This window comes from Triticum aestivum, chromosome 4B, assembly GCF_018294505.1.
Source record: "Triticum aestivum cultivar Chinese Spring chromosome 4B, IWGSC CS RefSeq v2.1, whole genome shotgun sequence".
Lineage (NCBI taxonomy): Eukaryota > Viridiplantae > Streptophyta > Magnoliopsida > Poales > Poaceae > Triticum > Triticum aestivum.
The window spans coordinates 597,353,633-597,425,721 of record NC_057804.1 but is presented as its reverse complement, the minus strand read 5'-3'; the positions used below and the strand labels follow the sequence as shown (position 1 = coordinate 597,425,721).

Genomic DNA, 72,089 nt, shown 5'->3' with positions numbered 1-72,089 from the left:
TGTATTTTTTCTCGTTGGTTGGTGGTCCTTTGTGCAAAGACTTCTATCTTTTCGGTTTTGGCATGTCAGTGTCTACCTGATTTGTACTATGGTATTGACGAGACACGTAATACCATGAAAAAATCTAGATTAGAATAGAAGGACAAAATTTCACCCTTTTCAACTTTCTCTTGACGGAATACCGAATGAAGAAAGCTACCCCCTCCGTTTCTAAATATAAGGCATTTTAAAGATTTCAATACAGACTACATACAAATGTATATAAACATATTTTAAAGTGTAGATTTACTCATTTTACTCTGTATGTAGTCTATAATAGAATCTCTAAAAGGTCTCTTAGAGCAACTCCAACGAGCCAACCCAAACGGACGGTGCTTTTGTCCGCTTTTTGTCCGTTTGGGTCGGTCGCCCGCCCGGCGTCCGCCCTCTTTTAGATTTGGGTCGGCAGTGCGCCCAACACGCCGACCCATTTCATGATCGCGCGCGCTTTTAGATCATGTCAGCGGCCATGTCATTGCCCTGGTTTTGGCGCTCCAGCGCGCGGGAAAGGTTCGTGCGGGGGGGGGGGGGGGGGAATCGACCTAGCGACTGGTTTTGGCGCTCCAGAGCGTGGGAAAGATTCACGCGCTTGTTTTGGCGCGCCGCAGCCGGCGCTCGTTATAAGAAGGCACTCCCTCCACACTCAGTCCGCTGCACACTCGTCTCGCCCCCTCTCACTAGCCTCGCCGCCTCTGCGCCACCATGTCGATGCGCCGCCTCGGCGCTTCGGATTTTCGTGGAGTCCGCAAGCGCCTCTCCGCCGCCTTCTCCGCCGAGATCTTGTTTGGCGAGAAACGCCTCATCCTCGGCACCTTCGACACCGCAGAGGAGGCGGCCCGCGCGTACAACGCGACGGCATGGCGCCTCCAGCGGCCTAGTCGGGAGATGAATTTTCCTGACGTGTCGAGCCAGCGGGCGCAGGATCTCGCGCCTCTCCCGCGGCTTTTCACCGACGAGGATCATCGCACACATCAGAGGCGGCAGTGTCGCCTCGCCATCGCCGAGATGGACGTGGAAGCCTTGGTGGTGTGGCGCGAACGCTTCCCACACGACATCGTCGATGAGTGCCAGTTCTACGAGCAAAGGAGGACGGAGAGGGAGGCGAGGAGGACGGAGCGAGCCGCCTATCGGGAGGACAAACGTGCATGGAAGCAGGCCGCTCAATTGAGACTGAAGCTGCGAGAAACATCGAGGTGGGACTTCGAGGACGAGCAGGCTGCTGACGCCTACATTCAGACGTCGGAGGAGGACATTACCGAGTCGGAGTCAGAAACCGACGAGTAGTTGATCTTCTTTTTATCTGTGTACACAAGAACTATCAATGTATCCATTTTTCATCAAAAAAATGGCCGGCGGCGTCGGCGACGAAGCAGGTGGTGGAGGGTGTGCGCCATAGACCAGTGGGCCCGGGCAGGAGAGAGGGCGAGCGCGCGCGTCCGTCTTGTATCCACGCCAACGCAAATCCGGCTCAAAAATGGGTCGGAAATGGGTCGTCAGGCGGACGAAAGCGGACGCGCGTCCATTTGGATCGGCGCGTTGGGCCGACTTGTATGTCCGTGCCGACCCAAATGGACGGCGGCGGACGAAATGGGTCGCCACATTGGAGTTGCTGTTATATTTAGGAACCGAGGGAGTACATTGCCATCTGAAGAACTTTTCGTTGGTGGTACTGCACTAGGCTACTTTATCTCGCATTATATCTTTATCAACTACTACCACCCACGGACAAAATTACTGTTCTGACCTATGTGGCTAACAAAATCATGATTTGACCTTGTTTTGAAAAAAAATCTGACCTTTTTAGGTGACGCCAACATCCCTGGCGTCTGGGTTGCAAAGCAGACGCCATGAACCCTGGCGTCTAGCCCCTGGCCCGCACTGCCCGCCTGCCCGTTGACCTGCTGACGTGGCAAAGGGGCTAGACGCCAAGGACCCTGGCGTCTGGCCTTGGTAACTAGATAACCCCATCGGGAGAGTGTGTGGGTCCCACCCCACACACTTTCCCCAATCCATCCCGAGCTTGAAGAACATTTGCTGCCCCCCCCCCCACTCTCTCTCACCCCTAAAGCTCCCCCCTCAAATCCTCTGCAAAAGGTGGTTCCCTTAGGTGGATCTTTTCATCACTTTGTTGCTTGTGGTAATCTCCCTCAAATCACCCAATTTTTTTTGGTTAAATCTTGTTATTTTGGTTGCATTTTTAACATGTTGGTGGAACCCTAGTTCATGTTTTCTCCCTTATGTTAGTGTGAATGGCTTGGTTAACTATGATAATATAGTGATATGCATGGTGTGTACTAGGAATATATGCTTGTTGAGTAGAAAGATTGGTGGTTAGGGTTAGTTAGTGATTAGGGTTAACTTTGCTTTGTGTGTGTTAATTAGTGAAACTTTTGTGGACATCACCAATAATTTAGTGTTGATATAATTAGGATATAATGAGATGTATTTGGATAAAGACCAATTCTCATTGAAGTCTTAAATGCATTCATGTTGTTTTTAGATGGAGAGACTTGTTAATGTTCATTACATGGACAAGGAGGCATTCTTGAGTAACAATGCCGACACGGGTGAGGAAGCATTGGTTTTTGATACAAGCCCTAGCTATGAGGATGTTGTTGCAAAAGTGAGACAAGTCTTAAAGTGGATGGACACCAATATTGATGTTAAGTTAATAGGAAGGTATGATGTTGGATTTGGAGCCAAATCTCGCTTGAAAAGTATGCCTATCACCTCGGATTTGCATTGGGATGTATACAAGGAAAAAGTTTCCCAATCGGAAGACAAGTCACTTGAATTGTTTGCCACCAAGGTTGAATCTCCTCGGTTTACACTTGATTTAAACCGGCATGTCCCTTCCCCAATGGATGACATGAGCAAGAGGACAATGGTGCCACTTGTTGAGCATAAGGTTGTGGTTGATGCCCCCAATGCTTATCGCCAACCACGTCCCCGTGTACCATCTATTGAAGCAAATAAGGTTGAGTTGTATGCCCCCAATGCTTCTAGCCAACCACCAACTAGCCAAGAAAATGAAGTTGAGGTGATTGCTAGTGACAAAGTAATTCAAGAGGATGAAGATGCTTATGATGACGACGAAGAGCAAGAGGAAAGGTTTCATGGTAATGATGTTGGTGACTTGGATGCGTATATAGTGCAAAAGGACATGGATCCTGAGTTGCCTTTTAGGCATCAATATGTGTATGACTCGGATGACGAGGGTCCAGTTGAACAGTTGGACGAGGATGGATTCACAAAGGAAGAAAACCAAATCCACTTTGAGCTGACAGGCTTAGAAAAAAGAACTCACTTGTTTAAAGATCTCAGCCTTGCCCATAAAGCTGTTGTTGACGGTGGAATGAGAATGATGGCGATTGAGCCAACACCATGCCCGGATCCAGGAGAACCAAGGGTGGAGAATGAGGACGAGAATGCTTATTTGAAGAAAGGAGTGAAGTTTCTGAGCTTGCCTATGCTAAAGTTTTGGTTGGCTGACTATGCCATTCGGAACCATAGGCCAATTTATGTTGAGCACTCCGACATGAAGTTGCATTACACCGTGAAGTGTGAGCAAGAACGATGCCCATGGAAGGTTCGTGCAAGAAAGCTTAAAGAGACCGAAGAATGGGTGTTAAGAAGTTGTGTTGCCACTCATAGGTGCAAACCGCCATCTAAACGACTTCGGACGACACACCATCAACTCACATCTGAGTATCTCGGATACAAATGGATGAAAGACATAGGCTTTGATCCCACTGCGAAAGTGAGGTTTCTCATGCGGACGGTGAAAAACAATTTGGTTATGAAGTCAAGTATGGGAAAGCATGGAAGGCAAAGGCAAATGCTATTAGGATGTTGTATGGTGGTTATGAAGAAGCATACAACCAGCTCCCGAGGTTGTTGGCCGCGATTGCACATAAGAACCCGAGCATGTTTCATGTGGTCGGGGATCACGAGGGAGTGTTCCACCGTGCCTTCTGGAGTTATGGACAATGTGTGGAGGCATTTCAGCATTGTCGTCCGGTCTTGTCTATAGATGGCACGTTCTTGACCGGTAGATACAAGGGCACACTAATGGTAGAAATGGCGCACTCATCAAATGACAACATGTTGCCAGTTGCATTTGCTTTGGTGCCTTCCAAGCACCAAGACAACTGGGAGTGGTTCATGGGTCATTTTAGGCGCAATGTGATTGGGGCTAGGGAGGTATGCATCATATCGGACCGGCACCATGGCATACTCAAGGCAATGGACATTGTTATTTCAGGATTTCCAAAGCTTCACCATAGATGGTGCATGAGGCATTTCGTGGCCAACTTTTACCGGGCATGTAAGAGCAAGGAGCTCAGCAAAGACCTTACCCATGTATGTGTGGCCTTCACCACCGATGGTTTTGATGCTCGGTACAACAAACTCTTTGCAGCGGTGAACGAAGGGGGAAAAGAGTTCTTAACTAGGAATTTAAGCGAGCAGCACAAGTGGGTACACGCTCATGACGATGGTGGTAGGCGATATGGCGACATGACGAGCAATCTAGTAGAATGTTTCAACAATGTGTTGAAGGGTGCTCGTGCATTGCCAGTGACTGCAATAGTGGAGTACACCTTCTTCAAGCTTAATGAGTACTTTCAGAGGCATTCTGAAGAGACTACAAAATGGATAGGTGAAAAAAAGGATTATCCGGAAAAGGTTGATGAATGGTTGCAGTTACAAGCAAGCAAGTCTTCACGGCAACAAGTTATCATATTCGACAGAATTGAAATGATCTATCAAATTGATGAGCCAGGTGGCACAACACAAGACGGTTTTCAATATGGTGGTGCTGCATTTGAGGTGCGTCTGAAGACTCGGTGGTGCCAGTGCGAGAGGCCTAGTAAGTATCATTGGCCATGCTTGCATTTGATAATGGCGGCGAAGGCGAGAAACATACATGTTTGTGATGGAAAAACCGTGCGGATGCAAGAGTTCCATGTGGAAGCTACTAGGTTGACATGGGCGCCAAGATTTCACCCTTTCTTGGACCAATCACAGTGGCCTGAGTACCATGGCCCTCATATTAATCCAGACCCTCTTCTGAAGGTGGAGACCAAGGGTAGAAGGAGAACTAAGAGGTTCAGGGGTGATATGGATGACCTGGCTAGATACACTGGCATGAAACAATTTGGTAGCGGTCATTTCATGGAGGCTCCTGACACTATCAACTGTCGGGTATGCGGTGAAGGGCGACACAATGAGCGGACATGCAAGAAAAGGAAAACCAAGAAAAGGAAAACAAGTCGTGGAGGTGGCACCGATGGTGAATGAGTTGGAAGAGGTGACAGTGGTGGTGGTCGAGGAAGCACAAGTGACAGAGGTGGTGGTGGTGGTCGTAGAGGGAGCACAAGTGCTATAGGTGCTAGTGTTCATAGAGGGAGTACAAGTGCTAGAGGTGGTGGTCGAGCAAGCACAAGTGCTAGAGGTGGTGGTCGATCAAGCACAAGTGCTAGAGGTGGTGGTCGAGCAAGCACAAGTGCTAGAGGTGGTGGTGGTCATAGAGGAAGCACAAGTGCTAGAGGTGGTGGTCGTCGTAGAGGAATGGTTGATAATGGATTGGCCTTCGGTTTTTTGCTTAATCCAGATGGTTGATCTAATAATAATGGTATATTATTTGTTCATAAAATTCCTAGCATTTATTGATTTACTATATTTACACATTTACTCTTTTTGTGTCTTGTGCTAACAATTGTTAATTTTGTAGGCATGGCTTCATCCGGTTCCAGGACGAGGTCGGCGTGCGCGGACCAAGAGGACATGCCGAAGACGTGGATGGAGGCCAGGTTGGACAAGGAGAACGAGAAGGAGAAGGATGTGCGCACACCACCATGTTGGTGTGGTGATGTTTGCAAGCTGAAGGTGTCCACTCACCGCAAGAAGTCATGGACAGAAGGTAGAAGGTTTTTCGTGTGTCCCAACTATACACATGATCGTGAAGGCCAACTAACGCATATGACATACCACCGGTATGTTAGGTATACATAAAAAATGTAAATATGTTTGTCATTTTATTTATAACACAAACATGATTTATATGTAGTCCCCTCCTCCACTTTGCAAGTACTTCACTTGGATAGATCACAAGGTACCAAAAGATGTCCAAGAGGACCAATGTCGAGATTGCTTACGAAGGCAGCGCCTGTTCGAGGAGTCCTATGCACGGGGACTGGAGCGGGAGCATCGTGAGAAGGAGGCTCGTGAGCGCAAGAAGCGTGAGGAAGAGAGGGCACGCAAAGAGAAGGAGGCTCATCAAGAAGAGAGGGCAAGAAAACTTGCAAGGGCTCGCGATGCACAAGAGCAGGACGAGGCATGTGACAAGAAGGGAAAGTGGCCCCGTACTACTCAGTACACAAATGGAAAAGGCACCGACATCGATGATGGACTTTCAAGACTTTGTGTGTGATGAACTTGTCATTCGAGACCTTGCGTGGTCATGAACTACTTATGTCATTTGAGACATCGTGTGTGATGAACTTGTAATTCGAGACTATTTGAGATTTTATGCAAACTATGTTTGTCATTCGAGACTAGTATGCTTTGTTCATATTTTTGGTTGAGACTAGAAAAAACATTAACAAAAGACAGAAGTGTGTGCAAAAACTATTAACAGTCAGGGCCAGACACCACAGACCCTGGCGTCTGGTTTTGGCTGATGTGTCTGATGCAAACCCAGACGCCAAGGTCCATGGCGTCTTGGTCCCTATCCAGAGAGCAATTTTTGTAGTTTGCTAATGTGCACACCCAAACGCCAAGGACCCTGGCGTCTGGATAAGATTCTTTGGGCCCACCCCTAGCCCTCTCATCCATTCATCTCTGGCTTCTGGCTGCTGCCAAGTTTCACTTAGGGTATGTGGATAAGATGCTATGGGCCCACATCAAGCCCTCTCATTCCATTCATCTCCACTCACATTCACGAGCTGCTGCCCCCCTCACTCCTTCTCCATCAACCAAACCCCCCTCAAATCTCTCACAAATCAGTCCCGTTTCATCGTTGGATCTTCGGGGTTTCATAACAAGAAGGTAAATCAACTCCATCCCTATTTTTTGGTTGGTTTAGTGTATCATTTTTTGTGCAAACCCTAGTTTTATTTTTCCTAGTGGTTATGCTCAAGGGGTAGGTAAATCAAATCCACCCCCATTCCATTCATCTCCACTCACATTCATGAGCTGCCCCCCCTCAGATGGATCCGGGTGCTCAGTGGGTGCTACGCCCTACTATTCATGTCCAAGGCCTTCCTCCAAGCGTTGTGCAAGTTAGTAAACTGGACCTCACTTTTGATTGGTTGAAGACTAAATTCATGTTGAAGCAAGGGTTGAAGGAAGACGATTTTGTGTACTATGTCGGCAGGAGGCAGTCAGATGACCCTGGGGAAAGAAAGTTGATTGACATAACTGATGATGGCAAGATTCAAGAAATGCTGAGTGAATGGGAATGGAAAAGGGTTGTTGAGTTGCATTACTACCGAAAACCGAGTTATATGTGATGTTTATGTCATTTGAACTATCATGCTTATGTCCTAGTGGTTTCAAAAGACTATGTAATGCTTTTAATCTAGTGGTTTGAACTATCATGGTCATCAACTATTTGTGTAATTTGAGACTATGTCATTTCAAACCTTGTGTAATTTGTGTAATTTGAGACTATGTCATTTGAAACCTTGTGTGTGTGTTGAACTATAGTGGTATGAAAAGACTATGCAATGCTTATGTATGTTATTCGAGACTAATCTTCTATGTATCATGATATTTGTGTCATATACAGTGTATACGAATGCATGCAATTAGGTAGCTAGACAAAACTACAAGTGAAAAGAGAAGTGTTGGCTGCACCAGGACCAGACGCCAAGGACCCTGGCGTCTGGCTCCCCTGCTTTACCCTGTTTCTGGTGTTAGTCGACTGCCAAACGCCAAGGACCATGGCGTCTGGTCCCCTGACTTACAACCAGACCCCAAGGACCCTGGCGTCTGGTCCCCTGTGCATATAAATGACTAAATGACTCCTCCTTTTGACAGATTTCATCAACATTTCATAGCAATCAATGAATTCATAGACATCACAGGAAACAACATTTCACATAAATCACATGATTGAGTACTACTTTTAAACGACAAATTCATGTCATACATTCATAGCAACTTCACGAATCCATTGCAACTTAATTCGAACAACAACAAGTTCATGGAAAGAGACTACACCAAGTTCATCGAAACAAACTAGAACAAGCTCATCGAAACAAACTACAACAAGCTCACTTCCTCCTTCCTCTCTTCACGATATCTGCAAGTGTATGCTCCTCCTCTTCGCTAGCCTCCTCATCTTCGCTAGCCTCCTCTGCCTCCGCATCATTGTTGGACTTATATCTTTGCATTCCCGTAGGCATAAATTGATGAGGATACTCCGGACTATGGAATTGAGTGTTCCATTTCTTCTTTCTACCTTTTTTCCTGGTGTCTTAGCTATGGCTTTGCCTTTTCTAGAGCGGGCATTCCCTTGTGTCGGTTGTGTAACCTGCGATGGTTGTGGAGCATCAACATCATACTCATGATCCTCTTGATGTGTTGCATCATACTCATGCTCATCATGATGTGTTGGCTCCTCTTGATGTGTTGGCTCCTCTTCATGGACCTCCTCCTCTATGTCCTCTTCGTTCTGGACATAACGCCGTTTATTAGCTTTGGCGGTGCAGCTACCAGGTGCATACACATCACTGCACTGAGCACCATGGCAAGAAAGCACAGCTGCCATCTTATGGAACCGCTTCTTGAACTTCTGGGACAATACAAAATATGCTATGATATGAGATGCAAATAACTAATCCGCGAAAAGAAACTTATATAATATATTATGACTAACCTCCATCGTGCTCCTAAGAGTCCTCTCAGATAATCCACCACCAGGTGGATGACTCAGTGCAACATTGGCATCGTTGACGCACAGAAGCAACTCTCTGCCCTGCAATCATGAACACACCAAACTTATGTATTTGAAAGAAGACAATATGATGCAAGTATGTTAGAATAGGTTCATTAGACTACCATTTCATCATGCATTGGTGCATAGTCAACATGAGCCCCTCTGGTGTCTCTCACAGCTGAAAGTGCGTTATATCGACTAGAGGGGGGTGAATAGGCGATTTTTATGAATTCTTCACCGAGGAATTTGCCGGTGAGGAAATTCCTTAGCGAAGAACTACTAGCAGCGGAATAAGTACTTAGAAGTAAGCATAACAGGATACAGACATAGTCATCATGATGAAATGAAGACAAGCACAGAGTATAGGAAGCGTAAACACAGGATAACACAAGATGAAGACAAACAGACTGAAGAAATTGAACAGAGGAAATTGAGAAAGTCTTCAGTCAAAGTCTTCAAAACACAGATATGAACAATCACTCAACACAGTAATGAGGAAATGAAAGAGTTGAGGAAATAGAACCAGTAAGGTTGGTGAAGACAATGATTTGGTAGACCAGTTCCAACTGCTGTCTCAGTTGTACGTCTGGTTGGAGCGGCTGAGTATTTAAACTCGAGGACACACAGTCCCGGACACCCAGTCGCTGAGCACGCAGCTCAGGACACCAAGTCCTCACCGTATTCTCCTTGAACTAAGGTCACACAGACCTCGTCCAATCACTCGTGGTAAGTCTTCAGGCGACTTCCAAACCTTCACAGACTCGGTCACTCGGCGATCCACAATTCCTCTTGGATGCTCTAGACCATGACGCCTAACCGTCTGGAAGAAGCACAGTCTTCAAAGGTAACAAGCGTCGGATCCACGCAGGATCAATCTCTTCAGTGATGCTCAATCACTTTGGGTTTGTAGGTGTTTGGGTTTGGGGTTTTTCCTCACTCGATGATTTTCGCTCAAAGTCCTCGGAGGATGGGTTGCTCTCAAATGACAAGTGTCAGTTTCTCTCGGAGCAGCCAACCAGCTAGTGGTTGTAGGGGGCGGCTATTTATAGCCTAGGGAGCAGCCCGACATGATAAGACATAAATGCCCTTGTCTGATATGACCGTTAGGTGGATAAGATATTTTGGGACAGCTGGCGCGTAGCACAGCAACGGTCGGAAATTTGACTATCAAATTCCTCAGGGCTATCATGTTCCTCACTGTGTAGGCAATCCGCACTGGCGAATTCCTAACTCCTCAGTCAGAACAAATTCCTCAGCGACCAGAAGAACTTCGTCTCTGTCACTGAAGAAATTGACTGAACTGTATGAGATTTCCAAAGGCTTCACTCGAAGGGTTTGGTAGGTGTAGGATTTTGAGTTGAGCATCACTTGGAAATTTTCCTTAGTATTTCCTCGACCCCCTTTAACAGTACGGTGTTTCCTATGACTCAAGAAAGAGAAAAACAAAACTATGAAAACGGAAGTCTTCAAGCTTCATATTCCTCGCATGAATATCAAGTCTTCACGGTTACACCAATTTCTTCACTTTCAAAGTCTTCATGAAAGTCTTCAGAAATACCAAAATCTTCAGTCGAAGATATTCATTTTTAGGGGTCGACTTTCCCTGTAAATATCAAACTCCTCATAGACTTATAGACCTGTGTACACTCACAAACACATTAGTCCCTTAACCTATAAGTCTTCAATACACCAAAATCACTAAGGGGCACTAGATGCACTTACAATCTCCCCCTTTTTGGTGATTGATGACAATATAGGTTAAGTTTTCAACGGAGATAAACATGTGAAGTGTAAGTACTGAAATTGGGGAATTTGATTGCAAGATATAGAAGAACTCCCCCTGAAGATGTGCATAGTGAGGAATTTGTTTTTGAAGAAATGCACACTTGAAGAGTTGAATCATGGAGATCTCCCCCTATATCTTGTAATTCATACACGCATTTGACATATAATATGAAGAATTTGAAATGCATGATGAAATATGGTGCCTGATGAAATTCAGCATGCGTGCAATAATATTAATGAGGAACAAGCATGCAGAATAACGCATCAAGAGTATCAGATCATAGTGCATCAAAAGTATCAGAGCACCATCGGGTTTAAGATTACAACTCGATCCAATAAAGTTTCAGAAGAACGAGAGTTGTAACTTAGCAAAAACAACGCCCATATAATAGACCCGCTTGAAGACTAACTCAAATTTCTCCCCCTTTGTCATCGAATGACCAAAAGGTTCGAAACTGAGGACTAACGCCCCTGAAGAATATCAAGTTGATGGAGGAGCGCCAGCGTTGTTGGGGTCGGTAGTCGTAGTAGAGCCTGCCGCAGTGTCGTCTAAGTCTTCATTTTCATCAGTCTCGCATGATGAAGAATAGGAGCTGGCCACCAAGGAAGGAACTTTGACCTTCTTGAATTTCTTCGGTGGAGGTGCAGACCAGTCAAATTCTTCCTTGAGACCCATATTCTTCAGATCTGCAGTGTTGTAGACATGTGATAGAACAGCCCAGGTACGGTTGAAGGTTTCATGGAGGTAGTATTGGTTTTTCTTCACTGCATTGTGTGTTGATGTCATGTTGTGAAGAATTGAACCAAACTGACGCTTGACCCATTTATGATTGCGATCAACCTTCTGATGAAGACTGAGGAGTAACTCACGATCAGTCATCACCCTGGGAGCTGTGGCTTGAGGATTTTGCTTGGCGGCAGAGTCATGTGTGGCAGAGTCATCATTGGTGGAGTAGGATGCAGCCTTGCGAAATTGACCATCCAATGGACGAATGCCTTCATCTATCATAGAAGTTGCCTTGCCTTTGTCATCAGCTGAGGAATATGTCCGTTTGAGGACTTCAATCGGAGGCAAGTAGCTGCCATGGTTCAAAGTGTCAGCTTTGTAATTTAGTGAAGCCCTTGTCCTGATGAATCTCATAATCCATGGTGCATAAGGCTTCAGTTCAAATGGTGACATAGCAATATTCGCTAGAGTCCTCATGAAGAAATCATGGAAGTTGACGGGAACGCCATGAATGATATTGAAGAGCATGTTCTTGATGATGCCAAGGACCTCTTCATCATTTGAGTCGTGGCCTTTGATTGGAATCATTGTCTTCGTCAGAATGTGATAGACAGTCCGGGGCACATATAGTAATTCCTTGACGAGGAATTTGGTACGAGGAGCCTGCCCTGGCTTCAAAGGCTTCATCAGCACTTGCATGAAATGATTTGAAAGTTCAGGTTCACTGTAGACGCAACGAGCACTGTCAAGGGGAGGACTGAGTGGTAGGGCACGAAGCAATTCAGTTGTTGGTGCCTTGTAGTGAGTATTTTCAGACATCCAGTCCAGCACCCATGAATTCACATCTTTAGAGTTTCCTGTGATGTGCAGCATTGCATAGAATAGAAGAATGTGTTCTTCATTCCAGTCACAGATGTCAGTGCAGAAATTGAGCAATCCAGCATCATGAAGAACACTAAGGACTGGCTCAAAGCACGGCAGAGACTCCATGTCCACATGAGGTATATGTTCATGATCCAAGACTTTGTCTTTGTTGAACAGTACTGAGGAATAGAAATTTGCTTGACTAGCAGTCCAGAAGCGCCTCTTCCTTATGCGAGCAGAGTCATAGGGGTTATAGTCAGTGAAGAACACATGCTCGCTGAAGAAATCTTCAGCCTTGAACTTTTGCTTCTTTGAGAATGGATCCGTTGGCTTGGGCACGGGAGTGTCAGTGAGTTGCATCACAACCTCTGGAATCGCAATCCCGGGTTCTTCAGGCTGAGGAATTTCTAGTTCCTCTTCAGTGGCAGTCTGTGTGTTCAAAGGTTCAACAATAGCAGCTTCTTCAGCACTAGCGGCTGGAATGTCTTCATGCATAGACGAGGTGGGATGAGTTTCTTCAGAGCCCATTTGAACTGTTGGTGCAGGGGACTGAGGTATTTGTTGTAGTGGGGTGAAGAGTGGAGAATTGGGGTGCTGACTTTCCCAAAAGTCATCATTCATCACGGGCGTTGTGCAGCCAATGTCCACGTCTTCATCTTCAATTTCTTCAACGCCAGCCTCTTCAGCTGTGAACTGAGGCATTGGCGAGGAGCAACAGGCGTTGAAGGGATCGTATCCACTTCAATTCTTCATCAACCTGCTCTGACGAAGCAGCAGATTGAGGTTCTTCATTAGATCCGCTAGGGATCACATATTCCTCATCAAAAGGAACAAGGTCCTTTGATGGCATGGTGGAAATCGGAATAGCATCAATTGGATTTTCAATAGAGCTTGTTAGAGGTTTCATCTTCTTTGGAGCTGAAGATTCTGAAGCACTGGATGCTTTCCTTTTCTTCACTGCAGCTCGCTCTGCAGCCTTGGTCTTCTTCACATCGAATGCACATGGAAGAATTGGAGTTGGGGTAGGCGCAGATGGAACTGAGGAATCTAGTTGAATTTCCTCAGGCGCAACTGATGCAGTTGCCCTGACTTCTTCAGTTTCTTCAGGCGCACCACCAGTGGATGCCCTGACAATTTCTTCAGCAGCTGGAATGGAGTCATCAGCCCTGGAACTAGCATTTTCTTCAGCAGCCTGAATGTCATCAGAGGTGCTGGCATGTTCTTTAGTTGGCTGAGCAGACGCTTCAGCATGAGGAATTTCTTGTTGCAATGGGGCTGCAACATTTGTGAATTTCTCAGTCAGTTTCACAAACCTGACTTTGGCTCCTTGCCAATCAGCATAGTAAGCATTGAAATCATCGCTGAGGGCTTTGATTTCAGCTTGGATCTTGAGGAGTTCATAAGTTGTCATATTGACAACATTATTCTTCAGGAACTTCTCCTTTCTGAACTGAGTCTTCTTGATCTGCATGGCCTTCTCAAATTTCCATTTCTCTTCAATGATGAAATGGGTCAGCATGTGACTTTGACCAGGAGTCAAATTGAAATCAGGCATAGGAGTATTTGGATCCTTGTGCCAGAGATCAATGTAATCAAGGATCGCCCTTGGATCCAAAAGCAGTGGCACATTTGTGCCTTTGGCTCTAGCGGCCCTTTCTTGTCGGTCTCTGATGATTTCTGCAAGTTCATCATCATCAGCTTCATCGTCAGATGGCACTTGGAAGGCAACCTGTTTCTTCTTCGGACTTGGCCGAGGACCTCGACCAGCCATTGCCTTAGTCTTCAGTAGAGTGGGGCCTGATGAAGATTTTGGTGCTGCTGAGGAACTTGCTGAGGCACCAGAGGCAATAGAGATGCTTGTTGTCCTTTGGCACATGGCCAGATGTACAGGTGTTGAGGACTTTGCTGGAGTAGCTGAGGACTTTGGAGGAGGACCAGTAGTTGGAACTGGCCGTGAGGGCTTTGAAGAATCTGGCCGTGAGGGCTTTGAAGATTCTGGCCGTGAGGGCATTGCTGAGGAACTTGGCCGTGAGGGCATAGTTGGTGAAGCACTTGGCTTGTGAGCGGGCTTCTTTGCCATTGATTTTCTTGGCTTGACAAAGGCCTCAGTGACAGTAGCAGCAGCAGAGTCTTCATTGAATTTCCTCACTGCTTCTTTGGCTTGTCTTGCCAACTTAGCTTGGCGCTTGGCCCATTCTTCAGGAAAATCCTCACCACGCTTGATGCTGGTGGGGTCAGCTTCTTGGCCAGGTGCCAATGGAGCTCTTGGGCATGGAGGATTAAGTGCGAATTTCTTCATATACTTTGGAGTCACATATCTGTACTCCTTCCATTCTCTTGCCCATCTCCGTTCAATCTTCTGTATGCGCACCTTGCGCTGGTTTTTAGTTTATTTTCCGTACTTAGCCTCATCAGGTGTGCAATAATCAGCATAGATGGCCTCAGGTATATCAAAAGCAGTCATGACCTCAGGTTTATTTCCTCCTTTCTGCGGCTTCTTACCATTAGCCATATTCTTCAGATGAGTAATTTAAACAATCGAATTTTCTGAAGGAGTGTGCAACTTTTCTTCGAGGAACGCTGCAAATGAGTTAACTTGATGAGAACCTAGTGATTCAGCAGCGGACATGAGTACCTGTGAACAGAGTATAGTTGCAAGGAATTTGGAGAGGTCATATGCGTTCTCAGAAGGTTTTTCAAAAAGAACAAGTTTGAGGAATTTGACCAGATGAGTCTTGAAGAAATTCACTAAGTGTTCTTTGTCTTAGGTTCCAGAGTTGTATAGATCGAAGATCCACACAATTGAGGAATCTTGAAGAAAAACGATGCTTAGAGAAACGGATCAAGAACAGATGACTAGTGAGGTGTTTTGTGTGTGAGGATTTGAAGAATAAAACACCTTTGAAGATTTTGTTGTGAAAATTTCGAATCAAAAGAGGGCAGTAAAAGTAACTTTTAATTACCCTGGATGAAGAACATGACGAACTGAGAAGCAGAACAGTGAAGTTCGTCGGTGTAGATCTTCCACGCCCTAACTCGGCGGAGGAAGACAGCTACGGCGGCGGCGGAGTGAAGATTACCGCGGTCGGCGCGAGTACGACGGCGACGAGGTCGAGGCAGTGAAGCTCTTCCTCACCGGCGACGATGGAGTAGCGGTGGCGCTAGGGTTTGAGAAGCTTGAGTGAGAGAGAGAGAGGTCGAGCGGAGTAAAGGAAGTGAGGAAGGGGTGAGGGGGTATTTATAGTCGCAGTGAAAAACTGTTCGCCCGAAGATTTAGGACAAACCTGCCCCTGACCCTTCTCCTTCGCTTGACATGTGTCACCCACGTACTGAGAAGTGGAGATCGTGTTAGATCGTGGGTGAATAGATAAGTCTATCGTGGGATCCTGAACAGTTTGAGCGGTAAAATCAAAAATTTGGATAAGATTAGTTTTAAAGTTCCGTTCGCAAAGTCTTCAGCTGTCAAGGACACAGTGAAGATTTTGAACGAGTTTCAAATAGAACGCACATGAAGAATTTGTGAATAGATTGGGTTGAGTATAGCATAGAGGGGGAAGGGTCCGATCACATTCACTTAGTAGAAGAAGCAACTTGAAGAAATAGCCATAAGTGAATGTTGTAGAGGACATAAACTCATATATATATATTAGCCAATGAAGAAAGACATCGGAACCAGTGAAGATTTTGCAAAGTTGAAGAATTTGAAAAACTGAAGAATTTCAAAAACTGAGGAATTTCAAAAAAGATTTTCAACTTTGGTGGTGGCGTGACCCACCGTATAAGAATGATGATTTCAGACACCGCGTACAATTGTCGTAGGGTTCTGAGAATCAAATTCTTCATTAATTTCTTCACACTTAGAGTTTTATTCTTCATTGATTGAAGAAAAACGTTTCTTCATGTGTTCCACATCTAAGTCATCAATTTTGCATAAGTGTCAGGATGTGTATCCTTTTCAGAGAACATTCGAAGAATATGCTTCACTGCCTTATGGTGTGATTCCTTCGGTACAGCTTGAAATCGGGCACACATGCAAACACTAAGCATTATATCTGGCCTAGATGCACATAAGTACAATAATGAACCAATCATGGAGCGGTATACCTTGTGATCGAAGTCAATACCATTTTCATCAGTGCATAGATGGCCATTTGTGGGCATAGGAATTTTGACGCCTTTGCAATCTTGCATGCCGAATTTCCTCAGAACATCCTTGAGGTATTTCTCCTGAGATATGAATATGTCATTGTGCTATTGACGAATTTGAAGACCTAAGAAGAATTTCAACTCTCCCATCATAGACATTTGATATTCTTCACTCATCATATAGGCAAATTCATCACTATAACGTTGGTCAGTACAGCCAAAGATAATATCATCAACGTATATTTGGCACACAAACAGTTCACCATCATAAGATTTAGTAAAGAGAGTAGGATCGAGTGAACCGGGTGTGAAGCCATTCTTCACGAAGAATTCCTTCAAAGTATCATACCATGCCCGAGGGGCCTGCTTGAGGCCATACAGGGCCTTGTTGAGTCTGAAGACTTTGTCAGGATTCTTTGGATCTTCAAAACCTGGGGGTTGAGCAACATATACTTCTTCCTCAAGCTTACCATTGAGGAATGCACTTTTCACATCCATTTGTTGTAAGATAATATTATGATGGTTAGCATAAGCAAGTCATATGCGAATAGCCTCAAGTCTAGCAATAGGTGCAAAAGTTTCATCGAAATCAATTCCTTCAACCTGTGTGTAGCCTTGAGCTACAAGTCGTGCCTTATTCCTCACCACAAGGCCATTTTCATCTTGCTTGTTGTGGTAGATCCACTTTGTGCTGATGATATTATGCTTGCCAGGATCTAGACGTTTGACCAGATCCCATACATTGTTGAGCTCGAACTGATGTAATTCTTCTTGCATGGCCTGAATCCACTCAGGCTCCAAAAATGCTTCATCTACCTTAGTGGGCTCTGTAATAGAGACAAAAGCATAGTGCCCACAAAAGTTAGATAAATGTGAAGCTTTTGAGCGTGTGAGAGGACCTGGCGCTCGAATGTCATCGATGATCTTTTCCACTTGCACTTCTTTTGCAATGCGAGGATGAGCTGGTTGTCGTTGAGGAATTTGACCAGCATTTTCTTCGGCACCATTTTCTTCAGTATTTTCATCAGGTGCACCAGCTCGATTTTCTTCATGTTCTGGAATGAATTCTTCAGTGGATTCTTCGGTAGGAATAACATCCTCATTAGCCTTGAACTTGATAGAATCCCCAGGTGTTGGTTCATCTATCACAGAAGGTAGGTGCTCTCTTTGCAAGCCATTAGTTTCATCGAACCGCACATCTATAGCTTCAACAACCTTGTGAAGAACGTTGTTGAAGACTCTGTAGGTGTGCGAGTCCTTTCCATAACCAAGCATAAAACCTTCATGTGCTTTTGGTGCAAATTTAGCATTGTGATGAGGATCTCTAATCCAACATTTAGCACCAAAGACTTTGAAATAACTCACATTGGGTTTCTTGTCAGAGAGGAGTTCATAGGCAGTCTTCTTGAAGAATTTGTGAAGATATACCCGATTGATGACGTGGCACGCAGTATCAATTGCATCAATCCAAAAACGACGAGGCGTTTTGTATTCATCAAGCATAGTGCGAGCCATTTCAGCGAGGGTTCTGTTCTTGCGCTCCACGACGCCATTCTGTTGAGGAGTATAAGGAGCAGATAACTCATGAGTAATACCAAGTTCATCAAGATAGCCTTCAAGACCGGAATTCTTGAACTCGGTCCCATTGTCAGTTCTGATGTGCTTGATCTTCACACCAAAGTTGGTTGAAGCCCTCGAGGAAAATCGTTTGAAGATTTCCTGCACTTCATGTTTGTAAGTAACAATGTGTACCCATGTGTAACGAGAATAGTCATCAACAATAACAAAGACATATAGGGATGCATCATTTGAAACGGCAGAATGATGATTAGGACCAAAGAGATCCATGTGAAGCAATTCAAATGGACGAGTGGTGATCATGATAGTCTTCGCTGGATGCTTGGCCTTTGTCATCTTTCCAGCTTCACAAGCTCCGCATAAGTGATCCTTGAGGAATTTGACATTCTCAATGCCAATGACATGCTTCTTCTTTGCAAGCGTGTTCAGATTCCTCATGCCAGCATGACCAAGTCGTCGATGCCATAGCCAGCCTTCTGAAGCTTTTGCAAGTAAGCACACGGCTGGTTGTGGTCCTGTAGAGAAATCAACAATATACAGATCTCCTCTCCTAAAGCCTTCGAAGACTTTGGAATGGTCAGCTTCCATGATCACAACACAACGATACTTGCCAAAGACAACAACCATATCAAGATCACAAAGCATTGTGACAGACATGAGGTTGTATCCTAAGGACTCGACAAGCATGACTTTGTCCATGTGTCGATCCTTTGAGATCACAACCTTACCTAGACCCAATACCTGACTTTTGCCTTTGTCAGCGAAGATGATATGCTTCAGATGTGACGGTGATAAAGGAGCATCCATCAATAGACTCTTGTCACCCGTCATGTGATTTGTACATCCACTATCAAGAACCCACTCGTTTGCTTTGGGTTAATCATCCTGCAGATGAATTAGTGCATCTTACGAACTCATATACTTCATCAGTGAAGAATATGACATCAAATTCATCAGTTCAATTTCATCAAGCAATAGCACAGATAAGCAGTGTGACGACATGTGAAATGAAAGTTCATTTCATCATGATTCGCCTGCGTCCTTTCAGGCATTTTTGTCAGGCCTCCAGCAAATTCTTCAGACGTTTAAAGCACGTCTGGAGACCTGACCCTGCATAAGGGATTAGTTCTTTTTCTTCACCACCCACATCTGAAGGGGTGGCAAAGAGTTCATCACTCTGCGAGCACCATATGAGAATGGTGGCATAGAAGCCAATCCATTTTGTTTCACATAAGAGGGGTTAGGGTAAGCATATGAATAAGCAGAGAAATTCTTCGAGGACTTATGAACATAATGATTTCAAGAATAATGTGCATATTCATAGCCCTTAGCTCTACCCTACGAAACAGAATTGTTAGCACGATGATAGTCATATGAGGACTTTGATCCATTTGAGGGATTTGATCCACGTGAGGAATTTGGTCCGTATGAGGACTTGGATCCATATGAAGAATTAGGTCCATATGAAGAGTCATGAGGACATTCACCTGAAGACTTTCAACATAACTTTTGGGAACCCAGATTTTCTTCATAGGGGAACCATTCCTGCAGTTAGTCCCAACATATCTAGCAAATACTTCACCATTCTGATTTTTGAACAATTTATAGTTGGAGTCAAATGACTCATCAGAAGAATGAGGAGATTCACATGTAAAGCCAGATAAGTTGGATGGATCAACTGGAGGTCCCTTTGCAGCAACCCATGAGGTTTTGGGGTACTGCTCAGGCTTCCAATATGTTCCATCAGCATTGAGTTTCCTCTCAAAGGCAATACCCTCTTTCCTAGGGTTTATGTTGAGGATCTGCTTTTTGAGCACATCACAAAGAATCTGATGCCCTTTGAGGCTTTTGTACATGCCTATCGTGTACAATTCCTTCAGCCCTGCATCGTCAGTGATACTAGCAATGTCCTCAGATGAGGAATTAGTGATAGCAGAGGCAGGTGAAGAATTTGTAACAGTTGAAGCATTTGAACATTCAGGTGATGAATTAGCAGATTCATGTTCAATGCACTTTAAGCATGGAGGAACAAATTCTTCCTGAGAAGCACTGATTTGTTGAGCAAGTAATGAATCGCAATCCTTCTGAAGATCTTCATAACTCACTCTTAGCTTCTCAAGATCTTGCTTTCTTTGAAGAAATTCATAAGAAAGCTTCTCATGATCAGATAAGAGAGTGTTATGATTGTTGGGTAACGTAGTAATTTCAAAAAAATTCCTACGCACACGCAAGATCATGGTGATGGCATAGCAACGAGAGGGGAGAGTAATGTCCATGTACCCTTGTAGACCGTAATCGGAAGCGTTATGACAACGCGGTTGATGTAGTCGTACGTCTTCACGATCTGACCGATCCAAGTACCGAATGTACGGCACCTCCGAGTTCAGCACACGTTCAGCTCGATGACGATCCCCGGGCTCCAATCCAGCAAAGCGTCGGGGATGAGTTCCGTCAGCACGACGGCGTGGTGATGATGATGATGTTCTTCCGGTGCAGGGCTTCTCCTAAACTCCGCGACGATATGACTGAGGTGGAATATGGTGGAGGGGGGCACCGCACACGGTTAAGGATGATCTGTAGATCAACTTGTGTGCCCTAGGGGTGCCCCCCTCCCCGTATATAAAGGGGGAGAGGAGGAGGGGGTCGGCCAAGGGGAGAGGCGCGCCCTAGGGGGGGCAATCCTACTCCAAGTAGGTTTGCCCCCCCCCCCTTCCTATTAGGAGTAGGAGAGGGAAGGAAGAAAGGGGAGGGAAGAAGGAAAGGGGGCCGGGCCCCCTCCCAATTCGGATTGGGCTTGGGGGGGCGCGCCCCCTCCTTTGCCCCTTCTCCCTCCTTTCCACTAAGGCCCAATAAGGCCCATATACTTACCGGGGGGTTCCGGTAACCTCCCGGAGCTCCGGTATATTCCCAATCTCATCCGGAACCTTTCCGGTATCCAAACATATCTGTCCAATATATCAATCTTTATGTCTCGACCATTTAGACTCCTCGTCATGTCCGTGATCACATCCGGGATTCCGAACAAACTTTGGTACATCAAAACTTATAAACTCGTAATAAAACTGTCATCGTAATGTTAAGCATGCAGACCCTAAGGGTTCGAGAACTATGTAGACATGACCTAGAACTATTCTTGGTCAATAACCAATAGCGGAACCTGGATGTCCATATTGGTTCCTACATATTCTACGAAGATCTTTATCGGTCAAACCGCATAACAACATACGTTGTTCCCTTTGTCATCGGTATGTTACTTGCCCGAGATTCGATCGTCGGTATCCAATACCTAGTTCAATCTCGTTACCGGCAAGTCTCTTTACTCGTTCCGTAATACATCATTTCATAACTAGCTCATTAGTTGCAATGCTTGCAAGGCTTAAGTGATGTGTATTACCGAGAGGGCCCAGAGATACCTCTCCGACAATCGGAGTGACAAAACCTAATCTCGAATTATGCCAACTCAACATGTACCTTTGGAGACACCTGTAGAGCACCTTTATAATCACCCAGTTACGTTGTGACGTTTGGTAGCACACAAAGTGTTCCTCCGGTAAACGGGAGTTGCATAATCTCATAGTTACAGGAACATGTATAAGTTATGAAGAAAGCAATAGCAACATACTAAACGATCAAGTGCTAGGCTAACGGAATGGGTCATGTCAATCACATCATTCTCCTAATGATGTGATCCCATTAATCAAATGACAACACATGTCTATGGTTAGGAAACATAACCATCTTTGATTAATGAGCTAGTCAAGTAGAGGCATACTAGTGACTATATGTTTGTCTATGTATTAACACATGTATCATGTTTCCGGTTAATACAATTCTAGCATGAATAATAAACATTTATCATGATATGAGGAAATAAATAATAACTTTATTATTGCCTCTAGGGCATATTTCCTTCAGTCTCCCACTTGCACTAGAGTCAATAATCTAGTTCACATCATCATGTGATTTAACACCAATATTCATATCTGTATATGATTAACACCCATAGTTCACATCGTCATGTGATCAACACCCAAAGAGTTTACTAGAGTCAATAATCTAGTTCACATCGCTATGTGATTAACACCCAAAGAGTACTAAGGTATGATCATGTTTTACTCGTGAGAGAAGTTTAGTCTACGGGTCTGTCACATTCAAAGCCGTATGTATTTTGCAAATATTCTATGTCTACAATGCTTTGCATGGAGCTACTCTAGCTAATTGCTCCCACTTTCAATATGTATCCAGATTGAGACTTAGAGTCATCTGGATCGGTGTAAAAGCTTGCACTGAGGTAACTTTTTACGACGGGCTCTTTTATCACCTCCATAATCGAGAAGTATTTCCTTGGTCCTCACTAAGGATATTCTTGACCGCTGTCCAGTGATCTACTATTAGATCAAAATTGTATTCATTTGCCAAACACAGAGCAAGGTATACAATAGGTCTGGTTCACAGCATAGCATACTTTATAGAACCTATGATTGAGGCATAGGGAATGACCTGCCATAGTCGGGTTTTGAGTCTTACTCAATTTCATACCTTTGCAACACAAGCAAGAACTCTTTCTTTGACTGTTCCATTTTGAACTACTTCAAAATATTGTCAAGGTATGTACTTATTGAAAAATCTTATCAAGCGTCTTGATCTATCTCTATAGATCTTGATGCTCAATGTGTAAGCAGCTTCATCGAGGTCTTTCTTTGAAAAACTCCCTTCAAACACTTCTTTATGCTTTCCAGAAAATTCTACATCATTTCTGATCAACAATATGTCATTCACATATACTTATCAGAAAGGTTGTAGTGCTCCCACTCACTTTCTTGTAAATACAAGCCTTTCCAAAAGTCTGTATAAAACCATATGCTTTCATCAACTCATCAAAGCGTATATTCCAACTCCGAGATGCTTGCACCAGTCCATTGATGGATCGCTGGAGCTTTCACATTTTGTTAGCACCTTTAGGATTAACAAAACCTTCTGGCTGCATCATATACAACTCTTCTTCCAGAAATCCATTCAAGAATGCAGTTTTGACATCCATTTGCCAAATTTCATAATCATAAAATGCAGCAATTGCTAACATGATTCGGACAGACTTAAGCATCGCTACGGGTGAGAAAGTCTCATCATAGTCGACCCCTTGAACTTGTCGAAGACCTTTTGCAACAAGTCGAGCTTAGTAGATAGTAACACTACTATCATTGTCCGTCTTCCTCTTGAAGATCCATTTATTTAACATGGCTTGCTGATCAAAGCAAGTCAATCAAAGTCCATACTTTGTTCTCATGCATGGATCATATCTCAGATTTTATCGCCTCAAGCCATTTCGTGGAATCTGGGCTCATCATCGCTTCCTCATAGTTCGTAGGTTCATCATGGTCTAGTAACATGACTTCCAGAACATGATTACCGCACCACTCTGGTGCGGATCTTACTCTGGAAGACCTACGAGGTTTGGCAGCAACTTGATCTGAAGTTTCATGATCATCATCATTAACTTCCTCACTAATTGGTGTAGTAATCACTGGAACTGATTTCTGTGATGAACTACTTTCCAATAAGGGAGAAGGTACAATTACCTCATCAAGTTCTACTTTCCTCCCACTCACTTCTTTCGAGAGAAACTTCTTCTCTAGAAAGGATCCATCTTAGCAACGAATAACTTGCCTTCGGATCTGTGATAGAAGGTGTACCCAATAGTTACCTTTGGGTATTCTATGAAGACGCACTTCTCCGATTTGGGTTCGAGCTTATCAGGTTGAAAACATTTTTTCATATAAGCATCGCAACTCCAAGCTTTAAGAAACGATAGCTTAGGTTTACTGCTAAACCATAGTTCATACAGTGTCGTCTCAACGGATTTAGATGGTGCCCTATTTAAAGTGAATGCAACTGTCTCTAATGCATAACCCCAAAACGATAGTTGTAAACCGATAAGATACATCATAGATCGCACAATATCCAATAAAGTGTGGTTACGACGTTTGGACACACCATAACGCTATAGTGTTCCAGGTGGTGTGAACTGTGAAACTATTCCACATTGTTTTATATGAAGGCCAAACTCGTAACTCAAATATTCTACTCCACGATCAAATCGTAGAAACTTTATTTTCTTGTTACGATGATTCTTCACTTCACTCTGAAATTCTTTGAACTTTTAAAATGTTTCAGACATGTGTTTCATTAAGTAGATATACTCATATCTACTCAAATCATCTTGTGAAGGTCAGAAAATAACGATACCCGCCACGAGCATCAACACTCATTGGACCGCATACATCGGTATGTATTATTTCCAATAAGTCACTAGCTCGTTCCATTGTTCCGGAGAACGGAGTTTTAGTCATCTTGCCCAAAAGGCACGGTTCGCAAGCATCAAATGATTCATAACCAAGTGATTCCAAAAATCCATCTTTATGGAGTTTCTTCATGCGCTTTACACTGATATGACCCAAACGGCAGTGCCACAAATAAGTTGCACTATCATTATCAACTTTGCATCTTTTGGCATCAATATTATGATTATGTGTATCACTATGATCGAGATCCAACAAACTATTTTCATTGGATGTATGACCATCGAAGGCTTTATTCATGTAAACAGAATAACAATTATTCTTTGACTTTAAATGAATAACCGTATTGCAATAAACATGATCAAATCATATTCATGCTCAATGCAAGCGCCAAATAACATTTATTTAGGTTTAACACTAATCCCGAAAGTATAGGGAGTGTGCGATGATGATCATATCAATCGTGGAACCACTTCCAACACACATCGTCACTTCACCCTCAACTAGTTTCTGTTTATTCTGTAACTCTTGTTTCGAGTTACTAATATTAGCAACGAACAAGTATCAAATATTCAGGGGTTACTATAAACACTAGTAAGGTACACATCAATAACCTATATATCAAATATACCCTTGTTCAGTCTGCCATCCTTCTTATCCACCAAATATTCAGGGTATTTCCGTTTCCAGTGACCATTTCCTTTGCAGTGTAAGCACTCAGTTTCAGGCTTTGGTCCAGCTTTGGTCTTCTTCACGGGAGTGACAACATGTTTGCCATTCTACTTGAAGTTTCCCTTTCTTTCCCTTTGCCCTTTTCTTGAAACTAGTGGTCTTGTCAATCATCAACACTTGATGCTTTTTCTTGATTTCTACCTTCGTCGATTTCAACATCACGAAGAGCTCGGGAATCGTTTTCATCATCCCTTGCATACTATGGTTCATCACGAAGTTCTAGTAACTTAGTGATGGTGACTAGAGAATTCTGTCAATCACTATCTTATCTGGAAGATTAACTCCCACTTGATTCAAGCGATTGTAATACCCAGACAATCTGAGCACATGCTCACTAGTTGAGCGATTCTCCTCCATCTTTTAGCCATAGAACTTGTTGGAGACTTCATATCTCTCAACTCGGGTATTTGCTTGAAATATTAACTTCAATTCCTGGAACATCTCATATGGTCCATGACGTTCAAAACGTCTTTGAAGTCCCGATTCTAAGTTGTTAAGCATGGTGCACTAAACTATCAAGTAGTCATCATATTGAGCTAGCCAGACGTTCATAACGTCTGCATCTGCTCCTGCAATAGGTCTGTCACCTAGCGGTGCATTAAGGACATAATTCTTCTGTGCAGCAATGAGGATAAACCTCAGATCACGGATCCAATCCGCATCATTGCTACTAACATCTTTCAACACAATTTTTCTCTAGGAACATATCAAAATAAAGATATGAAAGCAACAACGCAAGCTATTGATCTACAACATAATTTGCAAAATACTACCAGGACTAAGTTCATGATAAATTTAAGTTCAATTAATCATATTACTTAAGAATTCCCACTTAGATAGACATCCCTCTAATCCTCTAAGCGATTACGTGATCCATATCAACTACACCATGTCCGATCGTCACGTGAGATGGAGTAGTTTCAACGGTGAACATCAATATGTTGATCATATCTACTATATGATTCACGCTCGACCTTTTGGTCTCCGTGTTCCGAGGCCATATCTGTTATATGCTAGGCTCGTCAAGTTTAACCTGAGTATTCCGCGTGTGCAACTGTTTTGCACCCATTGTATTTGAACGTAGAGCCAATCACACCCGATCATCACGTGGTGTCTCAGCACGAAGAACTTTCGCAACGGTGCATACTCAGGGAGAACACTTCTTGATAATTTAGTGAGAGATCATCTTAAAATGCTACCGTCAATCAAAGCAAGATAAGATGCATAAAGGATAAACATCACATGCAATCAATATAAGTGATATGATATGGCCATCATCATCTTGTGCTTGTGATCTCCATCTTCGAAGCACCATCGTGATCACCATCGTCACCGGCGCGACACCTTGATCTCCATCGTAGCATCGTTGTCGTTTACGCCATTTATTGCTTCTACGACTATCGCTACCGCTTAGTGATAAAGTAAAGCAATTACAGGGCGTTTGCATTTCATACAATAAAGCGACAACCATATGGCTCCTGCCAGTTGCCGATAACTTCAGTTACAAAACATGATCATCTCATACAATAAAATATAGCATCACGTCTTGACCATATCACATCACAACATGCCCTGCAAAAACAAGTTAGACGTCCTCTACTTTGTTGTTGCAAATTTTATGTGGCTGCTACGGGCTTAGCAAGAACCGTTCTTACCTATGCATCAAAACCACAACGATAGTTTGTCAAGTTAGTGCTGTTTTAACCTTCGCAAGGACCGGGCGTAGCCACACTCGGTTCAACTAAAGTTGGAGAAACAGACACCCGCTAGTCACCTGTGTGCAAAGCACGGCGGTAAAACCAGTCTCCGCGTAAGTGTACGCGTAATGTCGGTCCGGGCCACTTCATCCAACAATACCGCTGAACCAAAGTATGACATGCTGGTAAGCAGTATGACTTGTATCGCCCACAACTCACTTGTGTTCTACTCGTGCATATAACATCAACGCATAAAACCTAGGCTTTGATACCACTGTTGGGTAACGTAGTAATTTCAAAAAAAATCCTACGCACACGCAAGATCATGGTGATGGCATAGCAACGAGAGGGGAGAGTAATGTCCACGTACCCTCGTAGACCGTAAGCGGAAGCGTTACGACAACGCAGTTGATGTAGTCGTACGTCTTCACGGTCCGACCGATCCAAGTACCGAATGTACGGCACCTCCGAGTTCAGCACACGTTCAGGTCGATGACGATCTCCGGGCTCCAATCCAGCAAAGTGTCGGGGATGAGTTCCGTCAGCACAACGGCGTGGTGACGATGATGATGTTCTTCCGGCGCAGGGCTTCGCCTAAACTCCGCGACGATATGACCGAGGTGGAATATGGTGGAGGGGGCACCGCACACGGTTAAGGAACGATCCATAGATCAACTTGTGTGTCCTAGGGGTGCCCCCCTCCCCGTATATAAAGGGGGAGAGGAGGAGGGGGCCGGCCAAGGGGAGAGGCGCGCCCTAGGGGGGGCAATCCTACTCCAAGTAGGTTTGCCCCCCCCCCTTTCCTATTAGGAGTAGGAGAGGGAAGGAAGAGAGGGGAGGGAAGAAGGAAAGGGGGGCCGGCCCCCCTCCCAATTCGGATTGGGCTTGGGGGGGCGCGCCCCCTCCTTTGCCCCTTCTCCCTCCTTTCCACTAAGGCCCAATAAGGCCCATATACTTACCGGGGGGTTCTAGTAACCTCCCGGAGCTCCGGTATATTCCCAATCTCATCCGGAACCTTTCTGGTATCCAAATATATCCGTCCAATATATCAATCTTTATGTCTCGACCATTTCGAGACTCCTCGTCATGTCCGTGATCACATCCGGGACTCCGAACAAACTTCGGTACATCAAAACTTATAAACTCATAATAAAACTATCATCGTAACGTTAAGCGTGCGGACCCTATGGGTTCGAGAACTATGTAGACATGACCTAGAACTATTCTCGGTCAATAACCAATAGCGGAACCTGGATGTCCATATTGGTTCCTACATATTCTACGAAGATCTTTATCGGTCAAACCGCATAACAACATACGTTGTTTCCTTTGTCATGGGTATGTTACTTGCCCAAGATTTGATCGTCGGTATCCAATACCTAGTTCAATCTCGTTACCAGCAAGTCTCTTTACTCGTTCCGTAATACATCATTTCATAACTAGCTCATTAGTTACAATGCTTGCAAGGCTTAAGTGATTTGTATTACCGAGAGGGCCCAGAGATACCTCTCCGACAATCGGAGTGACAAAACCTAATCTTGAATTATGCCAACTCAACATGTACCTTTGGAGACACCTATAGAGCACCTTTATAATCACCCAGTTACGTTGTGATGTTTGGTAGCACACAAAGTGTTCCTCCGGTAAACGGGAGTTGCATAATCTCATAGTTACAGGAACATGTATAAGTTATGAAGAAAGCAATAGCAACATACTAAACGATCAAGTGCTAGGCTAACGGAATGGGTCATGTCAATCACATCATTCTCCTAATGATGTGATCCCATTAATCAAATGACAACACATGTCTATGGTTAGGAAACATAACCATCTTTGATTAATGAGCTAGTCAAGTAGAGGCATACTAGTACTATATGTTTGTCTATGTATTCACACATGTATCATGTTTCCGGTTAATACAATTCTAGCATGAATAATAAACATTTATCATGATATGAGGAAATAAATAATAACTTTATTATTGCCTCTAGGGCATATTTCCTTCAATGATGACTTTGAAGATTGTCAAACTTAGACTGAAGTCTTTGAAGATTTTCAGTTAAGTCTTTAGTGCGGTCCATTTCATCACCCAACATATCATCACTTTTGTCTAGCATGTTTTGAAGTTTTTCAATAGCCTTTTGTTGTTTCACAGCAATCTTAGCAAGTTTAGAGTAGCTAGGCTTAAGATTTTCATCAGATTCATCCTCACTAGATTCAGAGGAGGGGTATTTTGTTACCTTGGCACCCTGTGCCATGAAGCAATAGGTGGGAGCGTAGTCATCATTGTCTTCGTCATCCTTGTTGGTGCGGTCAATTTCTTCAGAGTTGAAGATAGACTTGCTGATGAAAGCAGTAGCGAGAGCCAGACTCGCCACACCAGACTCTGACTCCTCAGATGCCTCCTCTTCCTCATGTTCCTCAGATTCAGCTTCAGAGTCCATTTCCTTGCCAATGAATGCCCGAGCCTTCTTGGAGCCACTCTTCTTGTGAGAAGAAGACTTTGAGGATTTTGATGATGAAGACTTTGAAGATTTCTTCTTCTTCTTGGCATCATCAGAACTGTATTTCTTCTTCTTTAATTCCTTGTCCCACTGAGGACAATCTTGAATGTAGTGACCAGGTTTCTTGCATTTGTGGCAAAGTCTTCTCTTATAGTCACTTGATGAGGAATCACTGCTCCTTGAGGATTTTCCAAAGCGACCACGTCTTGAGAACTTCTGGAATTTCTTCATGAGCAGTGCTAGCTCCTGGCTCAATTCTTCAGGATAACCGAGGCTACTACCAGAGTCTTCACATTCAGATTCAGACACAACCTTGGCCTTCAGGGCACGTGGTTTGCCATAGCTTGAACCATAGAGATCTCTCTTTTCAGCAAGCTAGAACTCATGAGTGTTTAGCCTCTCGAGGATATCAGCGGGATCTAGTGACTTGTAATCAGCACGCTCTTGTATCATTAGTGCCAGAGTGTCAAATGAAGAATCTAGCAATCTCAGCAATTTCTTCACCACCTCATGGTCGGTGATGTCAGTGGCGCCAAGCGCTTGAAGCTCATTTGAGATGTCAGTGAGGCGATCGAAGGTTTGCTGAACATTTTCATTGTCGAGTCTTTTGAAGCGGTTGAAGAGATTGCGAAGAACGTCAACACGAGAGTCACGTTGAGTTGAGACTCCTTCATTTACTTTGGAGAGCCTATCCCAGATAAGCTTAGCAGTTTCCAAAGCACTCACTCTTCCATACTGTCCTTTGCTCAGATGGCCACATATGATATTCTTTGCTTGAGAATCGAGTTGCTTGAATCTCTTCACATCAGCAGCATTCAGAGAAGGTGTGACTGAGGGAACACCATTTTCCACAGCGTACCAGAGATCGTTGTCAATTGCTTCAAGATGCATTCCATCTTATTCTTCCAGTAGTCTTTAATTCCTTGTCCCACTGAGGACAATCTTGAATGTAGTGACCAGGTTTCTTGCATTTGTGGCAAAGTCTTCTCTTATAGTCACTTGATGAGGAATCACTGCTCCTTGAGGATTTTCCAAAGCGACCACGTCTTGAGAACTTCTGGAATTTCTTCACAAGCAGTGCTAGCTCCTGGCTCAATTCTTCAGGATCACCGAGGCTACTACCAGAGTCTTCACATTCAGATTCAGACACAGCCTTGGCCTTCAGGGCACGTGGTTTGCCATAGCTTGAACCATAGAGATCTCTCTTTTCAGCAAGCTGGAACTCATGAGTGTTTAGCCTCTCAAGGATATCAGCGGGATCTAGTGACTTGTAATCAGCACGCTCTTGTATCATCAGTGCCAGAGTGTCAAATGAGGAATCTAGCGATCTCAGCAATTTCTTCACCACCTCATGGTCGGTGATGTCAGTGGCGCCAAGCGCTTGAAGCTCATTTGAGATGTCAGTGAGGCGATCGAAGGTTTGCTGAACATTTTCATTGTTGAGTCTTTTGAAGCGGTTGAAGAGATTGCGAAGAACATCAACACGAGAGTCACGTTGAGTTGAGACTCCTTCATTTACTTTGGAGAGCCTATCCCAGATAAGCTTAGCAGTTTCCAAAGCACTCACTCTTCCATACTGTCATTTGCTTAGATGGCCACATATGATATTCTTCGCTTGAGAATCGAGTTGCTTGAATCTCTTCACATCGGCAGCATTCAGAGAAGGTGTGACTGAGGGAACACCATTTTCCACAACGTACCAGAGATCGTTGTCAATTGCTTCAAGATGCATTCGCATCTTATTCTTCTAGTAGGGGTAGTCCGTGCCATCGAAGGTAGGACACCCAGCGGAGACCTTGATCATACCTGCGGTCGACATAACTAGAACTCCAGGTGGTTAAATCAAAATCACATAGAACAAGGGAGTACCTTGCTCTGATACCAATTGAAAGTGCGTTATATCGACTAGAGGGGGGTGAATAGGCGATTTTTATGAATTCTTCACCGAGGAATTTGTCGGTGAGGAAATTCCTTAGCGAAGAACTACTAGCAGCGGAATAAGTACTCAGAAGTAAGCATAACAGGATACAGACATAGTCATCATGATGAAATGAAGACAAGCACAGAGTACAGGAAGCGTAAACATAGGATAACACAAGATGAAGACAAACAGACTTAAGAAATTGAACTGAGGAAATTGAGAAAGTCTTCAGTCAAAGTCTTCAAAACACAGATATGAACAATCACTCAACACAGTAAAGAGGAAATGAAAGAGTTGAGGAAATAGAACCAGTAAGGTTGGTGAAGACAATGATTTGGTAGACCAGTTCCAACTGCTGTCTCAGTTGTACGTCTGGTTGGAGCGACTGAGTATTTAAACTCGAGGACACACAGTCCCGGACACCCAGTCGCTGAGCACGCAGCTCAGGACACCAAGTCCTCACCGTATTCTCCTTGAACTAAGGTCACACGAACCTCATCCAATCACTCGTGGTAAGTCTTCAGGCGACTTCCAAACCTTCACAGACTCGGTCACTCGGCGATCCACAATTCCTCTTGGATGCTCTAGACCATGACGCCTAACCGTCTGGAAGAAGCACAGTCTTCAAAGGTAACAAGCGTCGGATCCATGCAGGATCCATCTCTTCAATGATGCTCAATCACTTTGGGTTTGTAGGTGTTTGGGTTTGGGGGTTTTCCTCACTCGATGATTTTCGCTCAAAGTCCTCGGAGGATGGGTTGCTCTCAAATGACAAGTGTCAGTTTCTCTCGGAGCAGCCAACCAGCTAGTGGTTGTAGGGGGCGGCTATTTATAGCCTAGGGAGCAGCCCGACATGATAAGACATAAATGCCCTTGTCTGATATGACCGTTAGGTGGATAAGATATTTTGGGACAGCTGGCGCGTAGCACAGCAACGGTCGGAAATTTGGCTATCAAATTCCTCGGGGCTATCATGTTCCTCACTGTGTAGGCAATCCGCACTGGCGAATTCCTAACTCCTCAGTCAGAACAAATTCCTCAGCGACTAGAAGAACTTCGTCTCTGTCACTGAAGAAATTGACTGAACTGTATGAGATTTCCAAAGGCTTCACTCGAAGGGTTTGGTAGGCGTAGGATTTTGAGTTGAGCATCACATGGAAAATTTCCCTTAGTATTTCCTCGACCCCCTTTAACAGTACGGTGTTTCCTATGACTCAAGAAAGAGAAAAACAAAACTATGAAAACGAAAGTCTTCAAGCTTCATATTCCTCGCATGAATATCAAGTCTTCATGGTTACACCAATTTCTTCACTTTCAAAGTCTTCATGAAAGTCTTCAGAAATACCAAAATCTTCAGTCAAAGATATTCATTTTTAGGGGTCGACTTTCCCTGTAAATATCAAACTCCTCATAGACTTATAGACCTGTGTACACTCACAAACACATTAGTCCCTTAACCTATAAGTTTTCAATACACCAAAATCACTAAGGGGCACTAGATGCACTTACAACAGCCGCGTTGAAGGTCTGATAACCTTCTGCAGTCTCCGCGTCTTCAGACACCAACTCCGACCACTCCTCGTGAGTCCAACCGGGCTTTAGCTTTAACCGGTAACGATCCGCATACCACACTTGATACTTCTGATATGCTGACTGATTGTGAGGTCTATTCTCTGATTGCACTAACGTGTCTCTTTGATCCCAAATTTGTATCCACGCACGGTGTTTGTTTGCCCAATCATATATATCCTGATTGTTCCTTCGATCGAACCTACAAATGATGCATGGTACAAAGCATTAGCAAGCATAGACTAATTCAATGCTCTACTACATACTCAAGGACATGCTTGCTCACCGATGCAGAGATAGCATTTCCTCCATGCTCTCCTCAATTGGAATACCTTGTCTTCTTCCAAATTGTCTTGCCACACGGTCTACAAAGTGCCATTCGACTGCGAAGAAGCATATCATTGGGCACCTCGCCCGCCAAAGATGGCTATCACGCGTGCACATCTCATTAAGATCAAAGCCACGATCTTCCACATAAGGCAACCAATGTACCTGCAAAACAAAGAGATACATTGTTAGATACAAGTTTCATTCTTGACTAAATTTTGTCTCATCGAACTTCTCAATACCTGCTCAGCAGTCAAGGTGTCCAACTCGTTCATATAGCACTTGTATCGCACATGCGAGCTTCCTATGTACACTATCACTTGTTCCCAATAGTACGCAAGCGTAGGGCGCCGATATGGATCATCATCATGCACCCCATCATGATTACCCTGTGGGTTGGCATGTTTGGGTTCTTGAAATCGGGCCATCCAACCGGGATCTGCTCCCACATCCACACGGATAAGCTCCAAGCCAATGAGGATGTATCTCCCTTCCTGCGACATGCCAAGTTAAGCTTCAATCAAAAAACATGTTAGATATGGAGGCACATGACAAATGCAAGATAAATGATTGCAAATATCTCTTACCTGACGATACAAATATGCTAGTGCGGTCGAATCCCAGCTATACTGGGTATCCCAGTTATTGAGTAGCTCCAGGAACATCCACAAGGCTGAGTTTCCGGTTGCATCTGAGAAGACTGCCTTGGTTAGTACATACCAAAGATAGGCCCGCGTGTACTGCTGCACAACCACGTCATTGGCACCCTCAGGGCACGGATTGGTGTCTCCTCTGACTAGTTTTAGCCAAGAATTCCTCACTCTCGCGGTATCGGCCTTGCCTTCTTGAGGGTCGTCGGGCTGAACACCAAGTAAAATGCCAGTCCGTTCTCGCCAATTAACGACACTGACACGACCGGTAATAGCTTGTCCGTCGATAGGAAGGCCGCTTATCATAGCCATGTCCTCTAGGGTCATCGTCATCTCCCCACATGGAAGGTGGAACGAGTGAGTCTCTGGCCTCCAACGATCCACAAGTGCGGTCAACGCCGCGTGGTTCACCGGCGGAGCACGTCGCTTAAACTGCAACACAAATGGGAGAAGACCCAATCTCCGAATATAAGGCTCGTACCGCGGGTCGTAAGTAAAGCCATCAGCGGAATGACCCCTCATGCGCATAGCAACTACAAGATGCAAATAAAGTGATGTTTTGATCAATACAAGAACACAAATGAGAAACAACGAAATTTGATAAGTCTTGCTTCTTACCTTTCCATTCTCAATGGCACGAGCACGATGCTCCTTATCCCACTCATCGATTAATCCGGCATACCAAGGTCCATCATCATCCGCCATCCTACAAAACAAATCACAAACATCTATGAATACATGAACAATATCAAACAATAAAATTTCCTTCTCCAAGTTATGCCATATGAACACACCATTCTTCTCAAACATAACAACATCATTTCTTTCTTCTTCATATGCACACATATCATCTAGAGTACCAAATTTCACCATCAAATAAATTTCATAATCATCATCCGCCATTCTATTGAACAAATCATGTCACACACAATCATCAAATTTCATCATCTCTTTTGCAAAAAAAAAATTATGACATCTATATATTCAACTATATTGTCATACCACTTCACACATATAATATTTTTTCTAAATATATTTGCTTGCCAAAGTAGTCTTCTCAGATTCAAACATATATTATGCCATCTATATATTCAACATATAGCTAATTTACTAGCACATGCATACATCATCTATAATTCAAAAAAAATCACAAACTATGTCTATTGGTGGACAACTACAAACATCTACCAACTACACTACCTACCAAATCATCTATCAACTACAAACTATTTCCTAAAACAAAGAAACCATCTACTAATCTAACATCACCTAATGTGAAATAATGCATCCAAATTGAGAGGGGAAAACCAAAACAAATTGGAGGGAATAGGGGAGAATACCTCAAGGATGCTTGGGGGCCTCAGATCCACAAATTTGGGTGGAGGATGGAGTAGATCAAGGGGGGGTTTGGTGTGAGGGAGAAGGGGGGCGAAGGAGAGAACCCCTCTATTCGTGCGCCGCCAGGGAGAAGAACATATGGGTGGGTGGGCTCGCCCGCGAGGGTTATCCACTTACAAGGGCCAGACGCCAGGGTCCTTGGCGTCTGGCCCCTTTGCCACGTCAGCAGGTCAACGGGCAGACGGGCAGTGCGGGCCAGGGACCAGACGCCATGGTTCATGGCGTCTGCTTCGCAACCCAGACGCCAGGGATATTGGCGTCACCAGAAAAGGTCAGAAACGATATTTTTTTCAAAACAAGGTCAAATTGAGATTTTGTTAGCCACATAGGTCATAACAGTAATTTTGTCCACCGCCCACATGCCTGCTCGATCACATGAATGATTCCTCGGAACCGATGGCGTATGTGGTGCTGAAGGTCACACCGGGGTCACGCCGGCAGTGGTTAACCATTACCCGTGTCCCCACGGGCAATTAATCTATTAGGGCATGGGTATATGCCAATTGTGATATCCATGGGGAAGCTATTGGGTGAAGTACCTTACCCAATGGGTAAACGGGGATGGGGACGGCATGGCATTACCCATACTCGATACCCGGCTTACCCGTAATATTCCCGCCACTAATACCCCGAAACTTTGCCCTCCCGCCCAAGTGCCTGAATATGGGCCAAAAAGCCCACCAATTCCTAACCTAACCGCACCCCACACCTTCTTCCTCTTGTTCTTCTATGCAAGCCCCAGCTCTTATGTCACTCTTCAATGAGCGTGTTGCTCAGAAAAGGCCAACAGCTTCTAGAATGAAATCTGAGCTAGACCGCTACTTAGAAGATGAGCTAGTTCCAGTTTCCCAAGACAAATTTAATGTGTTAGATTGGTGGAAAGTGGCTGGAACACGCTATCCTACTTTGCGGATGCTAGCCCGTGACATCTTTGCTATTCCAGTCAGCACCGTTGCTTCAGAATCTGCATTCAGTACAAGCGGTAGAGTTCTATGTGACCATCATTGTAGTCTTACTCCAGATATGTTAGAGACTCTAATGTGCTCACAAGATTGGATACGGAACAAATATAAAAGTGTGTCTGCTGCTGTTTATATTCATGTTGATCTTGTTGCCATGTTTCTTTACATGTTCATATGTACTAACTTGTTTTCTCATAGATGGCAACAATGCAAACTCGCCAAGTTTTTGGACTTGTCTCCAAGACAATCAAGAGGTGAAGCACTTCCTCATTGCTACTAACTAATGTTCATAATTTCCAAGTTTTAAATCACGTGTGTGATCTCATTGCATGTTCTTGTGTAGGTTCTGCCCCCACCTGATCTGGAAAGCTGCGCTTGATGCTTCATGAAGAATGTAGATTTGGAGGCTGCCATGTTGAACAATTGATGACTTTCTACAGTTCTTTTGGTCCCAAAGACTTATTTGCTTAAATTTGTGTGTGAACCTATTAATTGTAATGCCCTTATTGTAAGATTGTGAACACTATGTGTTGGTGTGTGAAAACTGAGATTTGGATACTGATTATGTGCTGAATTGCTGCTATTTACTATGAAACCTGGTTATATATTATGCTAAAGTACTACTGATTATTGAGATGAAATGCTATTGCTTTTATGTTCAAATGCTGTTGTTTATTGAGCTGAAATGCTACTGTTTTTTACTGGAAGTGCTGCTATTTATTGCAATGAAATGCTGCAGTTTTTTGATTGAAATGATGTTGTTTTTTGGTTCAAATTTTACTATTTTTTGGGCTGGAATCTTGTTATTTTCATGATGAAATACTCCCGTTTTTATGTTCAGATTGTGGGTGAGTGGGGATGGGGATGGGGATGATATGCCCATGGGGATGATATGCCCGATGAGGACGGGGATGGAAAATTTTCTTTCCCCGCGGACGGGGATGGGGATGGAGATGGGGCTGAGATTGTCTCACGGGCACGGGGATGGAAGGGCAATACCCGGCTGGGTATTCCCCATTGACAGGCCAACACCGAGGACGTCCACAAAGCAATTTTAGGGTTCCCTTCATTATAGTACTATTATTTTCTGTGTCCTCTTTCTGATAGAATGACGCGGCCGGTCAGGTGTTTCTTGTAGCGAACTCATGCGCGAACAGCAGACACGCTCCTTTTCAGACTTTTTAGGCTGACAGAAACAGCTCCAAAAGCTAGTGCGTAGTACGTTGTTATATTATTAGTAATGAACTGAGCTGCTAGCTCCGGAATCCAATACTCCTATATGCCAATGATAGCTATGTGCTGCTCACCATTATTGATTGGACAGGCAAAAGTTGCTGATACAGGCGGAGAATGCGTGCGCATGAACTCGTGTCTCGTGATGTTCTTGCAGATGCATGTCGGCGTGCCTGTTTAGGTTTGGAGGCAGCTCCCAGTCATTGAGATGGAGTGACGTACTAATTCCTGCTATACGTGCCATGTTTGCTACGGATACTGTATTTACACTAGTACATAGTACTCCCTCCGTCGCAAAATAAATGTCACTAATTTGGTACAAGTTTGGGACAGAGGGAGTACAAATATTGGTACTCCAATCTGTTTAGGGCGTAGTTTGAGGATTAAGACCAGACTTTGGCTGATACTCTACATAAAGACATGTGTGGTTTATGATATACAAGACTACCATCTGCATATGAAATTTCTTTTGAATGCTAAGAGCAACTCCAACGCGTCGAACCAAGGACGGTGAATTTGTCCACTTTTTGTCTGTTTGGGTCGGCCCCCGCTCGGCGTCCGCCCTCTTTAAGATTTGGGTTGCCAGTGCGTCTAACGGCCGCGACCCATTTCATGTCTGCACACAGATTTTAAAAAAGTCTCGCGGCCATAGATCATGCCAGCGGCTATGTCGTCGCCCGAAGTTAATGCCGTCACCATGCCAGCACCAGCATACAATGTCAGCTTCAGAAAAACAGCACACGGTTCAACTGGCGCACTTGCCAGCGGCCGGCACACATGCCAGCACATAAAAAAGGGGCGGGAGAGTTCGACCATGCCATCACGGCCGTGGTCATGCCAGCACAGTTGCTGGCATACAAAAAAGGATGGCGCTCGCCGCCATAGATCACCCGTTGCCAAACTTGAGCATGTCGGCCTGCATCTTCTTGAACCACGACCTCTTCCTTGGCGACACGTGTTGAGATCCACCTTCATGATCTCCACTCCCGTCATCATGCTCTCGAGAGCCACTTCTTTCGCCTTGGTCTTGGCGTTGGCGGCCTCAATCTCTAGCATCTTGGCTTGCTTCTCCGCCTTCATCTCAAGCATCTTGGCTTGCTTCTCCGCCTCCATGTCAAGCCTCCTTCTTTGGATCTCCATGAAGGTGTTCATTTGTTCTTTCTTGTATCGTCGGCGCTCCTCCTCCCTCGAGTCCTTCTTGGTCATCATGCACTCCACGCTTCCGATCAAGGTGTTCGACGCCGCATCCCGCTTGTCCTCCTTCTTGGAGTTGGTCTTCCCCGTGGTCATGGCTTCTCGCCGTCTTCCTCCTCCACGGCCTTCTTACCACCACCGCCCCCCCCCCCCCCCCCCCCCCCGCGCGACTTGAGGGCAGCATATTACGCCTTGAACTTCTCCTCGTCTTTGATGACCCTCCAACAATGGGAGAGGTTGAAGCACTTGCCATCGTGTTGGACCTTGAATGCCTTCAAAGCTTGGAATGCCTACAAATGAATTGCATGCAACCATATTGGCAAATGGATATGGAAATGGACATGCAAGCATAAATAGAATGACACAAAGAGGGCCGCTTGCTAGCATACCATGTCTTGCATGCCGATGCTCGCTCACGCGGCATGCCTTGATGCTCTCAAGAGTGGCACAAAACTTGTTGCACTCTTGTTGGATCACCTTCCAACGTTTCTAAATGGACACCCATCCGCGCGTGCTTTGCATTTGGTACGGTGAAAACTTCTTGCGCTCATGGAACTCATGATGGACACGAGTCCAAAAGGTTGATGCCTTTTGTTCGGCGCCAGTCTTGGGGTCTTGCCCAATGTCCCTCCAACACTCACAAAGAAGCTTGTCCTTGGTCGCGGTGTACGCCTTCGTCCGCCTGCTCTTGCACTTTGGCTTCCTCTTGGTGGCTTGGTTGGCGAGCTCGTCCTCGAACAAAGGCTCCCCTTCGATGTCCACCTCATCCTCTTCTTTGAGACCGTAGTCCTCCAGAAACTCGTGGTCGAGCGGGAAGCCGTCCAGGTCCACGCCGACCTGATCATGCATGAAGGCGACCTGATCTTGATCAAAGGTGGACGGCGTGAACGGCCCTCGGCCGTCCTGGCTTTGTGTCTCGTCGGGATCGTAGCCAGCCCCGGCGGCACCGCCGGCGGCCGACGCACCACCCTCAAAGATGATGTTCTGCATGTAGTCATCATCATTGGAGGCTGGCATTCCGTCGAATAGGTTGTTTGCACCCGGCAGCACGTCCGCTGGCATCTGCCGCGCGCGTTTCCTCGCCCCTCCGGATGACGAGCCAGTGGCCACCGGTGTGGCGTTGAGGTCGATGGGCGCGGGCGCGGACATGGAAGGCGTTGCCACGCTCACCTTGGGGGAGTACTCCCCGGAGAGTCGGGAGGCCTGCGAGTAGACATGGAAGCCGGGTATCGGCTGCGTCACCGACGCGCGGGGCGAGTCAGGCAGCACCATCCGAGGAAACGCAGATGAGCCGGTGCTGGCCGCGGCCACAGCGGCGTTGACAAGGCCGTGCTGGCCAGGGTTTAACCCTAGGTGCATTAGTGCCTCCCCCGTTGCTGCCGCAACGCGGGTGTTGATGGCCTCCTACTGCGCGGCGGCGGCGATTGCGGCCGCCGCGATGGCTTCCTCCCTCACGTGCCTCTGGCCCTTTCTCTTCGCCGACTTCCTTGCCCACTCGTCGGCCGTCAGCTTCTTTTTCGTCTTGGCGCGGCGACAATCTTGTGGGGGGCGCGAGGCTTGCCTTTGCCGAAGGGGGCGGACGTGATGCCGAACGAGACGAGGGAGGCAAGGCCGGCCGCGGCATCAAAGTCGGTGTCCATGGCAAGCAGCGGGAGCGTGCGCGGGCGGGAGGGTTTTGGAAAAAATTGAGGGAGATGGTGGAGTCTGCCACCGACCAGCGGGCCAGGGAGAGGAGTAGGCGGGCGCGCGCGCGTCCGTCTCGTGTCCACGTCGACACAAATCCGGCTCAAAAATGGGTCACGAACAAGTCGGCAGGCGAACGAAAAGCAAAAACGCGTCCACTTGGGTCAACTTGTTGGGCCGACTTTTCTGTCCACGCCGACCCAAACGGAGACGCGCGGACGAAATGGGTCGCCACGTTGGAGTTGCTCAAAACAACAACTGCAAGTCTATAGGCCGAAGGCGAACAGCGGGCAGCGCACCTCTGTTGCTTTCATATTTAGTTGCCACTTTAGGGTATGGAGTGAGGCGTTTTAGCTCCCAAGATCATCTGCACCCGCGCTGAGTAAAAAAATCAAAACAAATACTAGAAAAATTCGAAAAAAAGAACTTTTTTTACATGGTAGATAATTCAATACGTGATATGCGTCCCAAATTTCAAATCATTTGGACATCTAAGTAGCTCTCGGCAAAAAAGACAAATTTAGTGTATGTTATAGTGTACTATTCTGACCCAATTTATCTTTTTTGCTGAGAGCTACTCAAATGTTCAAATGCTCTAAAATTTGAAGCACACCTCACACACCAAATTATCTACCTTCCATAAAAAATTTGGATTTTTTGAACTTTTCAAAAAAAATATGAATTGATTTTTGACCAGGTGCAGATGAGCCCGGGCTCAGAATTGGATATTCGATACGCTTGCGGCTATGGGTTAAAGTACTATACAGATATAGCAGTAATAACATATTGGTCGCACGTCCTTTTGGAACGTCACATATTAGGATATCAACAGCTATTATTAGGCTCAAATTGCAATCTAGATCCATAAGATACACTATTTACTAAATTGTCTGGGTTCGGCGTTAATGACTACAGTTACATAGAAGTATATATACACTAGGTCCATAACGACACAAATACATGAGCTCACATACATACGAGATAAGACCAGAAAGAAAGAAAAAACACACACACATCCGCCTGGTAACTACGAGTTCGCTCTCTGTGGCAATGTCTCGAATGCAGAAACTGTGTTGCTAAACTTCATACGGTGAAGGGGCGCCCCACTCGGCTTGATGGCACACGCAACCTTGTCCTCGAGGGGGCACCGCGCTCTCAACATGGAGAACACGTGGTTGTTCAATCTCCTAGCCTTCCTCATCGCTTCAAGGATCACCTCGTAGCCCTTCTCGCAAACACCATAAGCAAAAGCAATGTGAATCTCCAAAACTGACTGAGAGATAAAATATTGAGAGGGTCTTTAACTTCAGGCTGGGAAAGTAGGAAGTGGTCTCACCTGGAAGATATTTGGGCTTTTGCTCCTATCCGCAGGTTGGTAAAGTGAAACTGTCGCGGTTTCTATTTCTGCCACGTTGAGAAATTGGTAGGAGAAATCGAATAGCTCGAAATGTAGCTGCTGCCCCAGCAAGTACATGATTGTACAGCCAGCCCATGCTACAGAGTCGCCCAACATTTCTCGTTTCTTTGAAGGATTGGTCATGCTATCTTCCAAGTAGCTCTGGATAAGATAAGAAGAGAAACCTACTTATTCAGTCACTGCAAAAGGATGAGGCACTAAAACTACGCTGCAATATAGCTCTGAAGTTTTATGCCATGGCAAAGGAAGTAGAACTACTAAAGCCAGAAAAAAGAGCAATCAGAATAAGGTAGAGGCTATGGAGAGATATGATTTGTCATCTACGCAGTTATTAAATAGGCGTAATAAACATTCAGAAGTTGTAGCTAAAAAGCTGTAGACGATGTGCACAACAGAGTTTACTTACGTACTGAAGACCACTAAAAACACGATAGAAGTCCTTCGATGTGGTTATGTCAATGAAACCTGTCTTTGGAGTTGCACTCCATTTGCTGTAATGTCTATCCAGGGCAGCACTTGTGAAAGCAAGAGCATACTCAAGCACGCTCCCTGAGTTGAGATTTGACTTGTATAATAGGCCTGTTGGAAAGAGAAGTTTAATCCAAACTCATAACATGGTATAAACAGTAGATAAGAAAAACGTAGATTTGCATGCTTTAAGGCTCCATTCGGATGGGACGGGAGTGGTTTGCTTTACCAAATTTTAGTTTTCAGAAAGGATTGGGTGAGAAACCACCTGTTCTGAATCCACCCAAGCGAAGGCCTAACTAGCACTACTGATTTCATTAGAAGAAACACCAGCTCTACAAATTGAGATGCCTAATCTGGAGGGTAAGCGTCCACAAACCTTATGACTTTTTCTGAAAGATAACAAGCAAAAAAAAAACATCATTTAATATGGACTTACTGGCAGCTTCAGCCTGCTTTGACATGACAAGGTATGAAGATGGATTTGCGCACGCAGGACTCGATGCAACTGCACTGGTGGCAGCACTGAGCAATGTGGTAAATGGAGTATTATCAGAGTAGGCATGCTTCACTTGCCCATCACTTCCTGGTACCAATCCCAACCATGGAGCTGATTGCATGAACTGTGTAGTGTCGATTTGTCTCTATCGGAGAAACAAATCATAGACCAGTAAGGTAAATGGAATATTTTACAGCATTATAAAACAGGAGGGGCAGATAGGCTCACCAAAACAATGTCCAGAAGGCTCATCCAATACAAAGCACTTCCGATTTCCTTAAGGTCATGAAGAACTTCAATTTTCACATCTGATTTTGCTTCCCATGTCAATATTTCATGAATTATCTTCTGGCAGCCTACAATACATGCAGCATGCTATTCGTGAATAAGAAAAGTTTGAATGATTAAGGAGCCTGCCAAAACTTGTGTGGTCCAGAGTCATCCAATGCTAAAGAAAACAATATGGACTTATAAGTTGGAATTTGGTTCTGCCACTTTAGAACCACACTGACAATGTACTCCCTCCGTTCCAAAATAGATGACTCAACTTTGTACTAAAGTTAGTACAAAGTCGAGTCATCTATTTTGGAACGGAGGGAGTACCAATTAGCAGCATGAAAGACTATGCTGTTTAGGTAGTCCTATGTTCGCTTATGTAGTCCTCTGTTCTTTAGGAGATATGATAAGTACATCATCTAAAATAGAACTTCTACAGAAACTTAGTTTCCCTCGTAAGATAAGCTCAAGCAGAACAGATTGGGCAACTGTACATAAATGTGGGGTGATAAATGATAATCACGCAAAAGTAGCACTAACACGTAGGATGGTTCTTTGAGTAACTATGCAGCACCCACTATGTCATGTTTCACGCAGGTATTTGCAGAAAGTCAGCATGGGAGTCCATTCCTGTTGGGATTTGGAACTCTGATTGCCACCAGCTAACATATTACCTGCTATACCACCATCAAACGAAAGAAGTCCAATAGACTTTGGCAGTGCTTCTTGCAATCCTGTTACTTTTGGCACCATAGCTGTTATCTGAACAGGAAGAGCAAATTATTAGTTACTTAGTATCAAGTCCAAAAAAATAGTAGTACTTAATAAAGTTCATGTTGTCTCCTAGGTCTGCCTTCCTAGTATTTCAGTTATCAGAGATGCAACCAAGCACTCAAGCATATTTTTATACATGTTACCTTAAAGTTAGCTAACAGTTATACACTCACCTTACTTGATATATGATCCAGTAAAGCACGGATAATACCAGGTAATGATCTGGAACCAAGAAGTTTAACAACTGCAAACATGTGAGGGATCCCAAAGAAGTCACGGTACAGACCAGCAAGACCCTGGTATGCCATTGTCAAATCCTACAAAGACAATGAGAGTGCAGCAATAGAGATTAAGGTCTCTGGTGGATATCATGTTGAGGTAAACATGGTAACACATTTTGAATGAGTAAAAAGGAAAACATCATGAAGTATGAGATGCAATGATGTAATACCTTGCAAATTGTAATGTCATATATACTAACATCCCAGCTATCCAAATCCTATATCTTATATATCTAAGAGAGTCATCTCCACTAACTTATTTATCTCAACATGCAAGTATGCCACCTCACCATAAAATCATGAATGGGACAATCATGCATGGGAAAAGACCCACCACAACATTTAACCATGCATGGGAAAATATTTTCCATCCAATTATTCTATTTATGTTCAACAAATATTGTTACAACCATCATAATAACATAAAATAACTCATATTTATTTTAATTTTTTGTTCTCATGTTAACCCAAATTTTTATCAGCAACGCGCGGGGTATCCTCTAGTTTAAATCTGCCTTACTTCCAGAGTTGCTCATTAGTCCATGGTACTATCATTTTTCCATCAGAACTTCATGTTATATAACTCCAAGATTTAACTATTTATAGCACTTGCATATTCATAAGTAAAAAAATACTGGAAATGACAAGTGGCATATTCAGTAACAGGTACTGGAAAATCGCAAGCGGCAGATGTCATAGCAGGTGCTTACATGCGATCCACAGTAGAAGTAAGGTTTCCCAGTAGAAGCATCTGATCTCTGAGAAGAGTGATGAGCTCCTTTTAATGATCTCACAAACCGTTGTGTAGTATTACACAGGATGAAATTGGGCAAGAAATCTGTTTGCATCTCATTCCATATCTGGTCGATCAGAAAATTTGTCAAATTTAGATAAAACTTTAACTGGATAAATGAACAAGCTGTTTTTTGCAGGAATAGACATAGAGATGCATATCAATATATCATATTGTAGCATCACTACTGATACTGTGACTTCCCAGCAAAAACATAAAGGTTTTGTCTTTCATGTGCAACTGCCACCAATAATACATTGTTCACTAGTTGCACAGACGAAGAATTACACAACAGCAACTAGTGAATTCTCCAACCAGAGAAAGAACAAATACAAGAAAAAGAAATGCAGGTCATGACTACCAGGCATATTGAAATTCAATCTCATTACTAAGTCATAATACACATCAAAATAAGCATGGAAGTACACGCCCAAACCTGAGAAGAGATGCGACTTGAATAAGAAACCAGTGAAAGGTTCTCTTGCATTTCACTAATCATAAGAGAGTAAGAATCCAGTTCAAGAAATCTTGATATTGACTGATGTGTAAGCTCCAAAATATCCAATAGTTGTTGTAGTTCCTAATTTGAGAAGACAAACGAGGCAAAGTTCCAAACGGTGATTGGCCAGAATAAACATGTAAATTGCTTAAGGAAATATAATTGAACACATGAGAGATTGTCTGAACATAAAGATAAAAGAATCTTACTACAACACCGCATAGATCTCCATATTCGAAGCGCTCCAGTAGGAAATCGATATTTTCTCGGAACAGTTTGTTCATTCTCTGAGTAATTAGACTTCTTAAGTCAATTGTCCTCCCTAAGATCTGAGACGTGAAATGAACTGTTTCAGCAACACTGGAACACGGAAAGAAAGATTTGTGTTTTACACTGGTAGTATACACCCATGAGAGAACCACGTATGTGCAGTTTCTCTCATGGGTGTATACTACCAGTGTAAAACACAAATTTGGAAACAGGGAGATATTGATGTGGCTCTCAAAATGTAGAAAAGTATATTTCTACACAGTTTGTTAGTATTAAAAACTGTTCTAATTAACTGACTAGAAATCAAGGATCCAACATTTAGAAGACAGAAAAAAAGGTATGTGGTTCATAAATGCTAATGATTACATGAACAGTTTCTATTGATCAACAGATACCGAAAAGCCTCAACATAAACCATATCAAATCAACCCTTACCATGACTCTTCTAAGCTTGAAAATTGCATCAAATCTCAAGGGTTTTACAAAGTACTTGTCACCATCATCACATGCATAGGTAAATGAACTATCAAGAAGAGTACTGCATATGAGGGAGATGGATCAGCAGACAAAAAAAGCATTCCAGGTAAATCAATGCACAGGTAAAACTGAAAAGAGAAGGTTAATACCTTGCTGCACAACTCTTATAATATGTAAAGATGACCTCATTAAGCTTCTGAACCAGAAGATCAAAGGAAAGATCGACCTGCAAATCAGTGCAAAAGAAACACCAGTAAGATGCTTTACAAATGCAAAACAGGAAGATTAATTATAATGTTTCAGGAACTTCCAGCCCATAGCAACAACATTTTACCTAAACATGTCAATTTCCCAAAGTTCATAACTAAGCAAGCAGCTGCTTTACAAATGCAGAACAGGAAGATTAATTATATTGTTTCAGGAACTTCCAGCCCATAGCAACAACCTTTTGCCTAAACATGTCAATTTCCCAAAGTTCATAACTAAGCAAGCAGCTCGAAGATGAACCGAAATGGGCTCTGATATTACACCAATGGTGAACATACACTCATGCATGCAGTTTATAATTTGAAGCAGTAATGGACAGGGCTTTTTGGAACACATGGTTCCACGTGCACCCGTTGTTTACAGTAAAATCGGAAAAAAATACTAGAAGAAATTGAAAATTTTGAAATTTTAGCGTATCAAACGACTGGCCTACTCACACATGAATTTTCGCGAAGAAATGGCATCCGTGGTATTCTAGGCAAAAAAGTCAAAATCAATGCTACAAAAATATTGCTGTTTGAAGTAATAGTAAGATCCGATTTCGTTTTCTTCGCTGAGAATACCATGTGTGTCATTTCTTCACGAAAATTCACGTGTGAGTAGACCAGCTGACCAAGTTTGATACCTCAAATTTTCAGATTTTTTTTATTTTTCCTACTTTTTTCAATGTTACTATTCACATGCGTGTGCGTGGAACCATGTTCACCTTTGGTATTTTCGCAGTAAAATTACTGAAAATTAAAATGCAGTAGAAACACTACAATTGTTTCTGAGGAATGGACATGACATAATTACACAATGTCTGTCCGGATAGTTACACCAGCAAGTGATAAAAAGGACAGACCCAGTGCATAGAAGCTCCCACACAAGGTGGGGTCTGGGGAGGGATTATAGGAACCTAGTCTTACCCCTGCAAAGTGCAATGCAGAGAGGCTGGTTCGAACCCAGGACCTCTTGGCACAAGTGGGGAGGACTTCACCACTGCGCCAGGCCTGCCCTCCAGCAAGTGATAACGAGAACAAAATATAACCAATTTAGCTCATTCCACAAACTTTGTAAGAACGACAGTATACTTGTGAATAGACTGGTAAAAGACAAGAAATCCTTGTGGTAAATGAAAATATCTCAAATGACTGGCAATATAAGCAGACATGTTCATAACACCATATAAAATATTAGCACGTCATCCAGTATAGATAACAACACCATATAAAAATCATGAGTTTGCCTTAGTAGACATTTCTATAGATCGATGTTGTGAGAAGGGAAGGAAGAGAGCAATGAGAAGGGACAAGATGCGATAGCAAAATTTTGAAACCGTCTTCAAATGGTTATTAAACAAAGGGGTAAAACAGCACAGATTCTTCAGCTCCTCTACCCTCCATGAAAAAGCATGAATGCAATGACAGGAGTTAAAGATGCTGATATTCAGTCAAGAGATGAAAAACAACTAACGCTCAGCATAGCAACGCAAACTAAAGAAGGGCTAATGTCATAACTGTAACTGGCTACCTCAGCTTCAATTTCGTCATAGAGAAATCTCTGTTTGAGATAAGTTAGTGCATGTTGAGCAGAGTCATTGTAGAGGTCAAGTGGTATCAAAATGCTTTCAAGAAGGCCAGCATCTTGAGATTCAATGACATGATCCACCAGCATCCAGGGGAGGGAACATTCGATTGGAAACTGTCATCAAGACTGAAGTTAGTATAAACAGTGCATGACCATAAGCTGTATAAATAAAAATGTGGAGTGGCAACTCGGCTAGCTGCAACAACTAGTTAAACATGATTTAGTATCTAGAGTCAATATGGACCGAAACATTTTCGTAGTATTTCCCGACAGACAGGATAGTATTATCCTCAGAAGGCAAAGTAGAACACGGAAAACACACCACAGTCAAGAGCCAAAAGACAAAGACAAAAGCACATAAATAGGTGCTCTTTTAGTTTATAAGCCAAAGTTAAGCCTAACCAACCAGCCCCCCCCCCCCCACCCACCCCTAAAACTCTATAGGAAGTGCTACGCTACCATCTTCAATCCTGTAATTTGTACTCCCTCCGTTCCATAATTCTTGTCGTCGTTTTAGTTCAATTTGAACTAAAACCATGACAAAAATTATGGAACGGAGGGAGAAGAATTTATGAACAAAGATCAATGCATTGCTACCTCCTTTGTAATGAATCTTATATGTGTGATCTCAAATAACATAGTTACAAACATATCATACGATATCCTACATTAAGTGTCCTCGACTCTTTGCATATGTTGAGTATTCACCATGCTTCTACAAGTTACATATGTCCAAATTAAATTAGAATTCTGGTCGTGAAGCAAACATAACTTGCAGAACTAATTTGGGTGTAAACAATAAAAAAGAAACAAAAAGGAATGATAAACTTGCCACTTAAAGAGATTTGATGTGGCAATCCTAACACCAGGATACTTCAAAGCTATATCTAAATTCTCATTAATAGTTGGTATCATCTTGAATTTCGTTATACTTCACAAAGAAATGTGAAATGCTGCACCTGGATAACACGGGAAGATTCCAGGTAGAACTCTCGGAACCAAAGAAACCCAAGATCAGTTAGTGTACCAATTGTTGCTGCATGTGTCCACAAAAGTTGACGGTTAATTACATCATCCAAAGGAAAATAAAGTTCAAAGCACTAAATATAAACTATCCAAATTAAGATTGGTACTCTTTAATAATAGAACGAATTAGAATAAAATGAATGCATTTCCTCATGAGTACAACATAAATGATTAAAAATATATTAGGTATTGAGCGAAGAAATGCACATACAGCAGCAACTGCATGCATATGAGAATTGTTAATTTGTTATTCCTTATTTTGAGACTGCAGAGGTACCTGTAAAGTCCAAAATATGCAAGAAAAAACTAAGCTTGTAGAAAAACGTCTCTAGCTGTTTAAGATCTTCCACAGGTATTCCGGAGCTACTATTCCCAAATAGCCCTCCAGGTTTTCTCAGATTACCACCAGATACAAGCTCACAGATGAGAAATTGCAAACAATGAATCTGTATAAAGTTTGATAGCAGAAGTAGAAGTTAGAAATCAAATGCCAGAGTTAACAAAATATTCTTAACTAGAAAACATAATAAAAATACGATTTACAGCAAGATGTAAAATAGAAAATTAAAGGCCTACATATAACATTTTATATTTGTTTTAATGGGGTTCTAATCAATTCCCATTCCATGTACTTGGAAATTGCACATCAGAATCATCAGAAACAGAAGTATAAAAATGTACAGAACCAACCATTTATATATAACTTTTGTGTTAGTGCAAAATCAAATATGCATAGTTTTACAGTGAAGTGAAGAGAGCTTTACAAAATAAAAATCATCTTTCAAAAAGACTCAGTCAACTCTAGATGTTCTAAAGAAGCTCTTAAATTAAGGGGGTGTTTGGTTCAGAAGTCCTAGGACTTTTTCTAGTCTCAGGGACTAATCAAAAAAGACTCTCCAGTAGAGTCTTTTTCTAGTCCCTGTAGAAAAAGTCCCTCCCGTTTGGTTCCTGGGGACTTTTTCTAGTCCCTGGGACTAAAAAGTCCCTGAACCAAACACCCCCTAAATATGCAATCCTCTATCAGCTTTAGATATTCACAAGAACCATTAGAACAGTGCTTGCTAACTCCACATGTTGCCTAGAAATGATTTGAGATTTGTGAGGTGATGATAAGTGATACATGAACATACATTTCAACTATGATTCTGGCCCTTTACCTCCTTATGAGAACAGTATGCTGCAATAGCAGAAAAAAAACTAGCATGTGTAACCAGAATACTCGAAGTTCCATTGAACTGGTTAGAAAAAACAGCACCCCGGTGACTCAGTCAGTAGATTTGGTGTTATTACATTATTATTGTTGAAGTGTATATGTGGATTGCCTAGCCATTTCCGTCAGTTCGGACTTCTGGTTGCGTTGGCTAGTGCATGAAGCTTAACATGGTATCAGAGCCTAAGGTCTTGAGTTCAAGTCCTGACCTTTGCAATTTATCCAAAAATTGCAGCTGGCCCCTTCTGTGTCCACGTATAGGCCTCTTGAGCCATACCTCTGAGTCTATTCGCGTGTTGACTTCCCGCGTCACATGTGAGAGGGGGTGTTGAAGTGTATATGTGGATTGCCTAGCCATTTCCAGCAGTTCGGGCTTTTGGTTGTGCTGGCTAGTGCATGAAGCTTAACAATTATAGCCTTCAATAGTTTCGCCATTTTATACTAATGAAAATGAGTAGAATAATGTTGTTCAATAAAATCAATACCACCTAGCCACCTATAATTACAAACTTCAAATCTGGGATTGTTTGAATTTGAGCTGCTGGAGTCACATGTTAGAAACCACAGAACATTGAATAGGCTGTATTTAGTCATGTCCTTAAACTGTTTCAGATATGGTAGATGCTCAAAATACGCTGCTATATATGATAATGCAGCTTAAGTGCTAGGTCGTTAGCCTGTTGAATGAGAATTTAAACCATTTAGCCTTTATTACTGTAAACGAAGGTTGTGCAGGGGCTAAGCAGCACATACAATTAACAAATAATTGCTTTTTACATTTAAAACGCTTGTAAAACCTGTGCAGCTGTTGGTGCAACTGGTCTCGGATAAAATGTGCTTTGCCTCATTTCCTCAGTTTCTTGGTGTAGCAAATGCTGCTCTGGATCTGCCTTGCTTGTGTTGGCCATCCAATCTGCGGAGAGGGTTCGCATATCAGAGAGAATCCTGAAAGAATAGCAAAGAAAAATAAACAAAACATTATAAAGTTCCCCTTAATGTATTGTCACGTTTCAGAAAGAATGATTTCACAAAAATAAACATAGATGACAAAGACAACATCACATTGAGAAAATGTGTCAATCTCAAACTGAATAAATTACTATGTGTTGCCAGCGACATAGCGGGCGATACGCCAACCCATAAGATACTATTGGAGCTATGGAGGGTAAATCTCAATATAAAGTAAATAAAAGGATGGCTGAGGCAGAACAAATTACCGAGAAAGGTCCTTCTTCTTCCGAAATGTTGTACGAAGCATTGTATCTAGTTTATCCTGTACAAAATCCTGGACCTCCATATGTATTGTTTCCCACAAAGCTTCAGACACCAAGGTGTCACAATGTTGCATCATCAATCCAATACTCTTTATGTAACCGATTAATTCAAGCAGGGCCCTTCTTTCTTCTGCAGTATAGTTCCAGCGTACTACCTGCATGCAAGTTGCAAAATAGTCACTAAATTTAAGTCATGAACACGAAAAAATTCAAATCAGTCTTACGGCTTATGAAATACAGAGATCAGTTTACAAACACGGATAGCAAAAGATTCCCGCTAATATTATCTGTTTGAGAGAGACCACAACAGTTAATAGCCACCCTAAGGCTGAGAAGACAGAACGTAGCACATGCTCAGAAACACTTAATCAGTTAGTTTCAGAATGACAAAGTGGGAGAGGAAACATTTGCAGGCCCACATGTCTCAAGCTCAATTAAAATGCACAGGCAAGTCAAGGGTTCAGGGCTAGGGGCTCATGCACATAGCTGCATCATGACCAATTTTGTCAGCATTTACAGGATGAAAGCGGTGAATAGATGAAAACTGTTGTCTGCACTAGAACATGCATCTTCAAATTACTAAGCCCAGTTAAATGAAATTAAGCACTGAAGACATTTAGGATGTTCTGTTTGAAATGCATTCAGGATGTTAAAAGAGCTGGACAAAGTGGATACACAAGATAGAACAGCACTCAGTCAAGTACATCATTCACAAGGTGAGTCAACTTTTTCCAACATGGCCACTTCCATGCCCCTCAATTAAATGATAATAATGCAATGGAGTGTTGTATATTGCATACACAAACAAGAAGAAAATGGATGCTACAAATACTTCTTGCGAAGCTAAAAGGTAGACCTTTTCGTAGTCAAAAAATGTCGCTGAGTCTTGATGAGAATCTGACATGGGTGGCTCTTTGCAAGGGCGTGAAAATTTCCAAGCACACTGTTCCCAGATCCTGCCAGTCCATCGACTAAGAAGCTGAAAGCCTTCCACAACAGTATCATACATGTTCCCCTTAATATCTCTAGACCAGTCATTATCTGCACCATCTGATGACTTCAATGTTATCATCTGAAAGTACAGTACAGGTCAATATCAATGCAGCTCACAGCCCACCAAATTAAAATATGCTTCATTAGCTGAGAGAAATTAAATCACTTTTCCAAAAAAAATGCTAATTTAAATCTCCAGAAATAAACACATGTGCTGCATCAATTTAAGCTCAATGAGTAGAATTAGCAGAAACGATTTGAGACAATGTTTGTGGCAATGATTACTATTTTCATCAAGGGCGGTGGTGCACAGGTAGTGACAATTCATGAGGTATCATTTCCGTACTGGAATATATACCTTGCTGGTAACTCAAAATGATAATAACATCACCTGGTTCATTGCAGAGGCGAAACGTATAGAGAAGTCATCATGCTCAGCTCTTATAGTTCCCATGTGGTTCAGAATCAGGTAATGCCTCTGATAAGTGGTTCAGTTCAGGAATTTAAAGCACAATACTACTTGCCATATGTAAATATATAGAGCTCAATTTTTAACCATTTTATATAGCTCATTAATTCATGATGTTTATCATCCCCAAAAAAAAAAACAGTTTGATTTGATATCATTCTTTAAGTGGAATATTGATTTGCTTAGACAATAGTCACATCTGTTTGGGTAGTAGCCAACATTTGTTGAATCCTCCACCTGCCCCGTCAACAAAAACATGATTAGAAGACTTTGCAGAAAGGATATTCCTGTAGCTCGCGAGGAGGAATTTCATGGGGAGCTGGAAGAGTGAGAAGACGAATTTGACTGGAGAAATTTTGAAAATATGATGACAATTCCTTCAACATTGCAGCTGGGGATAAATGCAGATCTGGAAATGCTGGAATAACTGGATCATTCTGCAAAATAGATACGAACAATAGTAAATAAATGGTAAATATAAACTGAATAGCGCGGATAGATAAATTAAACTTTTTCAAAAAAAAGGGTTAACTAAAAGATGATAATCATACCTTAAAAATATTGAGAAGACGGTTTATCTTGACTCTCTTATAGAGTGACTCGCTCTCTTTCTCCGATGAGGTTGCTAGAACAACCAAAACTGGGAGAACACGAAGTAGGGTGTGACGCTCAGGGAAAAGAAGAGCAAAGTCTAATTCCAATGACTCTACACAGAATACTATAAGGACCTGTAGAATGTCCTCAACACTATTCTTTGAGTCAAGGGAATCGTAACTGTCATGGACAAAGAAGATAAAAGCAACTTGCAAGAACAGTATTTGTAGTAGGTACATAATAATAAGCAGATTTAGAAGCCATCTAAAATTGTACATGACAATCAACAGTTTACTGCAACTGTTCAAAAGTGACGGACAGCAACAGAAAATTGTTCAAGTACATGATTTATAAACAACGACGTCAAATGCAGAACTGTGTCCCTACAATCCTCTAACAAAGGTGTCATATCTTCCCTCAGTCAGATTCCATAGATTTTTTGAATGGGCAGACTTACTTTTTCCTATGGCTCAAAAATCTTTGTACTATGGGCAGCGAAATTCTTGTGGTGATCTAGTAGATGTATCAAAGATAATATATATTTTGAACGTGCATTATTTTCCTACTGCTGAGCATACATATGTATGTCTAAGAAAGAAAGCAGGATAGTAGGATACGTATTTGTCCGAAACATCTCAGCATGCAAATTTAACAAGATGGCCCATCTGGTGCTCAGAAAAATCTGCTAGCAAAAATCAAATTAAATGCATGGTTACCATTATAGATATTATGTCAAACAACTCAATGGGAGGTATTGGCCTCAGAGTCCATTCCTTTAACGAAAAGTGGAAGAGTGTCCATTCTCAAAAAAATGTTATAATATTATGCAGAAATAACCATGATCATGGTGACTTAGATTTTCAATGATATGACAAATCAGCAACCTGAAGATCGTCCAGCTCTTCTCTCATAGTGTCGGTGTCCTGCCACTGGGTGCTTACTTGAGTAAATGTTCTGCATTAAAGTGTAAGGACTAATAAATTTAAATTGTCAGAGCATGTATGTGGACCAAGCCTAACATGGATGCACCTTCAAAGTCATAAATCATAGCAAAAAAACATTTCCGATAAAACATTCAATTTCTGCAAATATTGATACGTGTTTATGCTCTTATAGGTAGGTAGCAAAGTAGTTTAATCTTTAAATAGTAAATTGGCCATGGTAGGCTGATCCTAAGTAACTAATGCAGATACTAATAAATGGTTTCTTTTTAATCAGCAACTACAGCATGCACCAAACTATGTTGAGAGTAGAATCATAAATTCGTGATATGCTAATATATATATGGGAACAGTAACTGCAGCCTGTTGGAAGTTGCAAGAGTTACTCAGTTACACTCGCCACTCAAAGCAAGCAGTCCCAACCATTCGTGCAATTTGCTCACTATTCTTCAGTAGGTTAGTAGAACTCCCTTAGAATCGAATGAGTATTTGATCTCTAAACTAGCGAATACATACCTTCCTTAAAGCATACATGCAAAACACGGAAAAGTTAGCATGTAATTACTTATTGGAAGCATGTATCGAATAACTAACTGAAGGTGAATGTGGACTACAGCTATCCATAATTCATTGCTGCTAGTTACCCTATGTGCATATGTCCCTACCAAAATGAGAGTTTTGTTCACAGCTGTTGAATAGTGAGAAAATCAATTGGCATCAACCAATTTTACTTCATCAACTCACTTCATTTTGTGGTACGTGGTCTGGGAATTAAAAGTCAAAGCATGACCATATACCTCTTGTACCATGAAAAATCATTAGGTATACTTGCTTTTGCATTCTTAAGATGATCGAGCTGTAGTAGGACATCAAGCAATTTCAGCATAGACCTGCATTAAAATCAAAATAAAACCATAAACCAGATCCTCAATGGAAAAAACATGGACTTAACAATGCTACTTTAAGAAATAGATTAACAAAATTAGGTTAAGCTTGGAAGCTCTATTTCCCCTCTACAGGCTGAGGAATTAATCAGAAGTCAAAACATACACCGATTCTTCTGTTACCAGAATGACGAAATAGATCCCATTTATAGCAGCACAGTTGTAGCATTGAAATATCTATGTCCATGTCTGCTAACCTATAAGTGAATGCTTTTCTTCTCGTTTAGATGTATTGTTTCGTGCTGGCAATTAGAACCAGCTAGATTTACTATTTCAAGTAGTAAACAAAAGTCCAGTTGATATTTTAATTTGTGAAATTGTAATCATAGACATCATATTATTTCTCTAAGTGGAAAGAAAGCTTAAGAACAGACACCAGGGCAAAAGAACAAACCAAAAATGAGTGACTGTGGGTCCATTGACCAGTCTCTCGGGCCTAGAAAACCTCTGCATATCAGCTGCCAGCTGCACGAGATAACAAAATGCTGTTAAAATCTGCAATGATGCTGAAATATTTCTGAAGGTCTTGCACTGCTGGCAAATGCTAAACATTACTACGGTACGACAAGAAAAATGGCGACGATCACACAGGTCCAAACCCTAGTTGGTTGGTAGCTAAAGATGACAGGACACATGTCCTAATGTAAAACATCATATGTACTTCAATTTCAAGAAAGTTTCAGGGGTTGTCGGACAGGTTTTACTCAATTTTGCATTAACAATACCATGTAAGAATCTTTGGTGAAAAAGTAGCCATCAGTGCCATATGGAAGCAGGTATTCTATAAGAGACAAGTATGACGAAGGAACTAAATTACTAGACACAATGGGGGTCCTACCTTTGAAGCAGCAGATGCTTGCCACCTCTGAATTTCACGTAAACGACTCATTTCCAAGTCAAGAACTTGATATGTTTCTAGGTACAAATCTGCCTGGCTATGCTTCATTGAATCTGGCAGCTGCATTCAGTGTTCAACAGTCCATGATACCCAGTCAAGACTACAGTAGAGAATTATGTGCTTCATGGTGAAGAATGTATACAGCACTAAGAGAACTATGCTCTATAAACCATCTTATATCAACATTAGAGAAAAGACTCAATGCACAAGTAACAGATAAGCTAATCAAAAAGTGAGAAAGGACAAAACATATTGAAGAGAAGCTTTCCCAAAGACCAATAGTCGATAGCTGATGTCACTAGCCTTAACTTCTTTATCTACTTGAAAGCTGATGAGAGTACAGCTTTCTTGAAGGAAGTGTCCGTGCCTATGATATATTTATCGATACTGGAACTCAGAGCGTAGGAGGGAGAGTCGATTTATGGATGGAACCAAATGTGCAGTATTTACAGGGAAAAAAAAGTCTTCATTTATTGGGAAAGAATCAATATTTTGGCGTAGCAGCCTCCCTTTGGGAGGCCAAAGGGAGGCCCGCGCGGAAGGCTATTAGCTCAGTGGTAGATATTTGGCTTCAGAATCCACAAGATGAAACTTCAGAAAACTAATCAGCTCAAATCAGAGCCAAGTGCAGTGAGGATGCAGTTCAATCAACATAATAACTAACAGAAGTTTGCACATATCTTGATTGCCCATCATGGAAAGTGGAAAAAAGGGAGTAACTATGTGCTAGCAGATTAAATTTACAAATTAATGACAGAACTATCAGTGATTCAAAGAAGAAACATTAGTTATATACGTTGTCAATAACATTGTAGAATTACCAGTGATTTTAATATTCATATGTTGTGGAATTGGAAGAGAAAAGAATAATGCAAAACTTCTTTTGAGACAGCAATATTTTTTAGATGGAAATAAATGGATGGACAGAGTAAGGAGAAGTTAACCTGAGGTAGCGCCTTAACACAGCTGCGGTATGTGTACAGCAAAGAAGCCATTTCCTTTCCCTCTTGAATCAGAGTATTCTGCAGTTCATGTTCATCCACAAGACAGTGAAAGAGAGAAAGTAAGTAAGCATTTTCCAGTTAAGGCAACATGAAGAAACGTATTTACAATAAGAAGATAGATAGGAGAAGGAACAAAAGAGGGGAAATGGGATTAAAATAAACTGAGCTACAATAATACCAAAATATGCAATCCTTTCCAGATCCATTTTGCTCCTTGAAACTACAAGTTTTTTTTCTCATGATTTATATTACATTAAGGGTACATTCTGCTAAACCATTACTACAACGGTTGCTAGGACTAAGTACAGAGCTGAGAAAGTGCAGTTATTATTAGGAACAAAAGAAAGTGCAGTTATTGTTCATAATAGTGGTAATAGAGAAGATAGTGATTGAGGACTTGTGGTGATATACTGTTGATCAGTATAGTGGTGAGAAAATAGCAGGTAAATGGAAAGTTGACAGTAGTCATGATGAGACAAAGGTAGATAGTATATACCTATGATGAATCAAGTATGATTATGGTGCCATGAAAAAATAGTATTTATGCACATGTTTGGGTGCACGTCCATGTAAAGAGGGGATGTTTTGGCTAGGCAGCAAGAGTATAGAATTAAATGAATGAGATTGCTTCTTAAGTTAACAGTTTATACTTCATATAGACCAGTAGCGGTACATATATCAGTTATTCAGATGCACCTCACCTAAATACAAGAATTTCCCCCAATAAATGGAACTAAATAGTTATGGATCAAAAGATGGCATAGTTATTAGTTATTCGCAGGGACGTCACTTGAAGAAAAAATATTGGCAACCAAAAGGGAACAAATATATATTGATCAGGAAGAGAAGATCATGCACAATGCAACAGCAAAGAAACTAGCAGTTACATACCAGCTGGTTGATTGCTTTTGTATCTTCCCCTAATGATAGACGATAAGCAGCAACATCACTGTACTCTGAACATAAACATGCAGTTTTCTATTACAATACTCAATTTAACATTAATTGAAATACTGGAATTTTTTGTTGGATAGTTCAACGATTCTTTGAGAGCAGGAAAACATGAAAAATTAATCACAAGGCATGCAACGGGATGGGTAGATTCATGTCTTGTGGATGTGGCTGTGAGTGGCATCAGCACCACAGTCGTGCATAACAAAGTACTTGAAAGCATCAATGAGATGAAAGCCATTTATCACGTTCGCATACCGATAGGACTATTAGTTGCATATCTTTCACTTGACAGGAGCACGGCTAATCCCTGCACATCTGGCTGCTCGTCCTGAAATTCAAAACATAACTATTTAATAGAAACTCAGGGTCAAGCAGAGCAGGGTAAACATTACTACACAAGAGATCATAATTGATTACACAAGGATCTGAAGTTTGCACCCTGCAACAACACATTCCTACCAATGTAAAGTGAATAGCCACATTGGCAGACTGCCTAACCTAAGTCAAACATGGCTATACAGAGTCCACAACAGCCTTCCAATATAACCATTCAAACTGAACTTCTACATATCACAATTCAAGCCATTGCAAACCCGCGAAGTACGAAAACAATGGAACTGACACTAGATTACCTTAACCTGGGAACTAGGCTGACAATGAGCTCGATAAGAGCAATAGTTGACAACTGACTCACATGTAAAGCAGCTCAAATAGCAGTCACTTCATCCAACATTTGAACTACATAGAACTGGAAGGAAACTCAACCTAGCCAAAATTAAAGGGCACCTAACCGCAGACCAGCACTCGACTACAGTTGAGCTGTGGCAGCAAAGCACGCCTCTACACTCCTCTAGTGGGGTCCAACTGAAGCAGCAGGACAGCCAGCACTGAGGATACCACCGTCAAATTCGCAGCGCCGGAAGCGGAAAGCCCCTACAGAGCACCGCATTTCCCCGCGCAGCGCTTCTGCTGACCCGGGCCCGAGGAGCAGATCGGGCGCCAGCTGGGAACGGGGGACGGGGGGGAGCGGACCTGGACGGGGGTTTTACCTCGAGGGAGAAGGTGGAGAGGGCGGCGATGGCCTCCTCGACGGGGATGGCCATGGCGCCGCGTCGCCGGCGGATGCGGGCGCGGGCGGGGCGTCTGGGGGGAGGGGTGCGCGGCCGTGGGCCGGAGTGGGTGGGAGCGAGGTGGCGAAGGAGTGGGAGGGGAGAGGAGATGCACCACCAACTCGTGTCGTACCGTGGGCTGAGCTGTGACGACCGACGACGTACGCCGTGGGTGGGGACGGACGGTGGAGTAAAGAGGGGTGAACGGAGAGAGAAGGCGTGGAGTGTACTCGAAGTGAAAGTGGAGAGAGAGGACGACGGCACGGCGTTCGTCCGTTACGACGAGTTACCGAGTGAACGAACGAAATGATTCTACCGCGTCGTGGACCCGCGGTCCATCCAGTCCGGTGGAGCTGACTGGGCTGTCGCTACTTCGAGCCCAGTTATGTGGGAACCCACCACCAAGGTAGCCCAGCCAGATGGAAAACCCTATTCGCCGCTCGCTGCTGCGAACTGTCGGGCGTTCGCACAGGGGCAATCATGCGAGCGTCGCGACATGAGCCGGCCCCCCTTCCAACTTGACAGCGGTCAACGGTTTTGGGAACCTTCTAGACGGTTCCCTGGACCGGGTTTTTTCATGTGATGTTTCTTTTCTGGTTATTCCGAGTTTCATTCGGTTTTTGCTTTCATTTTTTCTTTTTCCTGCTTCTTTTTTCTGGTTCTCCTTTTCTTTTCTTTTCTTTTCTTTTCACTTTTACTTTTTGTTTTATTTTTTTCACGTTTTTTTATTTTTCGAAAGATGTTCAGAAATTAAAAAACGTTCGTGTTTTCCAAAATTTGTCCCAAATATAAACAAATATATATTCTTAAAATTTTGTTCATAAATGTAAAAAATGTTCAAAATTGAAAAACTTTAGAAATTCAAAAATTGGTCTCTTATTTCCAAAAAGAGTTCGAAATTTTCAAAAAATTTAAAATTTCAACAACCGTTTAACATTTGAGAAAATGTTCACATATTTACAAAAAATCACAAATTCAAAAAATGTGCAGCAATTTCCAAAAAAATATTCTTGTTTGAAAATTTGTTCATAAATTCGAAAACTGTTTAGTAATTTCAAATATTGTTCTTGTTTTCTAAGTTTGTTCATGTTTTTAAAATTGGTTCAGAACTTCAAAATGTTTATGGGGAATTTTGAAAAATGTTTGCATTTTACGAAAAATTGTTCGTATGTCAGAAAATATTTGTCTTTTCAAACTTAGTTCGTTGTTTTGAAAAACTGTTCGGAATTTCCAAAAATCTTTGCGGTTTTACAAAATATGTATGAATAGTTTAAAATTTTGTTCCCATTTCCTTTCTTCATAAAACTGTATGTGTTTTCCATAATATTTTTAAATAATTTAGAAATTTATAAGGTACACAAACAAGGTACTTCTTAAACATTTTGTGATATGGCCATGTCTGCTCTTATTACTATTGATGCTCAAGATGATGCACGAGCTGATGATCGAGATCACATCGATAAGAACGCTCAATACCCACACACGTTATGTGGCATGTAGGTATAGGTCGGCCAGGTGCGGGCGCCAGGCGTCGGTGTGCGTGGGGCCAATACAAGAAACGAGCGGGCCCAGCTATTGAACGACGGCGTCGTAACGACGTCGTTGACGGTGGCGATGTGTACCACTGGTACATGACATCGGCGTGGACATGTGCCGCCACGGGATCAAACGGAAATATGCGTGGAGTAAAAAAAAAGGAAAAAAAAATATACTGGGTTGCATCGGACCTTTCCAGAGTCTTCGGGGGTCGGCCACGAGCCTGCGCACGTTCTCTTCGGGTTGAGATTTCTCCGAGGACGCGGAAATCAGCCATCGAAGCGGCGCTGAGGATGGTGAATGGATTCGACTTCTTTTCAGATCTAGTGGACTGGTGAGTCGCCCACTTTATCTTGGTTCGTTGATTTTCCATGCCCTCCACGCATGTCATTACATCGGGTGCTGATTTCTGTTTCCGTCACAGATTCCTTTTGCCGTCCGCGAGTGGGGAATCCGGGAAACGGGGCGGGGGTGCACTGCCATAGTTCCGTGGATGTCCGAGGGAGGGTGGGGACGGCGGCGAGTAGCTCTTTCTGAGAATTTTGGCCTGCCGTGGTGTCGCCTGTCCAAGATATGAATGGGCTGCCGGACAGCGGCAGCGCGTCAGTTCAAGACTCTGGCCAGTTGATGGGAAAAGACGACCCAGAAGCACCAGGATGAACTCCAAGGTCAGTTTTCCCGACGGCAATGCATACATAGTTTCTGCGTATTGTAGGGGTGTCGGCCGATCTGCCTTGGGTTTGCATAAGAACGACATGATGATTTGGTGTTTTAATGTAGAGTTGTACCCTCTGACAGCCGCCGTGCGTGGGGAGGGTATGCTTGTTGGAGAAGACTTTCAGACTTCAGAGGGTTCATGGAGCAAAAGAGAGCCATGTTCCTGAAGTTGGTGCTTCATTCGACTCTTCAGGTGAGGCATATGATTTGTACAACCTCTGTACTTGTGGGAAATTGAATTTGGTATCTGGTACAGAAATAGCAGATTATCGCAAAAAATATTTTGTGAACCGGATGCAGTAGCATGTGTTTCCTAACTGTCAATAGTTGTTCCTTATGACTAATGTAGGGGAAATGAAAGAAGATTCGGCTGCTGCGAACAAACGACAACAGCTGGTACATATTTCAGGGTGCAGATGATGATGAAGGGGGCTGTGTGGGAAGATTAGTCTTACAATGCAGATGATGATATGGGGAAGACAATGGAGGGTTTTGCTGAGCTGCGCAGTCTATCGGTTGTCCATCAGTACATGAAGCTACTTCATGACGGGGTCGCAAGCAAAAACTATGAAGAATGAAGGATTTCGTCTCGGTCAATCACTTACATGCACAACCTGTACAAGCATGCACTAGAGCTTGTTCGGCTAGGAGATGCAAACCCCTGCGTATGAGAAGCATGGTTTTCAATTTCAGTTTCAACAAAATTTCAGCCCCAACTGAAATCACTGAAATTCAGTTATTTCAGTTTGCATTTCAGCCAAAAGGCCGAAATATTCATTTGAATTTAATTAAATATTTGAAATTTTCAAAAAATATTTTGAAAAATATTTGATTTCCTGTGTACTACTGAATTTGCTGAAATATTTTGACCGAAACATAATATTTCAGTGTCCACTGAAATTAATGAAATCCAGTGAATTTCAATGAAATCTCACTGAAAGTGAAAACCATGATGAGAAGGCCTGGAAATATTAAAATGGGGATGTAGACTCTTCATCGCTGGCTGCTACAAGGGGCGGCTTGGGCCTGGAGGACCTGCTTGGCAGCTCTGGAAGGGGCTGCTAAAGTAGTTCTTGGTGGCATTGGGGGGGGGGGGGGGGGGGGGGGCGCGGAGGGCGTGATGCCAAGGGCACCGGCATCGCTCATTTTTCAGGCCGGGTGTGATAAGCCTCCATGTGATGAGAGGTCATTCAAAACATGGAAGAAGAAAATCAAAAGGATTGGCGAGGAACGAGCAAGCACACCAGGTTCTGCTCAATCTGAGGCAGCCAGGGCACGAGAGCACGACCTGCCTTGACAGGAGGGATATTCCAAAGAAGTCGAGGAAACAATTGTTGTGCACCAGTTGTGGCGTTGGTGGGCACCAGAGGAACACCTGCGATAGTCCTAGTGTCGTATACTTCACAAAGTGCAGGCGGCTGAGTTGATTGTTTGTGTATAGTAGAGTAATGATTTGTAGAAAAATGATGTGGTAAAACAAAATTTTCTGTATGCTGTGAGGACCTGACTTTGTGTGAGCACACACTGTCATATTGCGCTGCCTGAATAAAGCTATACCTTCAGAAACATAATACATGCTGTCGCAATCAGTGACTGGTCGCAGTGTGTGCAATCAGCCTAGTTGAGCCGTTGAAGAGGGTTTGCAGGCCGCACGAACACAATTAGTGATTGTTGTGTGGTCTCGGAACCACTGGGTTTGGTGCGCCGTGGCAGGACGGTACATCACGTTACTTGTGACCCGAATCAAACTGGGCCTGGGGTACAGGACGCGTCCCGCCGTCAAATCTGGATGCCATCCAGATGACGTTACGACCCTAAGTGTCCATCCCGTTATCTTATTAAATGCAACTATGTCCCACAGACAAGGCCTATGTCAGATCTGAACGCTGTTGAGCGGCCCACGATATCGTGATCAAGCAAGGACGAGCACTCCGACGCATTTTCGGGAGATACGCTGGTTTAGAAGGCAGGGAATCAATATTTATTTCCTGTTTTACTTACCATGCAAGGACTACGCCACGATGGGTTCCAGAACATGTACGTGGGATTTGCTCACGTTGCAGGAGTCCGGGTGGGGGCCACCAAGAAGGCAAACCAAAAATGTGGCGCACAAATAAAAAGAGTTTTTATTTCTTAGATTTAATTAGATTCGACAAATAAAAAGAGTTTTTATTTCTTAGATTTAATTAGATTCGACAAATAAAAAGAGTTTTTATTTCTTAGATTTAATTAGATTCGGTTGATATTTCTTAGGAGAGTCCTATTTAGATTTCTTTCTTGTAGCGTACTCATGTTTGGGTCGGCTATACTGATATAAATAGCCATAGCATATGATAATTGTAGGGAAGGTTATTTTGAGATGAATTAGACACGTGTGTGTTTTTCGGCCGTCAGCCATTATTGAGTTTTGAGAAATCTTGTCAAAAGTCTCTACTGGCGTGTGAGTTCCTACGACGCGACGCGTAGGAGATTACAAGTTGAACCTATACGGTTCGTCCACGTTATTCCTTCAGATCGAGGGGTTGGCGTGTTGTTTTTGCGAGGTTTGTGAACATCTTTGTAAACCCGCGTCTAGTTCTTGTTGCGATGGAGTTTTGTGCCGTGAAAGATCGGGCCAACAACGAATCGACCCTCGCCTCGAGGTTCGCTCCACATCAAGTGGTATCAGAGACCGGCGTTTCTCACGGCACTTCGGAGGAGACGGCCGGCGCGCCGTCACCAAGGAGGTACTGGAGGCTCTCCGGTGATTTTTTGCTGGAGGAGAAAGGTTATGGTGCTGAACTTTTTCACACCTACTGTAAAGTGGGAGAGAAAGTTTGCGCCATGACGATTGACCATGACAGCTCGGTCAACGCGGTCGGCATCGACATGGTGCAGAAGCTGGAGCTATCAGTTACACCACATCCACGACCGTACATGCTGAGGAGGTGCCACGACAAGCTCGACATCACGCACCAAAATATGGTACTGTTTTCAGTCGGGAAATTTTCTTGTGAGGTTTTGTGCGACGTAATTCCAGTGCCCATGGTTTCGTGTCATATGCTACTGGGAGAGCCATGGTACAAGAAAAACTATGCTACGCATGACTATCGCGCCAAAATGTATACTGTCGAATGGGGTACAAAATATGTCCTCATGGCCATGGAGAAGAAGTTATTCAAGACATGGAGGAAAGAACGGCAACAAAAGATGAAGGAACAAAAAGAAGCAAAGAAGGAAGTCAAACCTATTGAAATTTTTTCGGCGCACGTTCATTCCACAGATTATGTCGTTGTTATAGAGACTGACACAAAATCAAGAACGTTTTCGCTTGAAGGGAGGGAGGATGATATGGCCATGTCTGCTCTTATTACTATTGATGCTCAAGATGATGCACGAGCTGATGATCGAGATCACATAGATGAGAACGCTCAATCCCCACACATGCATACGGTTGGATCCATTGGGCATAGGCCCGTTGAGTTTAACCATGGCTTAAGCCAAGCTACGTTTGTGACCCACAAGAAGGAAAGGAGTCTCATGCGAGTTTGCTACTAGAAGATAAGAAGGAGATACGTTGGTTTAGAAGGCAGGGAATCAATATTTATTTCCTGTTTTACTTCTTACCATGCAAGGACTACGCCACGATGGGTTCCAGAACATGTACGTGGGATTTGCTCACGTTGAAGGAGTCCGGGTGGGGGCCACCAAGAAGGGCAAACCAAATATGTGGCGCACAAATAAAAAGAGTTTTTATTTCTTAGATTTAATTAGATTCGACAAATAAAAAGAGTTTTTATTTCTTAGATTTAATTAGATTCGGTTGATATTTCTTTGAAGAGTTCTGTTTAGATTTCTTTCTTGTAGCGTACTCATGTTTGGGTCGGCTATACTGATATAAATAGCCATAGCATATGATAATTGTAGGGGAGGTTATTTTGAGATGAATTAGACACGTGTGTGTTTTTCGGCCATCGGCCATTATCGAGTTTTGAGAAATCTTGTCAAAAGTCTCTACTGGCGTGTGAGTTCCTACGACGCGACGCGTAGGAGATTACAAGCTGAACCTATACGGTTCGTCCACGTTATTCCTTCAGATCGAGGGGTTGGCGTGTTGTTTTTGCGAGGTTTGTGAACATCTTTGTAAACCCGCGTCTAGTTCTTGTTGCGATGGAGTTTTGTGCCGTGAAAGATCGGGCCAACAATGGATCGACCCTCGCCTCGAGGTTCGCTCCACATCATTTTGCGATGCCAAAAGTCAGTTGTAGCATTTCAACAACCGTTTAACATTTGAGAAAATGTTCACGTTTTTAAAATTTTGTTCACAGATTCAAAACATGTGCAGCAATTTCCAAAAAATGTTCTTGTTTGAAAATTCGTTCACAAATTCGAAAACTGTTTAGTAATTTCAAATATTGTTCTTGTTTTCTAAGTTTGTTCATGTTTTAAAAATTGGTTCAGAAATTCAAAATGTTTACGGGGAATTTTGAAAAATGTTCGCATTTTATGAAAAATTGTCCATATGTCAGAAAATGTTTGTCTTTTCAAACTTAGTTCCTTTTTTTGAAAAAATGTTTAGAATTTCCAAAAATCTTTGCGGTTTTACAAAATATGTATGAATACTTTAAAATTTTGTTCCCATTTCCTTTCTTCATAAAACTGTATGTGTTTTCCATAATATTTCAAATAATTTAGGAATTTATACGGTACAACAAACAAGGTACTTCTTAAACATTTTGCGATGCCAAAAGTAAGTTGTAGTTGTTGGTTGTAGTGGCCGACATCAATACTAGACACTCTAGCGGTCATGAGTTCAAGTCCTTCCTCCAGCTCATTCTGTTGCGATTTTTGTCGCGCTAGCTTTTTTTTCCGGGCTAGCTATCTTTGGTGCCCTGGAGTGGGCCGGCCCAGCCGCGGCGCTCCCTGTGCGTCAGCATGTTATTGGACGCAGCGAGCGTCCAACAGGAGCTCCCCAGCCAGATTAGGCCCTGCTTTTTTATGGGAGATTAGGCCTGCTGTGTTGCATGAACGCATTGCCTCAAGGCAGCTTTGTAGGATCGAAAGTATGTCTAAAGGGGGTAGACTACTTGACCAAATAAAATCTTAACATTTTCCCAATTTTAATTTTTGACTGATTTTAACAACTTAACACAAGTCAAGCAATCTTAACACAATTCAAGCAAGCATGCAAAGAGTATATAAGCAGCGGAAAATAAATCATGCAACTTGCAAGAATGTAAAGGGATGGAATTGGAGTGTGCAAACGCAATAGGAAACATGGATGTTTTTTGTGTGGTTCTGATAGGTGGTGCTATAGTACATCCACGTTGATGGAGACTTCAACTCATGAAGGGTAACGGTTGCGCGAGTCCACGGAGGGCTCCACCCATGAAGGGAACACGAAGAAGCAACCTTGTCTATCCCACCATGGCCATCGCACACGAAGGACTTGCCTCACTAGGGTAGATCTTCACGAAGTAGGCAATCTCCTTGCCCTTACAAACTCTTTGGTTCAACTCCACAATCTTGTCGGAGGCTCCCAAGTGACACTTAACCAATCTAGGAGACACCACTCTCCAAAAGGTAATAGATGGTGTATTGATGATGAACTCCTTGCTCTTGTGCTTCAAATGATAGTCTCCCCAACACTCAACTCACTCTCATAGGATTGGATTTGGTGGAAAGCTGATTTGAGTGGAAAGCAACTCGGGGAAGGCTAGAGATCAAGATTCATATGGTTGGATTGGAATATCTTGGTCCCAACACATGAGTAGGTGGTTCTCTCTCAGAAAATGAGTAGTGGAAGTGTAGGCACGTTCTGATGGCTTCCCTCACGAATGAGGAGAGGGTGGAGGCAGGGTCGGGCCGGCAAAATCCGAGGCCCTGTGCGAAACTAAAAAATGGGGCCCTATGTCACAAAAAACATACGAGCAATTATAGTATATATATATATAGCACATGAAAAAATTGTAAGGGTTAAGGATCAACAGACTAATTACCAGATGAAACTTGCAGCAGTTTTTTAACAAATCTGTTCATACCACCTTTACTAAATTTATTAATTAAATTTTTTTTCTTGTGCTTTTCTCTTGCACTTGGAGGCACCAGACTCATGTTTCCTCATGAGGACTCAAATTTGTATTATGGAAACACAAGATAAAAAAGATGAATAAAATAGAATTGAAGTTATACAATAGCATATATTAATTGGAGTTGGAGATCATGCATCAATGTTTGCCAATTATATGGACCGTATAACTCACCTAAATTTGGCTCCTATGATCTTTAACCGAGGATCTAAGAAGTAAGAACCAATCTCTAATGAAGTAATGATCCCTACCAATAGTTAATTACAAGATTAGAAATTAGGAGTAGGAACCGAAGTTAATCAAAAAGAAGCGGTAATGATAACTCCCGAACGTTCGGGAGTTAAGCATGGCAACCCGAACAATTTAGATGGCAAGTTTAGTTTGCGTGAGATTAGGGAAACACGGCAATTTTCTGACAAAAAAATGAAAAAGGACAAAGTTGCCATCCCCTTCCAACTAAAGTTGCATCCCCTATGAACTAAAGTTGCCATGTGAAAACGTTCGGGACGAAATGCTCAAAATCTGAACTTTCGGGAGTTATTGGATTCCAAAAGGACTCGCTTGTTCGAGAACGTAGTAATTTCAGAAAATTTCCTACGCACACGCAAGATCATGGTGATGCATAGCAACGAGAGGGGAGAGTGTTGTCTACATACCCTTGTAAACCGTAAGCGGAAGCGTTAGCACAACGCAGTTGATGTAGTGGTACGTCTTCACGATCCGACCGATCAAGTACCGAACGCACGGCACCTCCGAGTTCAGCCCGATGACGTCCCTCGAACTCCGATCCAGTCGAGTGTTGAGGGAGAGTTTCGTCAGCACGACAGCGTGGTGACGATGATGATGTTCTACCAACGCAGGGCTTCGCCTAAGCACCACTACAGTATTATCGAGGTGGACTATGGTGGAGGGGGGCACCGCACACGGCTAAAAGATTAAACGATCAATTGTTGTGTCTATGGGGTGCCCCCTGCCCCCGTATATAAAGAAGCAAGGGGGGTGCGTCCGGCCAAGGGGAGAGGCGCGCCGGGAGGAGTCCTACTCCCACCGGGAGTAGGACCCCCCCTTCCTAGTTGGATTAGGACTTGGGAGGGGGGAGAGAGGAGGGAGAGAGAAAGGAAGGGGGCGCCGCCCCCCTCTCCTTGTCCTATTTGGACTAGGGGGGAGGGGCGCGCGGCCCAGCCCTGGCCGCCTCTCCTCTTCTCCGTAAAGGCCCACTAAGGCCCATTAACCTCCCGGGGGGGTTCCGGTAACCTCCCGGTACTCTGGTAAAATCCCGATTTCACCCGGAACACTTCCGATATCCAAATATAGGCTTCCAATATATCAATATTCATGTCTCGACCATTTCGAGACTCCTCGTCATGTCCGTGATCACATCCGAGACTCGGAACAACCTTCGGTACATCAAAACATATAAACTCATAATATAATTGTCATCGTGGTTAAGCGTGCGGACCCTACGAGTTCGAGAACTATGTAGACATGACCGAGACACGTCTCCGGTCAATAACCAATAGCGGAACCTGGATGCTCATATTGGATCCCACATATTCTACGAAGATCTTTATCGGTCAGACCGCATAACAACATACGTTGTTCCCTTTGTCATCGGTATGTTACTTGCCTGAGATTCGATCGTCGGTATCTCAATACCTAGTTCAATCTCGTTACTGGCAAGTCTCTTTACTCGTTCCGTAATACATCATCTCGCAACTAACTCATTAGTTGCAAGGCTTAAGTGATGTGCATTACCGAGAGGACCCAGAGATACCTCTCCGACAATCGGAGTGACAAATCCTAATCTCGAAATATGCCAACCCAACAAGTACCTTTGGAGACACCTGTAGAGTACCTTTATAATCACCCAGTTACTTTGTGACATTTGGTAGCACACAAAGTGTTCCTGCGGTAAACGGGAGTTGCATAATCTCATAGTCATAGGAACATGTATAAGTCATGAAGAAAGCAATAGCAATATACTAAACGATCGGGTGCTATGCTAACGGAATGGGTCAAGTCAATCACATCATTCTCCTAATGATGTGATCCCGTTAATCAAATGACAACTCATGTCTATGGTTAGGAAACATAACCATCTTCGATTAACGAGCTAGTCAAGTAGAGGCATACTAGTGACACTCTATTTGTCTATGTATTCACACATGTATTATGTTTCCGGTTAATACAATTCTAGCATGAATAATAAACATTTATCATGATATAAGGAAATAAATAATAACTTTATTATTGTCTCTAGGGCATATTTTCTTCAGTCTCCCACTTGCACTAGAGTCAATAATCTAGATTACATAGTAATAATTCTAACACCCATGGAGCATTGGTGTTGATCATGTTTTGCTCGTGGAAGAGGCTTAGTCAACGGGTCTGCAACATTCAGATCCGTATGTATCTTGCAAATTTCTATGTCTCCCACCCGGACTAGATCCCAAATGGAATTGAAGCTTCTCTTGATGTGCTTGGTTCTCTTGTGAAATCTGGATTCCTTCGCTAAGGCAATTGCTCCAGTATTGTCACAAAAGATTTTCATTGGACCCGATGCACTAGGTATGACACCTAGATCGGATATGAACTCCTTCATCCAAACTCCTTCTTTTGCTGCTTCCGAAGCAGCTATGTACTCCGCTTCACATGTAGATCCCGCGACGACGCTGTGTTTAGAACTGCACCAACTGACAGCTCCACTGTTTAATGTAAACATGTATCTGGTTTGCGATTTCAAATTGTCCGGATCAGTGTCAGAGCTTGCATCAACGTAACCATTTACGATGAGTTCTTTGTCACCTCCATAAACGAGAAACATATCCTTAGTCCTTTTCAGGTACTTTAGGATATTCTTGACTGCTGTCTAGTGATCCACTCCTGGATTACTTTGGTACCTCCCTGCTAGACTTATAGCAAGGCACACATAAGGTCTGGTACACAGCATTACATACATGATAGAGCCTATGACTGAAGCATAGGGAACATCTTTCATTTTCTCTCTATCTTCTGCAGTGGTCGGGCATTGAGTCTTACTCAACTTCACACCTTGTAACACAGGCAAGAACCCTTTCTTTGCTTGATCCATTTTGAACTTCTTCAAAACTTTGTCAAGGTATGTGCTTTGTGAAAGTCCAATTAAGCGTCTTGATCTATCTCTATAGATCTTAATGCCCAATATGTAAGCAGCTTCACCGAGGTCTTTCATTGAAAACTCTTATTCAAGTATCCCTTTATGCTATCCAGAAATTCTATATCATTTCCAATCAGTAATATGTAATCCACATATAATATCAGAAATGCTACAGAGCTCCCACTCACTTTCTTGTAAATACAGGCTTCTCCAAAAGTCTGTATAAAACCAAATGCTTTGATCACACTATCAAAGCGTTTATTCCAACTCCGAGAGGCTTGCACCAGTCCATAAATGGATCGCTGGAGCTTGCACACTTTGTTAGCTCCCTTTGGATCGACAAAACCTTCTGGTTGCGTCATATACAACTCTTCTTCTAGAAATCCAGTCAGGAATGCAGTTTTGACATCCATTTGCCAAATTTCATAATCATAAAATGCGGCAATTGCTAACATGATTCGGAAAGACTTAAGCATCGCTACGGGTGAGAAGGTCTCATCGTAGTCAATCCCTTGAACTTGTCGAAAACCTTTCGCAACAAGTCGAGCTTTGTAGATAGTAACATCACCGTCAGCGTCAGTCTTCTTCTTGAAGATCCATTTATTATCAATTGCTTGCCGATCATCGGGCAAGTCAACCAAAGTCCATACTTTATTCTCATACATGGATCCCATCTCAGATTTCATGGCCTCAAGCCATTTTGCGGAATCTAGGCTCACCATCGCTTCTTCATAGTTCGTAGGTTCATCATGATCCAGTAGCATGACCTCCAGAATAGGATTACCGTACCACTCTGGTGCGGATCTTATTCTTTTTGACCTACGAGATTCAGTACAACTTGATCTGAAGTTCCATGATCATCATCATTAACTTCCTCACTAATTGGTGTGGATGTCACAGGAACCGGTTTCTGTGATGAACTACTTTCCAATAAGGGAGCAGGTATAGTTACCTCATCAAGTTCTACTTTCCTCCCACTCACTTCTTTCGAGAGAAATTCCTTCTCTAGAAAGGATCCATTTTTAGCAACGAATGTCTTGCCTTCGGATCTGTGATAGAAGGTGTACCCAACAGTCTCCTTTGGGTATCGTATGAAGACACATTTCTCCGATTTGGGTTCGAGCTTATCAGGTTGAAGCTTTTTCACATAAGCATCGCAGCCCCAAACTTTAAGAAACGACAACTTTGGTTTCTTGCCAAACCATAGTTCATAAGGCGTTGTCTCAACGGATTTCGATGGTGCCCTATTTAATGTGAATGTGGCCGTCTCTAAAGCATAACCCCGAAACGATAGCGGTAAATCAGTAAGAGACATCATAGATCGCACCATATCTAGTAAAGTACGATTATGATGTTCGGACACACCATTATGCT

At 43.0% G+C, this 72,089-nt stretch overlaps 1 protein-coding gene and 1 long non-coding RNA gene across 3 annotated transcripts; one reads left to right on the top strand and one right to left on the bottom strand.

The window, feature by feature from the left end:
* Nucleotides 1-41,069: 41,069 nt before the first annotated feature.
* LOC123093472 (protein PIR) lies at nt 41,070-59,495 on the bottom strand. Of its 2 annotated transcripts, XM_044515448.1 has the most exons (30): nt 59,199-59,495; nt 58,405-58,477; nt 58,087-58,151; nt 57,136-57,213; nt 56,132-56,251; nt 55,688-55,758; nt 55,147-55,239; nt 54,293-54,362; nt 54,026-54,090; nt 53,366-53,561; nt 53,100-53,251; nt 52,737-52,830; nt 52,209-52,424; nt 51,296-51,507; nt 50,876-51,023; nt 49,146-49,314; nt 48,802-48,878; nt 47,786-47,956; nt 46,156-46,232; nt 45,965-46,067; nt 45,469-45,588; nt 45,197-45,340; nt 44,678-44,827; nt 43,860-44,003; nt 43,587-43,674; nt 42,865-42,992; nt 42,577-42,781; nt 42,076-42,248; nt 41,589-41,810; nt 41,070-41,477 (listed from the first exon to the last, which is right to left on the bottom strand). In XM_044515448.1, the coding sequence occupies exons 1-30, from the start codon at nt 59,250-59,252 to the stop codon at nt 41,280-41,282; spliced, it is 3,876 nt and encodes a 1,291-aa protein (XP_044371383.1). In that variant the 5' UTR covers nt 59,253-59,495; the 3' UTR covers nt 41,070-41,279. The 2 variants fall into 2 exon arrangements, with proteins under 2 accessions (XP_044371383.1, XP_044371385.1); XM_044515450.1 differs by lacking the exons at nt 54,026-54,090; nt 58,087-58,151; nt 58,405-58,477; nt 59,199-59,495 and having other exon boundaries at nt 53,366-53,454; nt 57,136-57,204.
* Nucleotides 59,496-60,756: 1,261 nt separating this feature from the next.
* On the top strand, nt 60,757-62,393 carry LOC123089332 (uncharacterized). The gene is made up of 4 exons (XR_006442257.1): nt 60,757-61,128; nt 61,219-61,462; nt 61,575-61,704; nt 61,861-62,393. It is a non-coding gene; the product is annotated as an uncharacterized lncRNA (long non-coding RNA).
* Nucleotides 62,394-72,089: the final 9,696 nt, after the last annotated feature.

Coding starts and splice junctions, on each gene's coding strand:
- LOC123093472 (XM_044515448.1), bottom strand. CDS start 59,252: ATGGCCATCCCCGTCGAGGAGGCCATCGCCGCCCTCTCCACCTTCTCC. Junction 55,759..56,131: donor AAGCATCTGCTGCTTCAAAG/GTAGGACCCCCA, acceptor TATCTCGTGCAG/CTGGCAGCTGATATGCAGAG. Junction 53,562..54,025: donor GAGATGTTTCGGACAAATAC/GTATCCTACTAT, acceptor CTCAAAGAATAG/TGTTGAGGACATTCTACAGG.